Source organism: Meriones unguiculatus, chromosome 16, assembly GCF_030254825.1.
Source record: "Meriones unguiculatus strain TT.TT164.6M chromosome 16, Bangor_MerUng_6.1, whole genome shotgun sequence".
Classification (NCBI taxonomy): Eukaryota; Metazoa; Chordata; class Mammalia; order Rodentia; family Muridae; genus Meriones; species Meriones unguiculatus.
The window spans coordinates 41,272,489-41,344,577 of NC_083363.1; positions in this window are offsets into that span (position 1 = coordinate 41,272,489).

The following is a 72,089-nucleotide window of genomic DNA, read 5'->3' on the forward strand; positions in this document are numbered from 1 at the left end:
GGACTGGGAGGGAATGAGGGATTGGGACATGGCTGGGATACAGAGTTAATAAAATGTAACTGATAAAAAATAAATAAAAAAATAAAAAAGAAATTCTCTCTCTCTCTTACACACACACACACACACACACACAACACACACTCAACACACTACACATACATATACATATAACAGTAAACTAATTGAAAAGATAAAGACATATTCAATGAATGTTAATATAAATATTTTAATCTATAAACCATTAATGTGAACAGTGACTGAGGATTACATATAGACACTTAGTTCAAAGAACACAGACCTTTAGTTTTGTGCTGTGTGAGTTCTGTGGATTTAGTGTGAAACATGATAATTAAAATTACAAATGCTACATTGTTCATTTGAAATGTAATAGCACAGTAAACATTGTTGTTACCATAATCACATACACTAAATTACAAGAATTAATCAAAATGTCAGTGTTGCCTATGTTAATTAATTCATTTGTGGTAACCAGTCTAGGACACATATAGTTATAGAACTATTACAACATACAGAATTAGGTATATATATTACTTAAGTAAGCTTCAAATTCAAATGCATACTAATTGAAAAAAAAACTCTAAATGTTAAACAAATTTCTATTTTATAGAAACAGAAGAGAAAGAAGAAAGTGTTGAGATTTTTTTCTAATCCTATATATTATTTGGGCATTTTTTACCTTTAGTGAAATTTACGATTACCTTACCCATCAGTTTCAAATATTTCACATCATCCTCTCATGAGTCATCATTTTAGCTAAGACAGGAATGTGCAGCATCAAAAGCTAATATCAAATGGGCAGTATTTCAAAATTAAAAATATGCATAACCCTTGAAGACAGATTTGGTATTTAATTTTGACACACCATTTATCATCCTAGAAAATTTGACAATTTATGTGTGCTCCTTTTCTCCTTTATGATTATCTGTGAAACAGATGAGAATAGCCTCTAACTTTCAGGTTGTTCTGAGGCTCCATGATGCACATAGGGAAGGTCTGAGAATATAATGCTAGTAATACTATTTTTTTGTCAGCAACCAGCTCATTACTACATGTGAGATGGACTTCAAATGATCCTGTAAGTTTTCACGACAGACCTCTCCCTTTTTGCTTAAGATATCTGACAGATTTTATGAGCTGATATCATTACCAGTACTAATTTATGAGCCAAATGGGTTTAGAATCAACAATACTAAATCAACTTAGTTTTTATGTCAATGATTCAAGGGAAAAAACATACATTCTTTTGTAGTGACAGCTCATAGGAATTTCACTTGAAACTTGCTATGTAAGTATATTGTGAGCTGAATAAATTCAGCAAGATTTATTAAGTTGCTAATAACTCTTTTTATTGAAAACAATTTTTCTCTCATATAATACATCCCAACCACAGTTTCCCCTTTCCACCCACTCTTCCCACCCTCCATCCTCCACTCTCCCCCATATCCATGCCTGTCTGATTCTTTTCAGAAAAAGTAGGCCTCCAAGAGACAACAAATAAACATAACAAAACAGGATACAGTAAGACAAGGCAAAACATAAAAGTCCCCATAAAGAGGCTGGACAAAGGGACCCAATAGAAGGAAACAGGTAGCAAAACAAATGAGGTAGGGACACACCCATGCCACTGCTTAGTGTCCCACAAAAACACCAAGCTAATGGCCATAATATACACACAGGGAACCCAGTATAAACAAATGCAGACCTTGTGCTTGCCTTTTCAGTCTCCTATGAGCACATGAGCCCTGCTTAATATATTGAGTGAGTCATGTTTTCCTGGTATCTTCCATCCCTTCTGACTCCTACAATCATCTTTCTCCCTCCTCTTCTGGAGAACCTAACTGAGACCTCCAATTTAGACTCTTTTTCTGCATAATGGGTAATGTCTGGCTGTGGATATCGATACCTGTTCTCATTTGCCTCCAGAGGAAGGATCTGATGACAACTGGACAAGGCACCAATCTATGAATATAGCTGAATATCACTAGGCATTAAGTCATTGAATTTTTTTCTCCAGTTGTGTTTTTCTACCCTAGATCTCCAGTGTGGAAATGGAATCTCTCTTCTGCCTTGGACCTCAAGTTAAAGCAGAGAGTGGTTGACCATTCCCATAACTTCTATGACACCATTACCACACCACATCTTGCATGAAGAAAAGATTTATAGGTGGAAAGCTATGTGACTGGGTTGGTGTCTAGTTTTCTCTTTCTGTAGCCTACAAAGTACTTTCCTGTGCAAAAAGACTACAGTGTACAGGTGAAGCTCCATACAGGCACCAGGTCAACCTTAATTGCTGGTATGTAACTTTAGAAAAATACTGCAGTTATCTCTAATAATCCTTGGAAAACAGTGCAACTACAAGCCAACAGCTTATAATCTCAAAAGTCAAAAAAAAAAAAAAGGAAAAATAATGAGATTTTGGCTTGTAGTTGCATATACCCCTTCTTCTTCTCTTTCAAATTCATAACCTCTCCCACAAATTCTGGGTCCAACTTGAGATCTATGCCATGAGAGGGATACCATCCTTGACACTGCCAGGAGAACTAGGAACTAGAGGCTAGATAGTCCAGAGAACTTGGATAGAACTAAACAGATTTGAAAGAAAAAAAAAAAGGCAATGAAATGATTCTTAATGTTACTCTGCCATACTCATGGAATGGAGCCTAACATAATTGTCCCATAACTAAAAGGAGCAGATTCATAGACCCTCATTAGTCAGAGCTCAGAAATCCTACAGAAGATGAGGAGGAAGGATTGTAGGAGTCGTAGAAATGAAGGACACAGTGAGAACAAGGGTTTGCCATCTTTTCATTTCCAATACAAGTCATAGTCTAATGTTTCAAGATCAATTCTTAAAAAGTAATTCATAAACATTAATGTGATCTCCTGCACAAATTCATTCCTAGTCTTCTAATTATATAATTAGAATTACCTTAATTAATTATTGATTTTGATCATAACAGAAAACAAAAGTCAGTTAAATATGAAACCATCATTGTAACTGATAAAGCTTAACAGTGTGTGAATGTGCTAAATATAAGACATTATGCTCTGGTGTGAAACTGAGTGTAGAAAACCAGGTTGGCTAAGGGATAATAAAGTAGGCTGTTTTATAAGCAAGGAGACAACTCACTGGCACTTTGGGAATATTAAGAAAGGAATAATAAGAAAATAACTTTGAAGGTCGGATGAGCTGAAGTTCAAAACAAGGAGTTTGATATATGCATATGATATGTCATATGTTATATGTATATATGGACATATATGTAAATATATATCATATATATATATGTATGTATGTACATACAAGACCAAAAGGGGCAGTGAGATTGTACTTCATGAAGCCCACGTGTCTTGTAAATGCTGTTGACTCGAAATTAGCAGAATCAGTTGATCACATTCATATTCAATAGGACCAAAAAGATGAGTAGAATTCACCACAGCACTCTCAGCACAGTCTTTATGCCACAGCAATCTTCGAATACTTACAGTCTACAAAGTCTCTTCTATTGTTTTAGCTGGAGTAGAATTACTTATATCCTGTGTTTTCTCGGATGTAATTAGTGTCCTAACCTGTCCTGCCAGTTCCCTTCCCCACTGGGTCCCCTGGGACACAGAAAGCAGATATAGGCTGCATGCTGTCCTCTGAACCTCATAGGCCACAATCCTGAGGACCCCTGCAATGTCCCACTTACATCTAGTCAAGGCCTGCTTGGCTTCATGAACATCCAGGTTAGATACACCCACCCTGCCTCACCAGTCCTTATCTGCTGGGTCCAAACTGCCCACAGACAGCAGAGGTGAGCTGCAGGTTGTCCTTGGAGCCCTGTCACCCACATTCTCGAGGAGACTTGAAGTGCCCCAGCAACATCCACGTCCATTGTCGGCCACCACACCAAGTCTCATCCTTAGAAACATGCACCCTAAGGCTACCCACTATAGACCTGCTGTACCAGGAACATCCAGGTTAGGCCTGCCTTCTACATACCTGCTACACCTGGAACATCTGGGACAACCAGATAGCTAAAGAACAGCATAAGAACACAAAGAAGAGCCAGGAAATATGACACCTTCAGAGCACAGCTATCTTACCTACAACAAGCCCTGGGTATCCTAGCACAACAGAAACACAATAAAATGACTTTAAATCCAATCACATAAAGATGATAGAGGCCTTTAAAGAGGCAACACATAAATCCCTTGAAGAAATACAGGAAAATACAATTAAACAAGTAGAGGCCTTTCAACAGGAAATAAATGCATCCCTTAAATACGGGAACACACAATTAAACAAGTGAAGAAAGTGAATAAAACAGTTCAAGACCTGAAAATGGAAGTAAAAGCAATAAACAAAACACAAACTAAGGGAATTCTACAGATGCAAAACCTAGGAAAGAGAATGGGAGCAACAGACACAGGCATCATCATACAAGAAATGGAAGAAAGAATCTCAGTGGTAGAAGATACTATAGAAGAAATTGATCTGGAGAAGACAGGAATCCCACAAGGAGAGCAACAGAACCAGAAAATTTGAACACAGGGGTCTTCCCAGAGACTCATACTCCAACCAAGTACCAGGCATGGAGATAACCTAGAACCCCTGCACAAATGTAGCCCATGGCAGTTTAGTGTCCAAATGGGTTACATAGTAATGGGAAAAGGGACTGCCTCTGACATAATCTGATTGGCCTGCTCTTTGATCAGCTCGCCCTGAGGGGGGAGCAGTCTTACCAGGCCACAGAAGATGACAATGCAGGCACTCCTCATGTGATCTGATAGACTAAGATCAGAAGGAAGGAGAGGAGGACCTCCCCTATCAGTGGACTTGGGGAAGGGCATGCTTGAAGAAGGGGGAGGGAGGGTGAGACTGGGAGGGGAGAAGGGAGGGGCTTATGGGGGGATACAAAATGAATAAGGTGTAATTAATAAAATTAAATTAAATTAAAAGAAATTTTTAAAACAGTCAAAGAAAATGTTAAATCTAAAAAATTCCTGGCACAAAACATTGAGGAAATCTGGAACAATACAGAAAGAACACACTTAAGAAAAGAAGGACATGGAAGGGACAGGAATCCCTCTAGGAAACCAACAAATGATCTGAGCCCAGAGGATCCTGCAGATGCTGATGCACCAACCAGGGGCCATGCATGGAGAGGACCTAGACCCCCTGCTCAGATGTAGCAGATTGGCAGCTCAGTCTCCATGTGGATCTCTGAGTGAGGGGAGAAGGGGCAGCCTCAGTCATGAACTTGGTTGACTGTTCTTTGATCACTTACCCCTGGTGATGAGGCCTCGAAAGGCCACTGAGGAAGAGGATCCAGGCAGTCCTGATGAGACTTAATGGCAATAGCAATGGTGGAAAACTCCCCCTTTCAGTGTACTAGGGAAGGGGATGGGGGGAATAGGGAGGGACGGTGGGGATGGAGGAAATTGTGGGAGGGAGCTTCAATCGGGATATATAATGAATAACTTGTGAAGAAAAAAATTAAAATAAAAATAAAACAACAAAACAAACAACAATAACAGAATAAAACAAAAGCAAACAAATAAAAATTAAACATTCTTATTTTAAAATTATTTTTATTTATTTTTGTGTATGTAAGTGCTTTGCTTGTGTGCATGCCCATGTCTGGGCCCCTCAGAGGCCAGACGAGGATGAAGGATGCTGTGAAGCTGGAGTTGTAAATAACTGTGAGCTAACATGTAGGTGTTGGGAATCAAAGCCGGTCCTCTGGAAGACACACACACACACACACACACACACACACACACACACACCATAAAAACACAAAATCAGAAACCATAATAGATAAGAAAAAGATAAATATGGCAAAAATAAAAAAAATCACAGAGTATTATATTATGAGACAAAAACATCTCCAAAAATACCACTGAGTTCCTCTTGTGTTGGCCATCTATTGCTAGGTACAGGGCCTCTCTTAAATGTGGTTTCCATACCCAGCGAGACTCCATTGCAGAAAACTAGTTTTCCCTTTGTCTGTGGTTGTCAATTGGAGATAGATTCGGGGTTAGGGGTGGATGTTCATGTCCGGTTCCCCTGACCACTAGGATTCCATCTCGCATAGACATGTAGGCCCTAACCAAAACCTCTGTGAGTTCATATGTGTGCCTCCTCTTCAGGCTCAGGGTTCCTGAGTCTTAAGGGGAGGGGTTTGATGAGGTCATCCCATTTAGTACCGAGTGTTCCAATGTCGCTCACTCTCTGCATATTGTTCAGGTCTGGGTCTCTGTGTTATATCCATCTGCTGCAGGAGGATGCTTTTCTTATGGTGGCTTTACTCGGTTTTGCTTCAGGAAACATGCATTACCTATTGTCTACTGCCCCTTTATATTCAGCACATTGTACAATGTCAATCAATCATCAGTACCTTCATTAAATGTCACCCACAACGGTTTCTCACTCATTTGTCACCATTTCTGTTTTGCATTTCAGATAAATATAAATCCTTATGCATGAATACATGCTTAATGAGAGTCTTGCAATTATGAAACTGTTAGGCAAAAATAGTTGCAATGGTTCAGGGCATTGGGATGGCCGGAGTTTTGAGGGTAAAACATTAAAAGCACAGGAAACGTAGCCCCAAATAAATTAGGTAAGTGTGGTTGCATTAAATTAGAAATCCTCTTCTTGGAATTGGGGCATGGATTTATGGGTAAAGCACATCCTCTGAACTCAGGACAATCTAAGCTTGGATTCCTGTAAAGCAAAGATGATGTGAGATAAGATGGGAGATAAACCCAGGGTAATTCCTTGATATGCATAAGGCAGCTAACCTGATCTATGTAGCCACAAACCAATAAGACAGAGACCAAGGTGGACAGTGAAGCTCTATACTAGGATTGTCCTCTGACATCCACTCACACCATGGCATGCCATGTACAGGCTTACACTCACCCACACTCACACTGACACACGTAGGAACAAACAGTACAATATTACTGTACAAACAATGTATGCTAATCAAAATAAGTAAAATGCAATTATTAACGAAATCTACACAAACTATAAACTCATGTAGCAATAATTTATGTCTGCTTGAATATTGCAAACTCCATTGCTTTCCCTTCCAAGTTCTCTAAGTTGTAACATTATTTCTCATTGTCCTGGAAGGATGGAGGTTTGTGGTACTATAGACAGAGCAACAAAGTCAAAAGAGGTAACGCAAGGTCTATTGTCTAAATAATTGGAATAAATCCTGTTCATGGGCTTCTTAATAGATACAAGGCATAGGGTGACCCAAAGACACAACATCATCAACACAAAGGAAAGCTCTGCCCAAAGTGCTTTGTGAGCTATAATTACATGATAGAGTCCTACATGGGGTACAGATAGATCAAATAGTTCATTAACACATTCATGGCAGAGGACAAGTGACAGCTCACTGGTTTTAGGAAGAGCTTCAGATGCAGCTAGTGACATCAAAGCCTTACTATGTGTTCTAATACCTACTTTATAAACAGTCCACTTTAAATTACCATGGAGGTTTTCCTCTCTTTTAACTCCTCTCACTTGCAGAGTGGGCTAGGGGAGACAGTGCCTATGGAGGAAAGTTTTGGGAAAGGTGTAGTATATACTTGAGCTGAAGTAAATTTCTTCACAGCTAAGAAAGTGATATGTCTGCCTGGGACAGGGAAGGGAACACAGAAGCTCTTTTCGGAGCCCCACATAGACAGCAGAGCTTGATCAAGGACTTAGCAGTGGAAGACAAACACCATCAGATGCCTAATCCTCTAGGCAGGGCCGCTCCAGAGAAAAATACTGAACTTAATTGATTTTCAACTTTCCACAAGTCACACTGGAAAAGTGCAATGGCCTAATAATGGTTACATATAATACTATATTTATTTAACCCAACTGCCAAAATGTCATTCCAAGAGTAAAATATTTTTGCATGCCTTTTGTGTTCTGGTGCCCTTTCAGCCCAGCTGTGCTGGAGCCTCATTGGAGGTGTATAATGGCCCCACCAGCTCATGGCTGATGTCTCTAACAGGGCCTAAGGAAGGCTGTGCAGCTCATGAGAGACTGTGGGCATGTGCATGGAATGTTGCCTTTGTTTGAAGTTTGCTTCATTCACTGAAGGTCACTTTGTCACCTAATACGTGCACAGCTGTCTAGCACTTAAATTATCCCATTGCTATAAAGTTTAATACTCTTCCAGACTGAATTTCTCAACCTCTTTAAAGTGTTTTTATGTCTTTTAGCCATATTCATTCAACATAGAGAGTACAGAATCACCTTTATTTGAAGAGCACAAGTGTTCACAAAATCAAAAATAGGCTTCACGGCTGATTAATATGGCAGCTATTGACTGCATACAGTTCTTATTAAAAATAATTGAAATTAAGAGTTCAGTTTGTCTGTGCCAGTATCTACACGTTCAATATTCAGTTGTTGTGTGTTCTGTCATGAGTAGTGAGGACCATGGTGGGTAAGTGTACACATGGGACATTTTTGTCATCTAAGAAACTTGTACTAGACAAAATTGCAAGGAAAGTCATATCATAAATTGTTAATAGTTCAATAAAATCAAAGGCTAGTAAATTTTTTCCTGACTTGACATTTGTGTTTTTTTTTTTTTAATTTATGGAAAGCAGCATGGACATTTAAAATGTGTTTTCAATAGTCTCTGTAAAAGCAATAAATTAGCTTATATAACATAGCTTTTCTGGCTGCCATTTTAACACTCCCTTAGCATTGCCAGGTATTTATTTAATTTGCAAATCATATTGAGACTTTGTCCCTAACCTTCAATGAAACTGTCAACTATTTTAATATTACAATTAAAATAGATCACCTCGTGTCAAACAGCAGTTGAGAAATCACAAAAGTAATTTGATTTAATTGTGGCCTCTTATTTGCATTTAAACATGGCCTTGCTTCTCAAATCTGCGTTATTCTTTTCTTTCTTTCTTTCTTTCTTTCTTTCTTTCTTTCTTTCTTTCTTTCTTTCTTTCTTTCTCTCTCTCTCTCTCTCTCTCTCTCTCTTTCTTTCTTTCTCTTTTTCTTTCTTTGCATTTTCAGGTGAGATTTTTCTGTGTAACATCTCCAGCTGTCCTAGATAAATGGAGACAAGGCTTACCTCAAACTCACAGATATCCCCCTGCCTCTGCCTCCAAAGTGCTGGGATCAAAGGTTTGTTCCACCACCAGCTGGCTACTGCTTTCTTTTCTTTCTTTCTTTCTTTCTTTCTTTCTTTCTTTCTTTCTTTCTTTCTTTCCTTCCTTCCTTCCTTCTTTCCTCCTTCCTTCCTTCCTTCCTTCCCTCCTTCCTTCCTTCCTTTTTATTCATTGCCTTTTAAATGCTACTCTAAAGCCTCACTTACTGATCTTCAGTCTAAGATCTGTTTGGGGATTTGTGAATTGTACTTGACTAGGATTTTTATGGTAAGGCTTTCTGACAGTCTTCAACATTCCACTGAGATTGAAAGAGACCAAATGAAATAGTTGCTGGTCCTATTCTGCCTTTGCAGTCACCTGGTAGGCTCTCAGAAATTATTTTGTCCATGAATGGAAAGTTCAATTTTGTTTTTTTATGTATAAGTTTATTTTTTTATTAATTACACTTTATTCACTTTGTATCCCCCCATGAGCCCCTCCATCCTTGCTTCCTGGTACACCTTCCCTCCCCAAGTCCACTGATAGGGGAGGTCCTCCTCTCCTTCCTTTTGATCTTTGTCTATTAGATGACATCAGGAGTGGCTGCATTATCATCTTCTGTGGCCTGGTAAGGTTATTCCCCCTCAGGAGGAAGTGATCAAAGAGCAGGCCAATCAGATTATATCAGAGGCAGTTTCTCATCCCATTACTATGTAACCCACTTGGACACTAAACTGCATGGGCTACATTTGTGCAGGGGTTCTAGGTTATCTCCATGCCTAGTACTTGGTTGGAGTATGAGTCTCTGGGAAGACCCCTGTGCTCAAATTTTCTGGTTTTGTTGCTTTCATTGTAAAGTTCCTGTTCTCTCCAGCTCTTACTATTTCCCACTTCTTACATAAGTTTCCATGCACTCTGCCCATCAGTTGGCCATAAGTCTCAGCATCTGCTTTGATAGTCTGCAGGGCAGAGCCTTTCAGAGGCCCTCTGTGGCAGGTTCCTAGGTTGTTTCCTGTTTTATTCTTCTTCTGATGTCCATCCTCTTTGCCTTTCAGGATGGGGATGGAGTGTTTTAGTTAGAGTCCTCTCTCTTGATTAGTTTCTTTAAATGTACAGATTTTAGTAAGTTTATCTTATGTTATATGTCTATATGAGTGAGTATATACTGTGTGTGTCATTCTACTTCTGTGACAGCTCACTCAGGATGATCCATTCCAGGTCCCACTATTTACCGGCAAATTTCATTATTTCCTTATTTTTCATTGCAGAGTAATACTCCATTGAGTAGATGTACCACAATTTCTGCATCCATTCTTCAGTTGAGGGGCATCTGGGCTGTTTCCAGCTTCTGGCTATTACAAATAAAGCTGCTACAAACATGGTTGAGCAAATGTCCTTTTTGTGTATTTGAGCCTCTTTTGGATATATGCCTAGGAGTAGTATGGCTGGATCTGAGGAAGCACTATTCCCAGTTGTCTGAGAAAGCGCCAGATTGATTTCCAGAGTGGTTATACAAGTTTACATTCCCACTAGGAGTGGAGGAGCGTTCCCCTTTCTCCACAACCTCTCCAGCATGTGTTGTCACTTGAGTTTTTCATCTTGGCCATTCTGATGTGTATAAGGTGAAATCTCAGGGTCATTTTGATTTGCATTTCCCTAATGGCTAATGAGGTTGAGCATTTCTTTAAGTGCTTCTCTGCCATTCGGTATTCCTCTACAGAGAGTTCTCTATTTAGCTCTGTTTCCATTTTTTAATTGGATTACTTGGTTTACTGCTTTTCAGCTTCTTTAGTTCTTTATATATACTGGATATTAGCCCTCTGTCAGGTAAAGGGTTGGTGAAGATTCTTTCCCAATCTGTAGGCAGTCACTTAGTTTTGATGATGGTGTCCTTTGCTTCATGAGGTCCCATTCATTGATCGCTCTTAAAGCCTGTGCTGTTGGTGTTCTGTTCAGGAAGTTGTCTTCTGTGCCAATGAGTTCTACGGTATTCCACACTTTTTCTTCTAACTGATTTCTTGTGTCTGGTTTTATGTTGAGGTCTTTGATCCACTATGGCTTCAGTTTTGTGCAGGGTGATAAGTATGGATGTATTTGCATTTTTCTACATGTAGACATCCATTTAGACAGCACCATTTGTTGAAGATGCTATCTTTTTTCCATTGTATGGTTTTGGTATCTTTGTCAAAGATCAGGTGTCCATAAGTATGTGGGTTTATTTCTGGCTCTTCTGTTTGGTTCCATTGATCAACCATTCTGTTTCTATGCCAGTACAATGCAGTTTTTATAACTGTTGCTCTATAGTATAGCTTAAGATCAGGGATGGAGATACCTCCAGAAGATCTTTTATTATAGAGGATTGTTTTAGCAATTCTGGGTTTCTTGTTATTCCATATGAAGTTAAGAATTTTTTCCAGGTCTGTAAAGAATTGTGTTGGTAATTTGATGGGCATTGCATTGAATCTGTAGATTGCTTTTGGTAAGATGGCCATTTTTACTATGTTAATCTTGCCAAGCCATGAGCATGGGAGATCTTTCCATCTTCTCATATCTTCTTCTAATTCTTTCTTCAGAGATTTGAAATTTTTTTCATACAAGTCTTTGACTTCCTTGGTTAGGGTTACACCAAGGTACTTTATGTCCTTTGTGGTTATTGAAGGATCTTGTTTCACTAATTTCTTTCTTAGCCCTTTTGTCTTTTATATACAGTAGGGCTACTGATTTTTTTGAGTTAATTTTATATCTGGCCACTTTGCTTAAGGTGTTTATCAGTTGTAGGAGTTCTCTGGTAGAGTTTTTGGGGTCACTCACATATACTATCATATCATCTGCAAATAGTGATAATTTGACTTTTTTCTTTCCAATCTGTATCCCCTTGATCTGCTTCAACTGTCTTATTGTTCTAGCAAGGAGTTCCCAAGCTATGTTGAAGAGATATAGAGAGAGTGGGCAGCCATGTCTTGTCCCTGATTTCAGTGGGATTGCTTTAAGTTTCTCTCCGTTCAGTTTGATGTTGGCTATAGGCTTGCTGTATATCGCCTTTACTATGTTTAGATATGTGCCTTGTATCCCTGATCTCTCCAAAACTTTAAACATGAATAGGTGTTGGACTTTGTCAAATGCTTTTCAGCATCTAGGGAGATTATCATGTGTTTTGTTTTTCTTTTAGTTTGTTAATATGGTGGTTCACATTGATGGATTTCCATATATTGAACCACCCCTGCATAACTGGGATGTAGCCTACTTGGTCATAGTGGATGATATCTTTGATGTGTTCTAGTATTGGGTTTGCAAGTATTTTGAGGAGTATTTTTGCATCAATGTTCATGAGGGAGATTGGCCTGAAATTCTCTTTCATTTTGGTCTTTGTGAGGTTTAGGTACCAAGGTGACTGTAGCTTCATAGAATGAGTTTGGTAATGTTCCTTCTGTTTCTATTTGTGGAATAGTTTGAAGAGAACTAGAGTTAGCTCTTCTTTGAAGATCTGGTAGAATTCTGCGCTGAATCCATCTGTTTCTGGGCTTTTTTTGGACGGGAGATTTTCAATGACCACGGACTATTTAATTGATTTACCTGGTCCTGATTCAGCTTTGGTAAGTCGAATAGGTCAAGAAAATTTTCCATTTCATTTAGATTTTCAAATTTTGTGGCATATAGACTTTTGAAGTAAGTCCTAATGATTGTTTGGATTTCCTCAGTGTCTGTAGTTATATCCCCCTGTTCATTTCTGATTTTGTTGATTTGGATGGTGTCTCTCTGCCTTTTAGTTAGCTTGGCTAAAGGTTTGTCTATCTTGTTGATTATCTCAAAGAACCAGCTCTTGGTTTCATTGATTCTTTGAACAGTTTTATTTGTTTCTAGTTGATTGATTTCAGCCCTGAGTTTGATTATTTCCAGCTGTTTACTCCTTTTTGGTGTGTCTGCTTCTTCTTTTTCTAGTTTTTTTTTAATTTTTTATTTAACTTTTATTAATTACACTTTATTCATTTTGTATCCCCCCATAAGTCACTCCCTCCTCCCCTCTAGATACCACCCTCCTCCCCTCTTTCTGCATGCATGCCCCTTCCCAAGTCCACTGATAGGGGAGGTCCTCCTCTCCTTCTTTCTGATCTTAGTCTATCAGTTCTCATCAGAAGTGGCTGCATTGTCAGGGTTCTAGGTTATTTCCATGAATAGTCCTTGGTTGGAGTATGAGTCTCTGGGAAGTTCCCTGTGTTCAAATTTTCTTGTTCTATTGCTCTCCTTGTGGAGTTCCTGTCCTCTCCAGCTATTACTATTTCCCACTTCTTACATAAAATTCCATTCACTCTGCCCGACAGTTGGCCATCAGGCTCAGCATCTGCTTTGACAGTCTTTACAGCAGAGGCTTTCAGAGGCCCTCTGTGGCAGGTTCCTAGGTTGTTTCCTGTTTTCTTCTTCTGGCTTTCAGAGGCTCTCTATAGCAGGTTCCTAGGTTGTTTCCTGTTTTCTTCTTCTTCTGATGCCCATCTTCTTTGCCTTTCAGGATGGGATTGAAAATAGATCTATACTTATCACCCTGCACAAAACTGATGTCCAAGTGGATCAAAGACCTCAACATAAAACCAGACACATTAAATCGGCTAGAAAAAAAGTGGGGAATACCCTAGAACTCATTTGTACAGGAGAAAACTTCCTGAAGAGAACACCAACAGCACAGGCTCTAAGAGCAACAATCAATAAATGGGACCTCACAATACTGAAAAGTTTCTGTAAAGCAAAGGATACCATCATCAAAACAAAGCAACTGCCTACAGATTGGGAAAGAATCATCACCAATCCTTTATCTGACAGAGGACTCATATCCAGTATATATAAAGAACTAAAGAAGTTGAAAAGCAGTAAACCAAGTATTTTACTTAAAAAATGGGAACAGAGCTAAACAGAGAACTCTCTGTAGAGGAATATAGAATGGCAGAGAAGCACTTAAAGAAATGCTCAACCTCATTAGCCATTAGGGAAATGCAAATCAAAACAACCCCGAGATTTCATCTTAGACCCATCAGAATTGCCAAGATGAAAAACTCAAGTGACAACACATGCTGGAGAGGTTGTGGAGAAAGGGGAACCCTTCTCCACTGCTGGTGGGAATGTAAACTTGTACAACCACTCTGGAAATCAATCTGGTGCTTTCTCAGACAACTAGGAATAGCGCTTCCTCAAGATCCAGCCATACCACTCCTAGGCATATACCCAAAAGAGGCTCAAGTACACAAAAAGGACATTTGCTCAACAATGTTTGTAGCAGCTTTATTTGTAATAGCCAGAAGCTGGAAATAGCCCAGATGCCCTTCACCTGAAGAATGGATACAGAATTTGTGGTACATCTATACAATGGAGTATTACTCAGCAATGAAAAATAAGGAAATCATGAAATTTGCAGGCAAAGAATGGGACCTGGAAAGGATCATCCTGAGTGAGTTGTCCCAGAAGCAAAAAGACACATACAGTATATACTCACTCATATAAACATACAACATAAGATAAACCCACTAAAATATGTACATCTAAACAAACTAAGCAAAAGAGAGGACTTTTTCTAGGGTTTTTAAGTGAGCCATTAAGTTACTTGAATGAGCTGTCTCGAATTTCTTCTTGAAGGCACTTAGTGCTATGAACTTTCCTCTTAGCACTGCTTTTATTATGTCCCACAAGTTTGGGTATGTTGTGTCTTCATTTTCATTGAGTTCTAGGAAGATTTTATTTTCTTTCTTTATTTCTTCCCTGACCCAACTGTCATTTAGTAGCAAGTTGTTCAGTTTTCATGTGTGTGTAGCCTTTTTGCTATTTCTGTTGTTGTTGAGGTCCATCTTTATACCATGGTGATCAGACAGGATATAAGCGATTATTTCAATCTTCTTGTATCTGTTGAGGCTTGCTTTGTGACCAACTATGTGGTCTACTTTGGAGAAGGTTCCATGAGGTGCTGAGAAAAAGGTAAATTCTTTTTGTTTGGGTGTAAGGTTTTGTAAATGTCTGTTAGGTTCATTTGATTCATGACCTCTGTTAGAGACATTGTTTCTTTGTTTAATTTCTGTTTTGTTGACCTGTCCATTGTTGAGAGTAGGTTGTTGAAGTCTCCCACTATTAATGTGTGGGGATCTATGTGTGGTTTAAGTTTTATCAATGTTTCTTTTACAAATGTGTTTGCCTTTGTATTTGGGGCATAGATGTTCAGGATTGTGATGTTTTCCTGGTGGAATTTTTCCTTGATGAGTGTGAAGTGTCCTTCCCCATCTCTTTTGATTAACTTTGGTTGAAAGACTATTTTATCAGATATTAGATTGGCTACTCCTGCTTGCTTCTTGGGCCCATTTGCTTGGAAAGCCGTCTTCCAAACCTTTACCCTCAGGTAATATCTATCTTTGTGCCTTAGGTGTGTTTTTTGTATGCAACAGATTGCTGGGTTTTGTTTATGCATCCATTCTGTTAGTCTGTGTCTTTTTATTGGAGAATTGAGTCCATTGATGTTGAGAGATATTAATGACCAGTGGCTGTTAGATCCTTTGATTTTCATGTTGGCTGTGGTCATAAGTTTGTGTGCTTGGTTGCTTTTTGTTTTACTGTAGGGAGGTCAATTATTTCCTGTGTTTTCTTGAATGTAGCTAGTTTTCTTGGGTTGTATTTTCCCTTTCCCTTACAGATGCCATATTTCTTCTGTAACGTTGGATTTGTGTGGAGGTATTGTTGAAATTTGTTTTTGTCATTGACTATCTTGTTTTCTCCGTCTATGAGGACTGAGAGTTTGCTGGGTATAGTAGCGTGGGCTGACATCTGTGTTCTCTTAGGGTCTGCATGTTATCTGTCCAGGCCCTTCTGGCTTTCATAGTCTCTGTTTTTAAAATTCAGGTGTGATTCTAATGGGTTTGCCATTATAAGTTACTTGGCCTTTTTACCTTGCAGCTTTTAGTATTTTTTCTTTTTCTGTATACTTACTGTTTTGATTATGATGTGGCAGGAGAATTTTCTTTTCTGGTCTAATTTATCGGGTGTTCTGTAGGCATCTTGTAGTCTTATTGGCCTCTCTTTTAAGTTGGGGAAATTTTCTTCAATGATTTTGTTGAAAATATTTTCTGGGCCTTGGAGGAGGGAATCTTCTTTTTCCTCTATTCCTATTATTCTTAGGTTTTGTCTTTTTATGTTGTCTTCAATTTCTTGGATGGTCTGTGTCGGGAATTTTTTTAGATTTAACATTTTCTTTGACAGATACATCTATTTTTTCCATTGTATCTTCCACACCTGAGATTCTTTCTTCTATCTCTTGCAGTCTATTGGTTATGCTAACTTCTGTAGTTCCTGTTTTCTTCCATAAGTTCTTTCCCTCCACAATTTCCTCCATTTGTATTTTCTTTAATTTTTTTTTTCAATTCTATTTTCAGATCTTGAGCTGTTTTGTTGATTTCCTTCACCTGTCTGACTGTATTTTCGTCAATTCCTTCAGCTGTTTGTTTGAGCAATCTTCTATTTTTTTTATTTCATTCAGTGATTTAAGCATTTCCTCTCTAAAGGCCACAAACTGGCTACAACTTCCTGTATTTCTTTACGGATGGCCATAATCTGTTTGAGTTTATCTTCCTCTAGGTCTTTACGCATTTTATTTGTTTCCTCTGTTATCCTCTTCATGAACATGGATGTTAGGTCATCTTCTTGAATTTCAATTATGCTGGGATGTCCCAGGATGTTTGCCCCTGGAAAACTGGGTTCTGGAGATGCCATATTGCTCTGTCTTTTGTTGGTTGAGCTTTACGCTGTCTTCTACCCATTGGGCTATCTTAGTTGTTGGGTGTTAGTTTCTGGTGGTTCCTGGAATCCTGTGGTGGAGAGAATCCCTTTGGCAGGAAGATCATTTTTCCTGAAGGAAGCCTTCTTAGCTTTTTGGGTATAGTCACTGGATGGCCGGTGTTTTTTAGCAGTTGCTGCTACTCACCTCAGGCATAGAGACCTGAGTGGTAACTGTGGTCCTTGTTAGTCAAGAGGGCTCTCCTCTCACCGGGAGAAGTCTTGAAGACAGCTGCCCTGTTTCTTGCTATGAATTTAGTGATCTGCTGCTGTAACTTGTGTGTCCAGTGGTTTGTTCAGTTTTGTTAGGGATAACTGGTTTCCCCTTGGAGCAGTATTTGGAGGTTGATTTCAGGGATTCCGGGCTTTTGTAGGTCTGAGGTTGGGGCTCTGTGCCCCAGCACCCAAGCGGTAATCTGTGGCGGGTGGATACTGCTCTCCTGGTAACAGCAGGCTATCTGGTGCACAGCAGGTCCCTAGTTTCAGCCTGTTTACTAACTTTACTTCTGCCAAGAGCTTTTCATATAACACCTAATGGGAATTTTCTGTTTTAAAAAAATCTAACCTCGTTCTTAAAAACTGCATTTGTATTTCTTAATAACTGCATTTCTTAATAACTAACAATTTTTGTATTGCTAGTAAATTTTGTGAAAACTTTAGAACATAGTGATAGACAAAGTATCAGTTATTATACATTCTTTATTGTTGTTGTTGGTTTAGAGACAGGTTTCTTTGTGTGTAGCCCTGGCTGTGCTAGAATCACTCTGCAGACCAGGCTGGCCTCCAACTTGCAGAGATCTGTCTGCCTCTGCCTCCCAAGTTACAGGCATACACAACCATTCCCAGCACAAATTCTTTCATATAGTAATGATGAAAAGGAAAGATTGAAGTAGTACTCTGATTTTTTTTCACTTTAGTAACATATACTGATGTATAGTCACACATACATACATAAATATATGTATATGTATAAATATATACACGGGTAGCTATTTCAGTAGCTTTATTTAGACATGTGTTACACAGTGAGTTCCAGGCCATATTGAGCTACAGAGAAAATTCCAAAAGCAAAAGAATAAGAAGCAGGTATAAAAGTAAAATGTTTTGGTGTAAAAGTTTTAATCTTGTGCCAAATAATGAAAGGGCTGAAAATAAACAATCACAGATGATCCAATCTTTCTGGAATAAAAATAACTCTATACTAAATAAAATTCATAAGGTTTTACTTTATTTATGAGGTGGCTGGGAAAATGTAAAGGAGAGAATAAATTTGAAATATGCAATGATTTGGTAAGAATATTAAGTACTCACCCTGCAGAAAGCTCTATGACTTTTGTTCTGATTTTATTAAAGATAAAACATGTTGGAGCCTTTGGATACATTTTTCTCTTCCAAAAGAGTCCAGTAAAATAAATTATTTAAAGAAATCATCTTGGCAGTCTTTGGAGATTGTGATTTCGGTAGATAAGTTCCACCTTACCTGTTTGTCTTTTTGAAACGTTCCCCGTGTATCAAAGATAACTACAGCTTCCTAGTAAGGACTTTACTCAATTTTCAAGCAAATCAAGTTTTATCTCACTATTTTAAGAGAAGCGATATGTCAGTGACAATAACATCTTAATAGGAAATATATCTCTTATCATTTAAAAACTGAGAGGATTATAATGACAAAAATCTTAATTCTTAACATTTTAACATAAAGTTCAAGATATTTCAGAGTTAAGAATGTGGATTTTGGAGTGTGTCAGAGACCTACCTGTCTCCCAAGCCCATGAAAGCTGAGGATTATTTGGGCTATTTGAAAAAATTAAGTGAGTTTGGAAACTGGAAGTTGGATCCGAAAGAACATACACATCAGTGGGTTTCAAAGATATGCGAAAACAAAGTTGGAGTAACTTTTAAATGCTTTTAAAAATAGCTGTGTGTACAGATGTGACACAAGTCATATGACAGCTATGACTCCTTTCACAATTAACAAGGTGCAAATTTGAGAACTAATTTTCCTATAATGTAGAATATTAGAAAGATGCAGAAGATTTTCCCCATGATTTTGTCAAAATTTACCACATATATTTTGCTTTAATATTATTATTTAAAATTAATATATAATTACATGTTTTTCACTTTTCTTCCTACAACCCCTTTCATGTACATACTCCCCTACACTATATCAAGTTTATGGCATCCCCCAACGCTAAACAAAAAACTACAAGCAACTAAGGAAGGCTGAAAGTGGGCAAAAATAGTTTTCCATTGGGAAAAGTTCCAAAACTGGCTATCCCATACCACGTAGTCTGTCCTGAAATAAAATACATACAAAAATCAAGGTATGGACTAAGAAATTTGTATTTATTTTTAATTATATTAATTACTGTTTATTTACCTTGTATCCCAGCTGTAGTCCCCTCCTTCATTTCCTCCCAATCCCACCTTCCCTCTCTCATCTCCTCCCTGCCTCTCTCAACTGATAGGGAAGGTCCTCCTCCTCCCCTTCCATCTGACCCTAGCTTATCAGGTCTCATCAGGACTGGCTGCAATGTCCTAGGAGTGACCTAGCAAGGCTGCTCCTCCCTCAGGGACACAGAGTTCAAAGAGCCAGCCACTGAGTTAATGTCAGAAACAGTCCATTTTCTCCTTACTAGGGGTACCCACTTGGATACTGAGCTACCATGGGCTACATCTGAGCAGGGGTTCTACATTATATCCATATATGGTCCTTGGTTGGAGTGTCAGTCTCAAAAGGGACCCCTGTGCCAGATATATTTGGTCCTTGTGGAGCTCCTGTTCTCTCCAGGTCTTACTAACTCCCCCTTCTTTCATATAATTCCCTGCACTCTGCCCAACGTTTGGTTATGAGTCTCAGCATCTGCTTTGATACACTGCTAGGTAGAGTCTTTCAGAGGCCCTCTATGGTAGGCTCCTGTCCTGTTTCTTGTTTTCTCCTACTTCCAATATCCATCCCATTTGTCTTTCTAAGTGATGATTGGTCTTCTTATCCAGGGTCCTCCTTCTTGTTTAGCTTCTTTAGGTGTACAGATTTTAGTATGTTTATCCTGTCTTTTAGGTCTAGTATCTAGTTAAAAGTAAGTATATACCATGTGTGTCTTTCTGCTTCTAGGATACCTCACTCAGAATCATCTTTCCTAGATCCCATCACTTGCCTTCAAATTTCATGATTTCCTTGGTTTTTAATTTCTGAGTAGTATTCCATTGTGTAAATATGCCACAATTTCTGTATCCATTCCTCCATTGAGGATCATCTGGGTTGTTTCCAGGTTCTGGCTATTATGAATAAAGCTTCTACAAACATGGTTGAGCAAATGTCCTTTTTGTGTACTTGAGCATATTTTGGATATATGCCTAGGAGTGGTATAGCTGGATCTTGAGATAGCATTATTCCTAATTACTAAGAAAGCACCAAATTGATTTCCAAAGTGGTTGTACAAGTTTACATTCCCACCAACAATGGAGGAGGGTTCCTCTTTCTCCACAACCTCTTCATCATGTGTTGTCACTTGAGTTTTTGATTTTGCCATTCTGATGGGTGTAAGGTGAAATCTCAGGGTCATTTTGATTTGCATCTCCCTGATGGCTAAGGACGTTGAACATTTCTTTAGCAAGTTGTATTTATATATTAAGGAATACATTTATTTATTTGTTTGTTTGTTTGTGTGTGTGTGTGTGTGTGTGTGTGTGTGTTTGTTTCATTAGTTGGTTGGTTGGTTGGTTTTTAAAGAAAGAGTTTCTTTGTATACCCTGCTCCGGGGAAGGTGATCAAATAAGAGGCCAATCAGTTCATGTCAGAGACAGGTCCTGTTCCCATTACTATGGAACCCACTTGGACATTGAACTGCGATGGCTACATCTGTGCAGGGGTTCTAGGTTATCTCTATGCATGGTGTTTGGTTGGAATATCAGTCTCAGAAAAGACCCCTGTGCCCAGATTTTTGATTCTGTTGCTCTCTTTGTGGAGCTTCTGTCCTCTCCAGATCTTAGTATCTCCCCCTTCTTTCATAAGATGCCCTGCACTCTGCCCAATCTTTGGTTATGAGTCTCAGCATCTGCTTTGATACCCTTCAGGGTAGAGTCTTTCAGAGTCCCTCTGTGATAGGCTCCTGTCCTGTTCCCTGTTTTCTCCCTCTTCTGATGTCCATCCTCTTTGCCTTTCTGAATGAGGATTGAGCAACTTAACCAGAGTCCTCTTTCTTGATTAGCTTCTTTATGTGTACAGATTTTAGTGTCTTTATCCTATATTACATAACTAACACATTTTTAACCTTACATTTTCAAATGCTTCAGAATATCCCTACTGTGTGAACGACAGGTGAGGTAAGAGAATGTATAATTTCTCATTCTAACTCAGAGGTTCTCCCCTCCCTCTAAATCTGTCAATTTTGCATTCAAGCTCTGAAGTGAAATGTATGGGTTATGGAAAATGTCCCGTTAGTATTCACTTCTAGTCTCTCTGTATCCTAAGACTTCTTCGTTCTCAGTATAGTGTACTGTCAAAGAAACTAATTCAAAAACAAAACACAACAGAACAAAAATCTTCATGTATTTATAGTTCCAGTTTTCTTCACATTTGTTTACTGTTTACAACAGTAGATCGTCCATCAATGTTAAATTTATTAGTGAGTATTTTTCACCTTACTGCTATTTTAATATTGTTTTAAAGATGTGCGGGGGGTTGACTGGGGCTTCATGCATGCTAGGTGAGCAGCTGGCGCCAACCTTTATCTCCAGCCACTGTAACCATTTTGACTCTTTTTTTTTTTTGTAGAAGTTTTGTTCATGTGTAGAAAGATTATTAGTTTTAGTGTACATTTCATATTTCATTTGTCTTCTCTCTGTGTCTCTGTCCCTCTCTCTCTGGTACTTGCTGTCTTATCTTGAATAGAAGTGAGGTTAGTCAAGGCTGAGGAGATATATCAGTCAGTAAGTTCTTGAACACACCCACATGAACATATACCACAACACAGACACACACATACACACATACACACACCACACCGATCGGGTATTGAGCATAATGTTCTTCACAACACCTTTCATATAGGAATATGGTAGTATTTATTGACTGAAAAGGCACAGTTTGGAAAAGGGCTAACAATTATCACTTTTTATTAATTAAGATATTTATTTACATTCTAAGTGTGTTTCCCTCCTTCTTCTCTTAGAAGTCTCTCTCTATCCTCTTTCCACCCTCCATCCAACCACTTTCCCTTATTCTCCGAAAAGGGGTTGTCTCATAAGTATTATTTTTATAGTTTTTGCACACTTAGCTATATACACACACATATATACATACATACGTATGTGTGTATAAATATGTGTGTGTGTGTGTAGTGTGCCAATCACATCTGTGAAATGAAAAAAAAATCTTATTACTGTGCATAAATCACAATGCTTTATATATGGTAGATTTCATGCTAATAAAAAAACTTTATCTTCCATACATGTTATCTGAATTTAAGTAGTTGTACACTATAATGCTCTGTAGAACAATTTAGAGAAAGCCTAAAAATGTGCTACAGAGTATCAATTAACAGTAGTCACATCTTAATTTATGTTAGTAGAGGTTTGAACAGATAAAGGTCCTGAAGATTTAACTGTATGTATTTGATATAAATTCAGCATAATGTGAAAGAGAATCATTGCTGAAATTTCAATTGTGTAGCATCCTTTGATTAGGTAAAATCTTTTTCCACACAATGTTAACAAAATCAGTGAAAACAATAAGTAGTAATAATAATATGGTAATTGATCATGGGAGTCTATGATAAAATCATTAATGAACAGAAAGAATTTATTAGATACTTTCTGGTGTTATATGTTGTGAAATAATTACTGAAAAAATCAATCTCAAGGGTGTTGGCTTGAAAGAAATAGTTATATAAGCAAGCATGTGCTTTCTCTGTCAGACAGTATGCTGAGTAATGCATGTAAATTAGCATACAAGTGTGTGTGTGTGTGTGAGTTGTGTGTGTGAGTGTGTGTGTGTGTGTGTGTTATGATGATGGTTTCTAATACCTAGATTATCCAAGCATTGTTATTGAGAAAATAAACTTGTATATGTTGTTAATATCCCAGTTCATGGAGATGGCAATTAGACAACAGGCTCAGAACACAACACCAAGAAGACCTGGGCCAGCCTAAAAGGACAAGCACATTAGAACCCTCTCCACTTGGAAAGTAGGCCTATCATAATAATCTTTCATTAATGATCATGACTCCTTCCAAACCAATATTTCAATGTTTATTATTCCTGACTTCATAAATGTCAGCCTTCATGTAGCACTGCTAACACCCTGAAGTTTCGGAAATATTTTTGATAAGTAATGACAATGATAAAATACGTGCAAATATTTGCTAATTTAATATTAATTCATTTATTTCAGATAGAATCCAGATAGGCTTATCTTTCATTTAAAAAAAAAAAAAAACTCCTCAAAGAGTATGACCCATTCTTACCCTACCACTACACATTACTTAAGAGACCATTACTAGTTCCCAATAAGACGGCAGCTGAAACAATAGAATGTGGGGTAACTTTCCAGAAAAAGGAAGTAAGAAATAAAAACACTACTGAGGGATTTGGTGTTTTCAAGTTATGTATTTGTTGCATTTTCTACTATATTAGAGCACAGAGGTGGATATGGATAGAGCTTTTGTGAACTTGTAATGCTCAATAGAGTATGTCAAATTGAATGATCCAGGAGATAACCAAATAGCTATTTAAGCACCATTTCTCTGTCTGTCTGAAGAATAAATTATCACTTCAGTTTATTATCTGGGTAAATAAAACAGCTGACCCTCTTCTGTGTGTGAATGGGCGCCACCTAGTCCATCAAGGAAGTAGATTCAAATAACTGCTCTTGGATGCTTGAGCTAGGACACTGAACAGCTACCTTCAGTTCTTGATCTCAAGCTTTCAAACTCAGGCAGAGCCCACAGCGACAGCTTTTTCATTGGCAAATATGTAGTTAGTTGTCTTGTAAGTTCAGGGGATGTAATTTCTTAGCTTCTGTACCTACGTTGCCTAATACCTTATAATAAACTATATGGCTATGTGTGTTCAATCCGACATTGCCATAACTGTGGCAATTGCAGGTGCAATGATTCTCTGAAGAACCATGATTAACAAAATAATTTATAAAAATGTTTGTTGCAATGATGAAAGGCAGTGCCCTGCTCATTGTCCTCCTTTTCAGAGCCTGAGATCAAAGTCTACAGTCTGCAAATCAAAGAATTACTTTAAGTAATTTGCTTTTTCTATGGACATGTATATCTTGTAAGGAGACTTGTATCCAGAATTCTTTCAGTTCAGCAACAAAGTGAGTCAATATAACGATTGTACTCCTGCCCCCTTGGAATTGTTTACTGGGGACAAGCACAGAGAGCTAAATGAATAGAAAACTAATAGCATCAATTCAGACAAGCAGAGCAAAAAACTAAAACTTCACTGTCTTACATAGCTGCACCTCAGGCTAGTGGAAAATACAGAAGAATCAAAGGTGCGTGAAATTCTGAGATCCCAGGAAGAATACAGTAAAATAACAGGGATAATTACGACAGTACAGCGTGAAGAAATTCTATTAGATGTATTGATCTGCATCGGTCTACCCTTTGTGAAAAGGCAATAAAAAGCCATCCTTAAAAAGGTGCTCATCAACTTCAAGCCCCAATAACCATGAGAAGATTTTATGTAATTTGGAAATCAGTGACACTTTAAAGCACAAGTCTTACAATTCTACACTAATATTGTTAAGGCTTTGTGCTTTCATATTCCCTATGTATTCAACTGTTTTCCTGTGTCTGTTAATACTTCTTTATGTTAACTAATATAAATGTCAATATGAATTTGAGAGTTATAATTTATGTTAAAATTCACTTTGGCATACAATATTTTATTAAGTATTACAACCGTTCTTTGAAGTGACAAAGCCTGTTTTGAATAATCTCATGTTCAGTTGAAACTCAGATTAATAAACTCATGTTAAAAACAACAGCAACAAAAACACTTGGCCCAGAAAACAAGAACTATTAAATGAAAATCTCAGTGTCCAATACAGGGTATCTCAGGGATGTTTCAGTGGAACTCAACATAGCACAAGTGATTGCCATTGCTCTCAGTTGCCCAAAATAACCAGAAGGTCAATCCTGATTTCAGAAGACAACCCCTTGCTTCGGATGCATGACACAGAAAAACCAAGCTCACCTGAACAAGAAAATCTAGCGGTTCCAGAAAGTACTATGCAGGCTGGTAGGAAAATAGACATCAAGAGCATTCTAAAATGCTGGCCTGCCCAGCAGAGTGTGTTCATTGGTATGGTAATGGTGTGATACTTAGGTGGGAAACTCAGTGTTTGAATATGGGACCTGCTTTCAAAAGGGATTCCATGTCTGGTACTGTAAATAAACAGTGTTGTATTTGGGAAATTTTAGGCTTACAGGGGGAACTTGCTGCTACATTTGCTAAAAGGTCATGTTGTCAGACTGCCTTCTAAATACTTGTTCCTATACCCGTAGAACAGGCTGCTTATGCCTCTTCTCAGAGAAGCTTCTTTTTGCAGTGGGTACAGCTTAATGCATTAATTGCTTAATGCGGAGACTCATACCTGGTCAAAGTGATGAATATAAGCATCTGTGAGTGCTCCTGTGTTCTAGGATGTTTGTCCTCTTACCAATTCCATTGACTGACTATCTTTGTTCTTAAGGCTTTGTTTTTCATCATCTCCTATGTAGCTTTGTCGTTGCATTTCCATTTCACGCCTACCAAATCCACTATGGTGGGGTTGAGATGTCATGCCATCAAAAGTGGTTTTTCAAGTGTGGAATGCTATAGATTTCATGTCATAGTATTATTTATTACATTGGAATTCATAATAAAGTATCTGTTTTTCAAAGACCCAGTGTACAACTTCAGTTCAGTAGATTTTTCACACAACGGGCAGAACACAGTAAAATTTGTAAATTAATGAATTAATCATATTTCCTTTAATGCTGGGTTCCAGTCAGGGTTAGAAAGCACACACTACCTCCATTGTGTTCACATCCACATCTACCTTCTTTTGCTCCCCCTCCCATTCCCACTAGCCTCCATCACAAGTCAATCACCATTTTGCTTTATGTCATATGCATGTAGGTGTGCAATATTTGAAATCTATACTCCGCATATGAAAGAAAGTATGTGATATTTCTATTTCTAGCTGAATGTCCTTCATTTGCCATATTATCCCCCGTTCCATCAGTTTTTTTGTGGTTATCACAGTTTCATCTTACTTTAGAGCTAAATAAAATTGCATTTGCTCTTAAAACCAACCATACATTCTTTTTCTTTTTTTTCTTTTTTAATTAAATTTTTTATTTTTAAAATATTAGTTACAGGTTATTAACTTTGTATTCCAGCTGTATCCCGCTCCCTCATTCCTTCTGAATCCCACCCTCTCTCCTTCAACTTCTCCCTACCCCTTTCCAAGTCCACTGATAGGGGAGGACCTCCTCCCCTTTCATCTGACCCTAGCTTATCAGGTATCTTCAGCCCTGGCTCCAAAGTCCTCCTCTGTGGCCTATCATGGCTGCTCCTTCCTCAGGTGAAGGGGGGGGTGCGGCAAAGAGTCAGTCATTGAGTTCATATCAGAAATAATCCCTGTTCCCCTTACTAGGGTACCCACTTGGATACTGAGCTACCATGGGCTACATCCGAGCAGGGGTTCTAGGTTATATCCATTATTTTTCTATTTATCTCTTATTTCAGCTAATTTGACATTTTTGCTGTTTTTAACACTGTCAAAATAAACATGGATATGTAGGAATTTCTGTTATACATAGATTTACATTCCTGTATCCAGATATGTGTGGTATAACTGGGTCATATGGTAACACTTTAAGTATGTCTTTTAAGGAACTTCTACACTGATTTCCATCATGATTGCATGCGTTTACATTCATACTTGAAGCTGTCTAAGAGCTTGTTTTTGAGCCCACATCATCATCAGTATTTTTTATCTTCCTAATTGACATTTTCACTGGTGTGAGAAGGATTCTCAAAGCAGTTTTGATATGAATTGCCCCATTGTTAAACATCTTTCTCTTTCTTTCTTTTTAATTTATGTATATGAGTGTTTTGGCTGCATGTATATCCGTGTGCTATGTTATTACCTAGTGCCTGGGGAATCCTAAAAGTGAATCAGATCTCATGGAAATAGAGTTTTCATACAATCCTATTTCTCAATTCTTGGTATCATTCCCTTTTCCAAAAATCCTAGTCTGCACCTAGATTGAAACCAGTAATTTGGAACACTGTTACCATACTGCAATGATCCAAATGACCTAATTCAACATGGTGAGACAATTTCACAAAACCTTTCCGGTAAAGTAACTTTCACAATAAAAAGTATATTATTAAAACATCTTTCATAAAATAGAGCTTTAAGTGATCTGGCTTCATCACAGGTGATTTCTAAACTTCATGTGTATTTATTACCTACTATGATAGCTGACATTTATAATCCCTCGGTGTATTCTACTCACCCTTCTATTTTTCTGTTTCCTAGGACAAGGTGAAGAGTGAAGACCTCACTAGTGCCTTATCCCACTTGACCTCCTGCTGCTTATCAATGCCATCCATATTTATGCCTGTTTGCTGTGCTTCCTTGGGGGCATCTAATCTTTAAATGTGGCTTCACTATCTCAGCATCTCTTATTGACTTGTCCTAATCTTATTATTTCTGCTGATATTTACTCTGCATGTCATTTTTGCTTCCCTAGCAATATGCATTGCTGTTTGCCTCTGAGGAATCTTTACAATTCTGGCCTAAACAAATAATATTAGGGAAACAGAGTGGCCAGGCCTGGATTACGAGTAAATAAAAGAGCAAATACCTATTTGAAGTACAAGGGGAAAAATTAAATATGAGATGAGCATATAAAGAATGGCTACATGGCAGCATCACAACACCTATTTTGGTTTTGCTTATGTTTACTTTATTTTGAAATAAGTTTTTACCCACAAAAGGAAAATCAAATAAAAAAAAAAAATCTTACTTTTTGATTAAATCATAAAACTCACCATTTTTTTTATGTTTTTTTTTTCAATGCAGTTTATTCAGAAACCTTGAACAATCCTCACCATTTTTTAAAATATATTTTAACAATTTTATTTACAGGCATGATAGTTGGACTTCAACATCATTTAAGATCAAGTTTGAGTTTCACTACCCATAGTAATATTCTATTCATACCCACAAGTCCTGGTCTGCTTATCTATAAACACAGAGAGGTGGTAATACTTGAGAGTGTATCATTAGAGATGAGATTTGGGATGTAAAGTGTCCATGCTATTTTGACATTACTATTATCAATTATTAATGAATGACTTATTGTTTTAACATTAACTGTTCTCCCTAGGAACTCCTCCTAGATCCTCCCAACCTCTCCTGCCATCCAGAGCCACTCTCATTAAAAAAGAACAGGTTTCTAAGAGATAATAATAATAAGATATAACAAAGTAAAATATAATATGATAAAACAAAGACTGTCACAATGAAGTTGGACAAGAGAAATAGAAGAAAAAGAGCCCAAAAGAAGATATAAGAGTCAGAAACCCTTTTTCATTTTTCTGCATGTAGACATCCAGTTGGACCAGCACCATCTGTTGAAGATGCTGTCTTTTTTTTTCCATTGAATGGTTTTGGTTTCTTTGTAAAAAATGAAGTATTCATAGGTGTATGGGTTTATTTCTGGGTCTTCTATTCGGTTCTATTGATCCACCTTTCTGCTTCTATGCCAATACCATGCAATTTTTATTAGTATTGCTCTGTGATACAGCTTGAGATCAGGGATGGAGATACCTCCAGATGATCTGCTGTTGTATAGGATCATTTTGGAGATTCTGGGTTCTTTGTTTCTCCATATGAAGTTGATAATTTTTCTTTCAAGGTCTATAAAGAATTGTGTTGTTATTTTGATGGGAAATGCATTGAATCTGTAGATTGCTTTTGGAAGAATGGCCATGTATGGATATAACCTGGAACCCCTGAGCAGATGTAGCCCATGGTAGCTCAGTGTCCAAGTGGGCTCCCTAATAAGGGGAACAGGGACTGTCTCTGATATGAACTCAGTGGCTGAACTCTTTGATCACCTTCCTCCTGAGGGGGGAGGAGCCTTATCAGGCCACAGAGGAATCCAATGCAGACAGCCTTGATGAGATCTGATAGGCTAGGGTAAGAAGGAAGGGGAGGAAGACCTCCCCTATCAGTGGACTGGGGAAGGGGCAGGGGAAGAGATGAAAGAGGGAGGATGGGATTGGGAGGGAAAAAGGCACTGATATATGAGTATAGCAGTATATCATTAGGGGATATTTTCTCATTACTTTTATTTATTTATTAATGCAGTAGTGTTATGTTTTAACCTACATCCCTAGCTTATAGAGTCTCTGGTTCTTGATTATCCAGACATTGTCAGGTATGGGTGCCATCTAGTGGGACATAGGTCAAATCAGTAATTGGCTGTTTTACTCCCAAGATTTGTGCCTCCATTGACCTAGCATATCTTGCAGGCAGGACACACCTGTAGATCAAAGGTTTTGTGGCTGCCTTGATTTATACATTTCTCTGTCTGTGCCAAAGATGTGAGCATTTGGGGGTGAAGCTCAAAGGAGACACCTTCCCCATGTTCACTGAGTGTGTAGGTTTTGTCTTCAGCAATGCAGACTTGCTGTCAGTTTTTAGAGGCTGTCTTGGGAACAGCCTATGTTTTCTGAGGTGGGAGGCAGGGGATGAATTTGACAGATGTAACCTAATCCTCTTTAAAATCAAGTATTTTTGAGAAAGTATAGTCATCAGTGTAGTCATAAATATGACACGATCCCTACAATAAAATCTGTCATTAATTATAATCTATGACATTCTGGAGGGTTTTAATAATGTTTCATGCTAGTATGATTGCTTTACCCTTATTAATGCACAATTTAATATACCTTAAATGAACCACAAAACTGCTCCTGAGTAAGAAAATTTGCTATATTGTTATTTTTTTTCTTCAGGAAATTCATTTAATCAAATTTCTTAAATCAAAAAGCACTTACTAAACTATTTTAATTTGATATTATTTACACTAACAAAATTTGAAAAAAAAATTATAATTCCTAGTGATTGATAGATGGTTTTATATCATGCTTATTTCTTCAATTTGATGTGCACTTAAAGAATACAATTGTTGGTGAAATTATTAAAATTTAAAATAATCTACAATAATCTAAACTAATGTGTTTCACGTATTTATAAAATAAAAATTATGCCATTTAATGTTTATAATCATGAAAATATTCATATAGAGAGGAGTATATAACAATAGACACATTTATGTATAAATGTAAGAAATAAATTATGGGTAATGTCTTCATTTTTCTCTTTTTTTAACTTCTAACTTTATTTAATTGTTCACTTTACATCTCAGTCATAACCCCTATCCTCCTCTCTTCCTGGTCCTGCCTTCTTTCCCTCTCTCCATCTCCCCCTCCTCTACCCCTCAGGAAGAGGGATTCCCTGCTAACGCACTCCAGCACATCAACTCACAGTATCCTTCTCTTTCTTCATTTCTTTCTTTTCCTTGTTTGCTATTCCCTATAACATCTTTGGTTTTTTGGTTTTTTTTTTTCTTTTTTTTTTTTTAAATAAAATCTTTGTTTTCTTAGGTACTTCTTTTACATTGCCTTTACATTTTTACACAGAATTTTTTTCTTTTTAGAAATTGATTTCTAATTCTGAAAAGCTTTTTATTGTTAATTTCTTCCTTCAGATAATCATAATATTTTATATGAATATGTGAAAATGAATAGAAGACTAGAATTTTTCCTAAAATATTTTTCAGTTGTTTAATTTCCTTAGCTTTGTGATGATTTAAAAATATTTTTTTCAGCATTACTCCCTAAATTATTGAGGATGCATTCCAAGACTACCTATAAAAACTAGAAACTTTGACTAGGATCAGTGTATGTAACAAGCTCTTTCCCACATGAAAATAGCTATATAAAAAAAGTTAAATTTATGTTAGATACAGTAATAGTAAGATAATGATAACACTATAGTTAACTATAGTGAAAGGAACAATTTTTACTCTTGAAATTATCTTACTTCTCTGTAACATTCTTTAATACAATACCTGTGAGGTGATGTTCATTGAGATGACTTACACAGTTATTGTGACATCATCTATGTAAAAGTTATTTGACATGAGTATTTTATCATCATTTCTGAGATGCACTAGAGGGCATAGGGTGAGCAGTCTGCTGAGCATCATGTGCATCCAGGAAATCCTTTCCTTAGAGCTATTCAGTCCCATGTGGCAATGGCAGGGAACTGTGCTTTATTAAGTGCAGAATCTTCATAGGATTGACAGCTGACAGTCTATTAGCAGGAAAATTTAAGTCTTCTCTTACATGTACACCACAATATATTAACATATGATAAACATACACAAAGTGGAAACAACAAACTAAAATTCTGGATGTACATTTACAGTCAAATGTGTCACGTTTACAATATTTCCTTTTGAGCAATATTCTTTTGTTTCATGATGTGAAGCAAACATTACTGAAACCATGCAAATGAAGAACAGTTTTGTACTATTTTCCTAACCTAAAAAAAAAGTAATGAAAATTAATTGAAGCTCCACCCAGATCTGCAGCCCCAGAATCCAGCCTGGGTCAGGGAGCAGTAGATGAGAGCCCTTCTCATCTACGGGCCTGTCACAGCCTACCACCAACAGTAGCAAGGTCGGCCCAGGCTTTCTGTGCACCACTTCCCTTGCTCACTCTGCACCCCACTTCCAAGGCCTGCTCCATTTCCTGGTACCCATGCAGATTTGCAACCCATAAGACCAGCATGGATCAGGGAGCAGCAGTTCCTGGGCATGTACCATTTCTCAGGAACCACCATGATCTGAGGCCCTGGACACCAGTACAGATCAGGGATGAGCAGGAAAACAAGAGGCCATCTGGGACCACGAGCTCAACCTACACCCCCAGAGACCACCAGGTCTGTTAATAACAGAGTCAACCAAATGGCTAGAGATAGTGCAAGAACACAAACAACAAAACACAAGCCCACTTGACACCACCAAATCCCAGATAACCTACCACAAGAGCCCCTAAGAATACTATGACACTGGAAGCACAAGAATATAATCTTAAGATTATCTGCGACTATGAAAATGAGAGAGGTCTTAAAAGAAAAAAAAATAAATTCCTCAAAGAAATTTGGGAAAATACAATCAAACAGGTGAAGGAATTGAATAAATCCCTTAAAGAACTACAGGAAAACACAACGAAATGAGAGAAGGAAATGAATAAAATGAATAAAACCAAGACCTAAAAATAGAAATGAAAACAATAAAGAAAACAGAATCTGGCGCAGTCCAGGAGATGGAAAACCTAACGAGCAGAACAGGAACTACAGACACAAGCATCACTCACAGAATGCAAGAGATGGATAAAAGAAGATATTCCAGGACACACACACACACAAATTAAACAATACCCATCTACAAACCCAGCACTAGAGAAGAAACTAGAGGGAAAACTCCAAACCCAGGAAGCTAATGACACTCCAGAAAACAAAGGAAATAAATAACCCCACAAACACAAAACCAAAAGAGGGGAGGCCCGCCTCACACATGCAAACACTACCAATACCAACATCTGCTGCTCTCTCAGAAAACTGGGAATACTTTACCTCGAGACCCAGCTATAGCACTCTTGGGCATATACCCAAAAGATACTCCTCAACAGCAAGAACATTTGCTCAACTATGTTCATAGCACCTTTATTTATAATAGCCAGAAACTGGAAACAACCTAGATGTCCCTCAAATGAAGAATGAATAAAGAAATTGTCCTACATGGAATACTACTCAGCTATTAAAAATAAGGAAGTCATGAAATTTGCAGACAAATGGATGGAACTAGAAAAGATCATCGTGAGTGAGGTAACTCAGATCAGGAAACACACACTTATAAGCGTATGTTAGACATTTAGTGCAGGATAACCATACTACAATCTACAGACCCAAAGAAGCTAAGTTATAAGGTGGGTCCAAGGGAGGATGCCGGAAAGTCACTCAGAAGTAGATACAGAATAGAAAGCAGGAGTGGATGAAAAGAGGACAGGCAATAGAATGGGCAGGGACACAATGTTGGGGATCAGCTGTGGAGAGAGAGAATGGTGGTGGGAGGTGTGAGGGCTGGGAACAAAAAGGGAAACTGATGGGGGGGGCGGAGGACCTATTTATCAAGTGCGAGGACTGAGACAAGGTAGGCTTCTGGGAGGATATGGGTGTGACCCTATAAGAGACTCCTAACGGGGTGGGGGGCAGGGGCCGTGAAGACCGAAGTGACCAACTCCAAGCCAGGCAGTACTAGTGGAGTGAAAAGAGTAACAACACACAGATAAAACCTTTGATTCAAAAATTACACTGCCTACAAGAAGTGCAGGGTAAAGAAAGAACAAAGTTTGAGGGAATGTCCAACCTGAGACCCATCCCATGACACTATGAGACCCTATGACAGCCAGCCCTTGGCACTATTAGTGAATGATGCTCTGCTATGCGTGCAAATAAGACCCTAACATGACTGTCATCTGGTAGGCTCCACCCAGCAGCAGACTGAGACAGATACTGGGACTTTCAGTGAGGCATGGGGCGGAGCTCCGGAGCTCCGTGACTCCTGTGGAGGTGTTGGAAGAAAGATGGATGTACCTGGAGGGGACAGAAACCTCACAAGAAGAGCAACAGAGACAATTCAGCCAGACCCACAGGGTCTTACAGATACTGAGACACCAACTGACGAGCATGCATGGTCTGGACCTAGACTCCCTGCATATGGACTGCTGGTGGGCAGCTTGGTTTTTAGGGGTCTCCCGGGGAGGGGCAGGTTTCTAACATGAACTCTATTGCCTGCTTTTGGATCACTTCCCTTTGGAAGGACTGCCTTGCCTCGCGTCAGTAGATGAGGAAATGCTCAGTCCTGACGTGACTTGATGTGCTGGGAAGGGTTGGTAAGGGGAAAGAGTGCTTCCCCTATTCTTTTGGGGAAAGGGAGAAGGGAAGGGAGAAAAAGAGGGAGATAGGACTGGGAGGAGTGGAGGGAGGGGCACCCATTGGGATGTAAAGCAAATAAGCTGAAATCAAATCTTAAAAAAAAAAAAAGAAATAAAATTAATTCTAGATATCCAAAATTTTACTAGGCTAAATGTGATGGTTTGAGTAAGAATGGCCCCCCATAGGCTCATATATTTGAATATTTGGTCAACAGAAAGTGGCATTATTAGGGGGTGTAGCCTTGCTGGAGGAACTGTGTCAGTGGGAGTGGGCTTCGAGATTTCAAAAGCCCATTCGAAGTCTAGTCTCTTTTCCTGCTGCCTACAGATCCAGAAATAGAATACTGACTAAGCCATTAAATACACTGACAAATAACAAAAGCGTTATCTATTTTACTATGTAGTGTGTACTACGGATGATAGTCTAAGTCTCTCCACTATGTCAACACAACCACTGCGCTTTTCACTCATTCCACAGTCAATGTTTCCTTCCGCAGGGCTACTTGTGAACCTCTTTGTCTCTGAGGTCACATTCCCTAAGGACATACTCTGTTCCAATGAGGGCCTGTTGATCCCAAATTATTTATCTTGCAGAATTGCTGGCTCATCCTAAGCTCTTCTTTGCATCTCATTTCTATAATGCTTCAATTACAAAACAGACAATAAAAGGAATTAATGAATATTTTATACAGGACTTTTAGTGCATATGTTGAAACAGATGAAAAATGATTTCTTTTAATGTAAAAAGAGGAGTTTCTTTCTTCTTGAGGTTTATATTTCTCATAAATAATTATGCCATCACTTCAGGGTCTGCGTTTTTATATTTTGAGAAATATATTTTAATAAGAAAACATAAAGCTTGTTTTGCTGTGAATCTCACAGCTTTAGCTAAACAGATCTGTTCAGTTAATGCCATTTTATCTCCAGCACCCATCACTTACGTTTCTTTCAGAAGGATTTGCAAAATATAAATGATGACACTATACGAGAGTTTTTGTTGTCGTTGTTGTTGAAACTGCAAAAAATTAACACTCAATATTACTGTTTTCTTCTCATGTATCTGGGTGGAGAAAAGATAATTTTTACAATGTGTTAAATATTCAGTGGAAGAGAGAACAAGAAAGATAAAATTATTCACCTCCTAATGTACACATTTAATTTCTTTCCAGGGGTTCCACTTTTGAAATATATAATTCTATTGATTATATTCATTAACTGTATTTATATGATATATGATTTGATATTATATGGCTGTGATGTACTTGTACATTTAGTATGCTGTATGATAGATTTATAAAAAGTTGAAGGTATAGTAAAAGAAGATAGATTTTTATGAATCTATTCTTGGGCTTTTTATGGATAAATGTATGCAAGTAAAAATTCTCTTTTTATTGATATGCTAAAATTTTCTTTGATTAGATATCTAAAGTTTATCTCCATATAGTCAATCTTTATCTATGATAAGATTATATTTGTGTATCCTAGTTTTTAAAGTCTATGAAGGTATAATACAATGAATATATAATATAAACATTCAATATGATCTGTTGATTAGCCCTGACACATGTATGTACTTTTATGAGAAATTATCATCAGTGCTACCCAAAGAAATAGAACACATCCCTGAGTCTAAAAATTTCCCATTATCTTTAGTAATTTATTTCATCTACCAAGTAAACAGTAAGTTTTCCTACTCTAGAATTTTAGAAGCAAAAAAATCATATATACACAGTCTATTTTTGTATAATTTCTTCAAATTATTTTTCTATGTAGTTTTTATTATTATCATTTATTACAATTTATTAAATTTGTATCCTGGCTTTGACCCCCTCCATTGCTCCTCCCAGTCTCACGCTCCCTCCCTCTTCTCCCTTTATGCCCTTCCCCCAATCCACTGATAGGGAAGAACCTCCTCACCGCCTATTAGATTTCATCAGGACTGGTTGTACTGTGTTCTTCTTTGGCCTGGCAAGGTTGAACCTCCTAGGGAAAGGTGATCGGAAAGCCTGCCACTGAGTTCATGCCAGAGAAAGCCCCTGCTCCCCTTACTAGGGACCCCACTTGGAGACTGAGTCTGTGAGTTACATCTGGTCCTCTCTATGCATTGTCCTTGGCTGGACAATGGACAATTGACATTCTCTTCAGGGAACCCCAGGGCTCAGTTTTTTTGTTTGTTTGTTTTTGTTTTTGGTTCTGTTGCTCTCCTTTTGGAGCTCCTATCTCCTCCAGGTCTTTTTATCTCCTCTTTCTTTCATAAGATTCTTTGCACTTTGCCCAAAGTTTGACTATGAGTCTTAGCATCTGCTTTGATACCTTGATAAATAGAGTCTTTCAGAGGCCCTCTGTGGTAGGCTCCTGTCCTGTTCCCCGTATTCTCCTGCTTCTGATGTCTATCATATTTGTCCTTCTGAATGAGGATTGCAAATCTCCCCCAGGGTCTTCCTTGTTGTTTAGCTTCTTTAGGAGTATATATTTTATCCTATATTATATGGCTGATATCTACTTATGAATGAGTGTATACTATGTATGTCTTTCTGCTTCTGGGTTACCTCACTCAAGACCATCTTTTCCAGTTCCCACCATTTGCCTGCAAATTTCATGATCAAATTATTATAATTGTTTTATATTAAATCACTTACTCCTGTCGTTTATGCACCACTAGTTAATTTATATAAAAGTTCAATGCTATTCTGTCCTTTAAACTATTCATCTGCTTGTGTGCTTTGGAACTGTGTCTAGGATTTTAGAATAGTGCAAAACTATCTTCTATGGATGTTTTATAAATGTATTTGTATACTCTAGCTAAAATTCTTGGAAAAGTAGAGAGGAAATGTTATATTTAGAAATAACATAAAATTAACTTACATTGATGTACCCAAAATTCTTCCATAAGAATACATACAAGCTAGGAGATAATAAGAGCCCTTCTTTCTCCTTTCCTTCTTCAGCTCTAGATACCATGAAACTCAGACTTTTCATCAATGTATTTGAATATAATGCTTTCTCCTTTGGCTTTTCTTTACCGATTCCGTAACTGACAATGACTTGATCATCATGTTTACTTTCCGTTATAGTCACTTGAGAAGCTCTCAATTCAACATTTTAATTATTCAGAATTTGTAGTCTTATCCCATTACTGAGTACCTATATGCGTACATATATGGAAGAATATACACATATATGAGTTTATACAAGCATGGATGTGTGTAGGGGTGTGTGCAATTGGTATTTAATAAGAAATCTTTAGAATTTTTCAAATCTCGGGTTGTATTTGAAAATTAATTGTTTAGGACAGAAATGTTGTTTAGGAAATTGGATGAAGTCTAATCATGCTGCTGCTCCTTTATCATGAGCTTGGTATTGTGTAAAAGAAATTCCTGCTTTATACAGCAATGATTTTCTCCTAGAAATTTGCCCCTCTATGAGTTCCTTTTAGGTCTATGACTGATTTGAATTCATGTCTGAATATGGTAAAAGTAATAGATCTAAAATTTTATTATTATAAAATTTTATTATTTAAATAATTTTTAAATGTAAGTTATTTCTGGATTGTGTAGTCTTTACCTTTTAATCTGTCTGCATATCTGCTGGAGAGAACAGACTGTTCTGACTGCTGCAGTGTTCACACTCAACTTTACTCATTTTCAGAGCCTTCAGCAACTATGACTTTCTTTGCACTTTCATAGAATTTAGACTGGGCTTGCAAATTTGCACAAAAATTGCCTGCTGTGATTGTGATTGCAGTTGTGTTGGATTTAAAGATAAGTCTAGAAAGAAATAATGATAGCTTTAGTTTTTGTGTGTGTGTGTGTCTTTGAACCCAATTCTGTAACTCTTTATTCTGAATTTTCTTTTAAAATCTTAAGTTTTATTTTTGAGATTAAAATTCTCCTAGAACATTTTCCCTTCCCTTTATTCCCTTCAAATCCTTCCATTTACCTGTATTGTCCTTCAATTTCATGGGATTTTTTTTTCACCAAGCATTTTGCATGCATGTGTGTATAGGTACTTACATATATATTTATAAAAATAATCTATTTAATCACATAATATTATTTCAGGGATTACCATTTAGCTCAACCAATCTGTATGCCTTCCTCAGGGAAGACTGCCTGGAGACTCCCAAATTTCCTTAGTTGCCTGCAAGTTGATGCCTCCTGAGATCTTCCTGTCCACATAGTCATGCCCATTGGTGTTATCCTTGTCACCACCCATCAAGGAAACTTCTCTTTGCCGTAGATAGAGAACATTACAGAAAAACACAATCAATACAAATGTAGAGTTGTGGATCCCAGTGCCAAAGTATTCATCTATGAAATAGGGTCACAACTAAGGCTCATGCAACATAATGGAAAAGGTGGAAGGAAAATTGTAGGAGACAGAGAACTGGAAAATTTGCTGTGAGATTGTACCCTTTTTAATATTTTTGATGTGTATTGTATATTTCATAGTTCTTAGTACCCAAGTCTTTCCCATTTTTTATCCTTTTGTAATTTGGCGTTACATTAGATTCTGATTAACATTAGATTCTGATTAATTTTTATAGTTCAGGGAAAGGTGATTCAGCTTAGTATATTCATGTTGGATTTAGTAAATTTTCTAAGCTCATTTATTATATCTAGGAGACTTGAGAATTTCAACCAATTTCAGATAAACTATCATGTTTTCTAAGAAAATCAATTCTCTTTCTTCCTTTCTGATGTATGCTTCTTCAAAGTGTTTTGTTTTTTATTTCTTTTTCTAGAGCAGAGATGTGTTTTAGTAGCACCACAGAAGTACTGTATTATAACCAGCAAAGAAAGCAATTCATAGAGTTGAATCATATCCAGTACTGGGGTCCAACAATGTACATTAACTCCATTTAGAATCAATTTTAAAATCATATATTTTATAATTGTACTAAAAGATGGAGTATCATATGCTTTTATGTGCATCCTTAGTTTTGCTCAATCCTTCCTCCTCCTTGTCCCCTCCTGTATTTATTTATTTATTTGAATTTTTTTAATTCTTTATTAATTACACTTTATTCAGTTTTTATCCACCCTGTGGTTCCCTCCCTCCTCCTGTCCCAATCCCTTCCTTCCTCCACCCTCTGCATGTATGCCCCTCCCCAAGTTCACTGATAGGGGAGGTCTTCTTTTCCTTCCTTCTGATGCTAGTCAATTAGGTCTCATCAGGGGTGGCTGCACTGTCTTCTTCTGTGGCCTGGTAATGTTGCTTCCCCCTCAGGGAGAGGTAATTAAAGAGAAGGCCAATCAGTTCATGTCAGAGGCATGTAATAGTCCCTGTTCCTATTACAATGGAACCCACTTGGATACTGAACTTCCATGGGCTACACCTGTGCAGGGGTCCACAGATGGTGCATAGTCCATGCATAGTCCTTGGTTGGAATATCAGTCTCAGGAAAGACCCCTGTGCTCAGATTTTTTGGTTTTGTTGCTCTCCTTGTGGAGTTCCTGTCCTCTCCAGATCTTCCTGTTTCCTACTTCTTTCCTAAGATTCCCTGCACTCTTCCCAAAGGTTGCCCATAAGTCTCAGCATCTGCACTGATAGTCTGCAGGACAGAGCCTTTCAGAGGTCCTCTGTGTCAGGCTCCTGACTTGTTCCCTCTTTTCTCCTTCTTCTGATGTCCATCCTCTTTGCTTTTCTGGATAGGAATTGAGCATTTTAGCAAGAGTCCTCCCTCTTGATTAGTTTCTTTAGGTGTACAGATTTTAGTAGGTTTATCCTATATTATATGTCTATATGAGTGAGGTGGGAATGTAAACTTCTACAACCAATCTGGAAAGCAATTTGGTGCTTTCTCAGACAACTAGGAATAGCACTTCCTCAAGATCCAGCTATACCACTCCTAGGCATATACCCAAAAGAGGCTCAAGTAAACAATAAGGACATTTGCTCAACCATGTTTGTAGCAACCTTATTTGTAATAGCCAGAAGCTGGAAACAGCCCAGATGACCCTCAGTGGAGGAATGGATACAGAAATTGTGGTACATCTACACAATGGAATATTACTCAGCAATAAAAAAACAAGGAAATCAGCAGCAAACCAAGTAATCCACTTAAAAAATGGGGAACAGAGATAAACAGAGAATTCTCTGTAGAGGAATATCGAATGGCAGGGAAACACTTAAAGAAATGCTCAACCTCATTAGCCATTAGGGAAATGCAAATCAAAACAACCCTGAGATTTCACCTTACACCCATCAGAATGGCCAAGATGAAAAACTCAAGTGACAACACATGCTGGAGAGGTTGTGGAGAAAGGGGAACCCTCCTCCACTGCTGGTGGGAATGTAAACTTATACAACCACTCTGGAAATCAATCTGGTGCTTTCTCAGACAACTAGGAATAGCGCTTCCTCAAGATCCAGCCCTACCACTCCTAGGCATATATCCAAAAGAGGCTCAAGCACACAAAAAGGACATCTGCTCAACCATGTTTGTAGCAGCTTTATTTGTAATAGCCAGAATCTGGAAACAGCCCAGATGCCCCTCAACTGAAGAGTGGATGCAGAAACTGTGGTACATCTATACAATGGAGTATTACTCAGCAATGAAAAATAAGGAAATCATGAAATTTGCAGGTAAATGGTGGGACCTGGAAAGGATCATCCTGAGTGAGTTGTCCCAGAAGCAAAAAGACACACACGGTATATACTCACTCATATAAACATACAAGATAAAATAAACCCACTAAAATCTGTACATCTAAACAAACTAAGCAAAAGAGAGGACCCTAACTAAAATGTCCAATCCCCATCCTGAAAGGCAAAGAGGATGGACATCAGAAGAAAAAGAAAACAGGAAACAACCTTGGAACCTGCCACAGAGGGCCCCTGAAAGCCCCTGCCATGCAGACTGTGAAAGCAGATGCTGAGCCTGATGGCCAACTGTTGGGCAGAGTGAATGGAATTTTAGGTAAGAACTGGGAAATAGTAAGAGCTGCAGAGGACAGGGTCTCCACAAGGAGAGCAACAGAACAAGAAAATTTGAACACAGGGAACTTCCCAGAGACTCATACTCCAACCAAGGACTATTCATGGAGATAACCTAGAACCCTGACAATGCAGCCACTTCTGATGAGAACTGATAGCCTAAGATCAGAAAGAAGGAGAGGAGGACCTCCCCTATCAGTGGACTTGGGGAGGGACATGCAAGCAGAAAGGGGGGAGGGTGGGACCTGGAAGGGAGGAGGGAGGAGCTTATGGAGGGATACAAAATGAATAAAGTATAATTAATAAAAGTTAAATAAAATATACATATATATATTTAAAAAAAAAAGGAAATCATGAAATTTGCAGGTAAATGGTGGGATCTGGAAAAGAACATCCTGAGTGAGCTATCCCAGAAGCTGAAAGACACACATGGTATATATTCAACCTCTAATATGTCCCACTTTACAATCATGTTCTGTCTTAATTACTTTTCCTTTGAAGTGCCAAAGCACCATGACCTAGGAAAGTTATAAAATAAAACATTTAATTGAACTTTCAAAGGGTTGGTGTCTATGATGGCAGAACAAATGCATTACAGGGGGAAGAAATGAGAGCTCACATCTTGACTCACAACCACAAGGCAGAGAGTATTGGGAATCACAACCACAGAAGTCTTTTGAAACCTCCAAGTCCACCCCTGTGAAACACCTCTTCCAAAAAGCTCTTTCTCAAACAGCTCCAACAACCGGAGACCAAGTATTCAAATATAGAAGCCTTTGTAGGCCATTCTCATTCAATCCACAACATGTCCCTTCTGTTCTACCCCCATATTTTGAAGTATTCCTCTTATCTAATGTCTCCTTTATAGTTTAAAGAAACTCCAGGTTAAATACATTAATCTAAGAACTTAAAGCTAAGAGCTGTCTATGAGAGATAGTGTGGCCTTTATCTTCATGGGCAGGATTACCTTAACTAGTATATAATGAGCAGTGCCATTCATTTTCCTGAAAACACCAAATCTTAGCTTTTTAAGTTGAATAAAATTACAACATGTATTTGCATAACAATTTTATTATCCATTCATATCTGGGTTGTTTTTGTTTCCTGGCTAATGTGAATAAAGCAGCAAGGAACATGATTGGGGAAATATTTCTGTTAGTATCAAGAGTCTCTTTGGCAGAAACAAGAGGAGGAATTTATTACTTACTCCACTAGAGTAACAATTAAAGAAGCTAACTTAATAAAGAATCTAACTTAATAAGGGGCTTTGGAGGAACCTATTTTGGGAACAGCATACAACCAAATTATGTAAATGTGACATGCGCGTTTACAGCACTATTGTATGTTATCTGCAGGCTTGTCACAAATGCCATCAGACCTTGTTGGAAAGAGTGTTGTTTCAAGTCAGTGAACATGATCCAGTAATTGGAACAAGAGCCAAATCAGATAAAATGCTAGAAGGAACATTACTTACCTCAGCGGATCTTGGCACATTAATGGGTATAGGTTTACCAGACAGGAACATTTGGCTGGAGGAGTATAGGTGAGCATGGATACCATGTAGCTGGAGACATCAGGGAGAAGAATAGTGAGTTGGTTGAGAGTAGTACTGAGATTTGATCTGTGACAATCTATATTGGCATAGAGGCTGTAATCCAACATCCAACTATAAAAATGTTCCAGTATGGAAAGCAGAAATAACAAGTGCTTGATTGGCCATAGTGTGGACAGCAAATGTGAGAGAAATGTATGTGTTCATTAGCAATTAGAGCTCCTGATAGTGTTCCATATGGATGCCCACAGCCCATTTTATCTTCCCAGAAATCAAGAGACAGATGTCCTCACTAAAACAAGAACTATCTACCCTCAGGTGCCTCTGTAAGCCGTTTACCAAGCTCATATAAAGGCTGGAATGTATACAAAAAGCCATTAGTATATATGTAAATATTCCAGAATTTTCCAAACTGCTCAAATACATGAGGCTTTTTCCCAGTTACATACTCCATAGATGGACACAGTAATTAAGCAAGAGTATTAGTTAAGCTGTCTCATGTGAGATTGTTAAGTTGACTACATAGGTCCTATGCATGTCTGCTAAGGATGCTTGTGCAACACTGCCTCAGATCTCTTGGACACATTGTCACAGAATATAAAAAAAAAAAAAAAACAAGAATCTCCTCCAGTATGTGTACCCTATGAGTTGTTAGTTAAGGAGGCCTCTGAGCCCCCACGAAACAAAAAGAATATTTCTACTGTAATTTGGATGTATGAACAAAATGGTAGGTCTTTAATGGTAAAGATATCACATGGTTTGATTGCAGGAATTAGAAATAAGCTGGGATATAACCGGAAGGTCCCTTCCTGCTGTTGGTATTCCTAGTGCCAGAAGATGTCATGTAGATGATAATTAGGGAAGAATTGATACCAGCAATGCTATAATCCCATGGGCAGTATGTGCTATAAGTACCACCATGACAGGCAAGGTATGTTGAATGATGCAGTAGTGTAATCTGTTTCTGGTGCAACCAAACCCAGTAGATTTAAGACACAGTCTACAAGAGAGAGAACATATCTGCTACTATAAGACAGAACAAAAGCCTGAAGCTGGGGAGGCCATAAGCCCCAGTGGGATGATCACTGATATAATTTTCTTAAATGGATTTTGTATGCCTATCAAATAGGCTTCTGAACATTTGTCTTTATATCCTTAGATTACTACTACTGTCAGTCTCAGTTGACCATGGATGCATCTTCTCCCTTAAATGGGAGATAAACTATAGAAACTTATAGTCACATTTCCAAGATAAGTGACTATTGCTCTATTGCTGTCACATAGTGGCAATATACTCAGCTAATGATGGAAAATAATTAGTCATTTATGTCACCTTCCGAAAGACACAGGGAACATCACTGAGGAGGGGACAGGAAGAATGTAAGAGGCAGGGGAGAAGGCAAATTTTTATGTAGCTATTTTCTACAAGTTGAAATAGGTCTCAGGAATTAAATAGTACACAAGTATCAGGTAGGTTCTAGGAATTATAAAGTCTATTCCCAAGGTTATAAAAGAAATAAAATTTTGAAGAGAATGCAGACTCTCTGAGAAGCTAAGCCCTCTACAAGTTATGTGCAGGTCTCTAGGGATACACATTTTTTGTGTTATTACACATATTGTGGCTTATTGGTGATACAGCTATCCATGAATCACTGACTTTCCTGTATGCAATCCTTACTCATGCAGCTATAAGTAATCTTAATTAACTTGCTGGTTCACTAAGCTAGATATTGAAACAATAATTTCTTTGCTCTGTTATCAGTTTTCTAGCTGAGGGTAAGCAGACATTTGTTCACATCACCGCAGTAAAGTCATATAAACTTTTGTGTAATTCATACAGAATTCTGTGGCCTAAGTAAAATTTTCCATGGCTGAATCCTTTAAACCAGAACCTTCAGCTAAAAGCCCCGTAAGAACACACCTTCTCATACTGAGTGAAAGTCATTTTATCTATAGATTATCTTCATCAAATGAGTTGACAATAGTTATAGGATACTTACTTAAATAAAACAATACAATAATTGAACACATAAATGTTTTTAAAGGCATAGGAAATTAATATTCTTCTCAAACAAGACATGGCAGTTGATCCTAAAAATTAGTTCTCCAAAGCATTAAAACAGTGTTTATAGCTGTACAGCAATTCTCTATTGAAAATAGATTAGAGCAGAGAAGAAAAGGCATTGGGGAAGAGTCTAGCTTTAGGTAATATAAAAAGATGGGAATTTTAGATGATCTGATCTACTTCATTTCTAAGAATAATAATATTAAATTAAACAGAAATTAGCAAAGACAATAAAATGTTCAAACTAAGCATATAATGAGGAAGTGACTTCCAAATAGAATGTGTGTATATGATATATACATACAAAATACATCAGAAATATGGGAGTGGGAGACAGGAGCTGTGATGCCTAGTATTGGTGGTTGTCAACTTGAAGAGATTTATAATCACCATGGAAACAAATCTTTAAAATTTTCTGTGAGAGATTATCTAGATCAAGTTGGGAACTGGGTTGGAAAGATGTACCTTAAATGTGGGTGGTTCCCTTCCATGGGCTGGGTTTCTAAACTGAATGTAAAAGATAAAACAATTTGAGTATAAGTATTTAGGACTCTGTGTGTCCTCAGTGTACAGAAATTCCGACCAGATACCTCTTTTTCTGCCTTCCTTACCATAGTGGACTGGATTCTTTAGAAATGTTAAACAGAATAAACCTGTCCTTCTGCAAACAGTTATTGTCAAGTACTCTGGCTCAGCAAACTGACCAGCAACTGACAGCAAACATGACAGCAAATGACAGAAGGACTGCTGTCAAATGGCAAGTGTACCAGCAAATTTTATGTCTACCTTGAAGCCATCACTGACTGATCTACCATAACAGATGGGGATGAAAAGATTCAATAACTTTTAAGCATTTATAGTGAAGATTAAAAATCTTTTGCTACAAGAAAACATCGAGCAGAAAGACACATGAATAACTTTAATTATTTATTACTTTCCCAACTTCACTTAGGCACAATATCCTATTGTATGTTCCAATGCCATTGCCCCATTGGGACATCCGTCTTTTCATCATTACCATCATCATCATTATTATTATTTATAATTTATTCTCTTTATATCCCAGTTGTATCCCTCTTCATCATCTTCCAGCCCCACCCTCTCTGTGTCTTTCCCTCTATCCTTCTGCTCTAGTCCAATGACAGGGGAAGTCCACCTTCCCCCTATCTGACCCTAGCCTATCTGGTCTCATCAAGACTGTCTGGATCCCCTTCCTGGGGTGTAAAGGTTGGCCTGCCAGGGGGAAGTGATCAAAGAGCAGACAACTGATTTCATGACAGAGACTGTCCCGGTTCCCGTTACAAAAGTATTCACATGTAGACTGACCTGCTTATGGGCTACACGTGAGCAGGGGATTCTAGATCCTCTCTATGCATGGTCCTTGGTTGATGTGTAAGTCTCTGCAGGCCCCCTTGGCTCAGGTTTTTTTACTTTGCTGGTCTACTTGTGGAGCTCATGTAGCCTCTGGGTCTTTCTATCGCCCCCCTCTTCCATAAGACTCCCTGCCCTCTCTCCAGGCTTGGCTGTGAATTTTGATATCTCTTTCTAGCTCCTGCTAGATGTAATCTTTCAAAGGACATCTGTGGCAATGACAGCTGGGCCAGTGGGTAAATAAATACCGAAATTAAAGACTTCCTGAATTCAATGAAAATGAAGGCACAACTAACCTAAACTTATGGGACACAATAAAAGCAGTACTAAGATGAAAGTTCATAGCAGTAAATGCCTTCACAAAGAAATTTGAGACATCTCATACAAGCAACTTAATGGCACAAATGAAAGACCTAGGGGCAGGGTGGGGGGTGGGGGGCAAACACACCCAAGAGGAGTAGACAGGTAGAAATAATCAAACTCAGGGCTGAAATCAATAAATTGGAAACAAAGAAAACCATTCAAATAATGAGTGAAACTAAGAACTGGTTCTTTGAGAAAAATCACAAGATAGACAAAAAACTTAACCAAACTAACTAAAAGGCATAGACACTATTCAATTCAACAAAATCAAAACTGAAAAGAGGGACATAATGATGGACACTGAGGATATCAAAAGAATCATTAGGTCTTACTTCAAAAGCCTGTACACCAAAAATATTGAAAATCTAAACGAAATGGACAATTTCACTTATCAAATTTGAATAAAGATCAAGAAAATAAAATAGTTCTAAGGAGCCTCATTAGTGTGGTCGGTAGAATGGCAGTCTCATAAAATAGTTCTATAGCCCCCCCCCCAAAAAAAATGGAAGCAGTCATCAAAAGTCTTTCATCAAAAAAAGAGCCCAGGGATGGATGGTATCAGCTCAGAATTCTACCATACTTTCAAAGAAGTGCTAATTCCAATACTGTAAACTATTCCACAGAATAAAAACAGAAGGAACATTACCAAACTCAATCTATGAGGCCACAGTAACTTGGACACTTAATCAACACAAAGAACCCATAAAGATAGAGAATTTCAGACCAATTTCTCTTATGAAAATTAATGCAAAAATACTCAATAAAATACTCACAAATCTAATTCAAGAACACATCAAAGATATAAGCCACCATGACCAAGTAAGCTTCATCTCAGGCATACAGGGGTGGTTTCATTGATAAAAGGAAATCCATCAATGTAATATATCATATAAATAAACTGAAAGAAAAAAACCCACAAGATTATCTCCTTAGATGCCGAAAAGCATTTGACAAACTCCAAAACCCATTCATGTTTAAAGTGTTGGATATATCAAAGGCACATACATCAACATAGTGAAGGCAATATATAACAAGCCTATAGCTAACATCTAAGTAAACAGAAAGTTAACTCAATCTCACTGGAATCAGGGACAAGCCAAGGCTGCCCACTCTCTCCATATCTCTTCAACATAGTACTTGAAGTCCTAGCTAGAGCAATAAGACAACCAAAGGAGATCAGCAGGATTCAAGTCAGAAAAAAAGAAGTCAAAGTATCACTATTTGCAGATGATATGATAGTATACATAAATGACCCCAAAAATTCAAACAGAGAATTCCTCCAGTTGATAAAAACCTTCAGAAAAGTGGCTGGACACAAATTAACTAAAAATTATCCTGTATACAAAAGATTAATGGGTTAAGAAAGAAATTAGGAGTTCAATCTGTAACTGACTGGGAACAATCAATTGAGATAACCCATTACCTTTCAACCTGTACAACCACTTTATAAATCGTTCTGGTGCTTTCTCAGAAAATCAAGGGTAGAGCTTGCTAAAGGTCAAGCTATACCACCCCTAAGCATATATCCAAAATATGCTCAAGTACACAACAAGGACATTTGCTCAACCATGTTAGTAATAGTTTTATTTGTAATAAGCAGAATCTGAAAACAACCCAGATGTCCCTCAACATAGGTATGGATACAGAAACTGCGGTATATTTACACAATGAAATATTAATTAGCAATTAAAAAGAAGGAAATCATGAAATTTGCAGGCAAATGGTAACTAGAAAAGATCATCTTGAATGAGGTATTCAATATCAGAAAGATACACATGGTATATATTCACTTACAAATGGATATTAGACATATAATATAAGATAAACATACTAAAATCTGTACAACTAAAGAAGCTAATAAGAAGGAGGACCCTGCAGATGGAAGGAGAGGGGACCTCCCTTATCAGTTGACTTGGAGAGGGGCACGGGAAGAGATGAGGGAAGTAGAGTGGGATTGGGAGGGCATGACGGAGGGGGCTACAGCTAGGATACAATGTGAATAAACTGTAATTAATATAAAAAATAAAAATTAAAAAAGGAGGACCCTGGGTAAGATGATCAATCCTCATTCAGAAAGGGAAACAGGATGGACATCAGAAGAGAGAGAAAACAGGGAAGAGGACAACAACCTACCACAGAGGGCCTCTGAAAGACTCTACCCAGCAGGGTATCAAAGCAGATGCTAAGTCAAACTTTGGGGAGAGTACAGGGAATCTTATGAAAGAAGAGGGAAATAGAAAGACCTGGAAGGGACAGGAGCTCCACAAAGAGAGAAACAAAACCAAAAAATCTGGGCTCAGGGGTCTTTTCTGAGACTGAGACTCTAAACAAGGAGCATGCATGGAGATAACCTAGAACCGCTACACAGATGTAATCCATGGCAGCTCAGTCTCCAAGCCAGGTTCCTAGTAAGGGGAACAGGGACTGTCTCTGACTTGAACTCAGTGACTGGCTCTTTGATCATCTCCCCCGGAGTGGGGGAGCAGCTTTGCCAGGACCCAGAGAAGGACAATGCAGCCAGTCCTGATGAAACTTGATAAGCTAAGGTCAGATGGAAGGGGAGGAGGACCTCCACTATAGGTGGACTTGGAGAGGGGCATGGAAGATCAGAGATGGAGGATGGAGTTGAGAAGTAATGAGAAAAGGGACTACAGCTGGGATACAAAGTGAATAAACTGTAGTTAATATTAAAACAATAAAAATTAAAAAGAAAGAATTTAGGGAAACATCATTCACTACAGGCACAAATAACATTGCAGCCTGTCCTGAAGATACCTGATAAAACAGGGTCAGATGAAAGGGGAGGAACTCCTCCCCTATCAGTGGACTTGGAAAGGGATAGGGAGGAGATGGGGGAAGGATGGTAGGACTGGGAGGGAATGAGGGAGTGGATACAGCTGGGATACAAAGTTAGTAAAATGTAACTAATAATAAAAATAAAAATAAACAAGAAAAAAACTTACCTTGGTATAGCTCTAGCAAAGCAATTGATAGAGTTGAAAGACTTGTACGGAAAAAACAAAGCAAAACAAACAAACAAACAAAAACTCCAAGTCTCTAAAAAAAAAATTGAAGATGATATCAGAAGATGAAAAGATCTTCCATGCTCATGGATAAGAAAGATTAACATGGTAAAAGAAAAGCAACCATCCTAGTTAAACCAATCTACATATTCATTCCAATTCACATTAAAATATAATTTTTGGACAGACCTTGAAAAAAAGCTTTCAACATCATATAGAAAAACAAACAACAACAACAAAAAACAGAATAACAGCAAAAAAAAAAAAAAAAAAAAAAAACAACCCTGTACAACAAAAGAACTTCTAGAGGTATCACTAAGCTCAAGCTATGCTATAGAGCAAGAGTAATAAAATCTGCATGGTACTAGCAAAGAAAATGACTAGTGGATCAATGGAATAGAATCAAAGATCCAGAAATAAACCCACACACCTATGGACACCTGATTTTTGACAAGAAAGCCAAAACCATACAATAGGAAAAATGATAGACTCTTCAACAAATGGTACTGGTCTAACTAGACGTCTATGTCTATATGTAGAAAAATGCAAATAGATCCACATTTATCATCCTGCATAAAACATACGTCCAAGTGGAACAAAGACCTCAAAACACACATACACACACACACACAAAAAAAAACCTATTAGAAGAAAAAGTGGGGAAGAGCCTTGAACACATTGGCACTGGAGACAACTCCTGAACAGAATAATAACAGCTCAGGCTCTAAGATCATTTCATGAGGGACCTCATGAAACTGAAAAGCTTTTGTAAAACAAATACACTGTCAACAGAACAAAAGTACAGCCTACAGATTGGGAAAATATATTCACCAACCCTATATATGACAGAGGGATAATATATATATATATATATATATATATATATAAACAACAAAATAAATTAAACACCAACAAACTAAATAAGCCAATTAAAAGTAGAGTACAGAAGTAAACAGAGAATTCTCAACAGAGGGATATTGAATGGTGGCAAAACACTTAAAGAAGTGCTGAATGTACTTAGTCATCTGGGAAATGTAAATAAAAACAACTCTGAGATTCCATCTTATACCCATTAGAATGGCTAAGAACAAAAACTCAAGTGAGAACACATGCTGGAGAGGATGTGGAGAAGGGGGATCTCTCCTCCATTGTTGGTGTGAATGTAAACTTGGACAACCACTTTGGAAATCAATCTGGTGATTTCTCAGAAAATTGGGAATGTTGCTACCTGAATAACCAGCTATACCACTCCTGGGCATATATCCGAAAGATGCTCAAACAAACAACAAAGATATTTTGCTCAGCTATGTTCATGTCAGCTTTGTTCGCTGGAATCTGGAAACAACCTAGATGGACCTCAACCAAAGACTGAATACAGAAATTGTGGGGTATTTACGCAGTGGAATATTACTCAGGTATTAAAAATAAGGAAACCATGAACTTTGCAGGCAAATTGTGGAAACGAGAAAAAAAATCATCCTGAGCGCGATAACTCAGACACAGAAAGACATGCACAGCATATTCTTATTTGTAAGCAGATATTAGCCATATTATATAGCATAAACATACTAAAATGTACAGACCAAAGCAGATAAACAACAAAGAGGACTCTACGGAAGATGCTGAGTCTCATTCAGAAGGGCAAACAAGATAGACCCTGGAGGCAGTAGAAGAGAGGGAACAGGTCAGAATATCTTTCTTGTCATTTTTTCTATACAATACTGCCTCATGAAAATGGAATGTTGTTTTATCCCCATAAAATACTGCAGCTTTAGTGAGAAAAGAATAGACAAACCAGTTTTAGTTTTTCGTCATGAGATAGGTTTGAACATAAGAAGACTAAAATTGCAAAGTTACCTATAGGGTGAATAATATACAGAAGGGAGGTCATTTACTACATATTTACATTTCTTTGGAATTTTGCATTTAATTTTTTTTCTTATTTATTTATTTATTTATTTATTTATTTATTTTTGCATTTTTAAGTTATTTATTTATCATTATGTTTGTTTTTTTTTTCCATGCAGTTTATTCAGGAACCTTGAACAATCCTCGGACCCTGGGGAAAGCCAGCCCATTGATGCCCCTCACGCTATGACTCTCTTCAGACAGAAAAGGGATCTTGGAACTACAGCCACCATTGTTACTACCATCTCATTGGTGGCTGTTGGAGCTACCACCAGGGCATTAGCCATGAGTCATACTGGGCAGACTGCTCAGACCCTGAATAATCATTTAGCCAATGTAGCTCATGCCTTAGTTGTACATAAAGGAATTAATGCTCAACTAAAAGGAAGCTTGATGGTGGTCAATCAGAGGATTGACCTCTTGCAGGAGCAAACTGATACTCTATGGCAAATCGCTCAACTTGGCTGTCAATGAAAGTATGCTGGACTTTGTGCCACTAGCATACAACATGAGAATTTTTCCTGTGCTGCAAATCTGTCTAAACAATTGTCGAGCTATATTTTAGGTAATTGGACTGGAGAATTCGATACTACGATGGAGAAGCTGAGAGTGGCATTTTATTTTTTATAGTTTGTACTTTTCTTTTGTGTTGTCTCTTCAGTAGAGATAACACTGAGGGAAAATGTGCCAACTAAAATATCAGGTAAGTGGATAGAGACCTTCCTGGTATCTCAATGTTATCAGTGGTGTGACAATAGCATACAAGTCATCAGCTCTTAGAAACATGGAAAATGAAAACCCAGAGGAAGCTTTTGGAAATGATGAGAATACATTATGTGCCAGAAGAAAAAGCAAGGTAAAATTCAGTATATGATTTTTTTTTCTTAACTGAATAGCTAAATTAATTAGGATTCCCCCAGAACAGAAAAAAAAATCTTGTCAATTTCTATACATAAATTTTCATCACTCCCCAAGAAAGTGCATAAATCCTTCAACATAATTTAAGGATGGCTTAACATGAAAATTCACACTCTCATTTTGAGAACTGGAACTAAGCCAAACTCCTTCCTCAAAGGCATAAATGCCTTATGGTTTCATACACAGAATACTAGATTTCCACATCTGCATTTAACAGGAATAATCAGACTGAAATTAGATGCTACTATTTTCTACCAAAACAATATATTAAATATAAGAAAAACCATAATTTTTAAACTTAATATTGTAAAAAAAGAATAAACCCAAAGCTACTCAATTGGATCAAGAAAAGCAGGGCTTAATGTCAGTATTCAAAGATAGAAAGACAAAAAAAGAGGGATAAGAAAGAATTGTTGAGAGGGGAAAATTAGAAATAGAAGTATTTCATTATACTGAGCTGATATAATATAAAATCAGGGAAAAAGAAAAATCTATATAAAATACTTCAACCATAGAGTAAAAGCACTCATAATTCTATAGAATTAAAGAAAAGAAGAGTTGATAAGAAAAAAAAATTGTTCTGGGAATGATCAAACATCTAGAAAACAGAACTAGCTATAAAAAAAACATCTGAAAACTTGGTTTAAAATGTTTTTTTTCTTTTTAGTGCTCATTGTTGAGAAGATATTTTGCTGCATGAGAGTCTATAAACAAATGTCATATCTTGTACTGTAAGTGAAAATTATTATTTGCTTATAAAACATTGACTGATAGTACATGACGGATTACTTTTGTTTAAACAAGCTGACTTTCTAGAAACACTTGCTCAGTTCCCACCTTTATAAATCTCAGTGGACTCTGTACAGTGTGGAGAGCCATTTGCAGTTTTGTATTTCCTCAGATGGTGCACTGAGCAATTGTCCTCACCACACACTTTGTGTAGGTAAATGTTTCCATTCTTTCCATTCCTCAACCTGTTACATTTAGGATCACCGAATTCCCTAAACCATCTCAGGAATACAGGCTGCTCTGAGAGGGTTGTTGCAGTAGAAACACATAAACAAAAATAAACAAGAACAGCAATAAAAATGTGGTGCATCAAGTCACCTACTTGGCTCATCCTGGCAATTTCCATGAAATACGTGTTAACAAAGAAAGATGGTCTACCCAAACCAAAGAATGACTCTACACTGTGAGTGAAATCTTCGAGTCCATCTGATTGTGATATCTAGTTAAGCAAATTAAATAGGTTAGGAGAAAAGGTGGGGAAGAGCCTTGAGCTCATTGACACAGGAGAAAACTTCCTGAACAGAATACGAACAGCTCAGGCTATAAGATCAACAATCAATAAATGGGACCACATGTAACTGAAAAGCTTCTGTAAAGCAAAGGACACTGTCATCAAAACAAAATGACAGCCTACAGATTGGGAAAGGATCTTCACCAACCCTATATCAGACAGAGGACTAATATCCAGTATATATGAAGAACTAAAGAAGCTGCAAAGCAACAATTCAAGTAATCCAATTAAAAAATGGGGAACAGAGCTAAACAGAGCTAAATTCTCTGTAGAGAAGTATGGAATGGCAGAGAAACACTTAAAGAAATGTTAAACGCCCTTAGTCATCAGGGAGATGCAAATCAAAATGACCCTGAGATTTTACCTTGCACCTTAGTCAAAATGGCTAAGATCAAAAACTCAAGTGACTATACATGCTGGAGAGGGTGTGGAGAAAGGGGAATTCTCCTCCATTGCTGGTGGGAATGTACTTTTTTTTTCTTTTTATGAAATCATTTTATTACTTTGATTGTATGCTGAGGAGTCAATTTAACCAACTTTTGAAGCCACCATAATAATTTATTTACTTTAAGTCACTTACAACATATCTGTATTTCAACCACTTTGGAAATCAATCTGGTGCTTTCTCAGACAATTAGGAATAATCAAGATCCAGCTATACCACTCCTAGGCATATATCCAAAAAATGTTCAAGTACACAATAAGGACATTTGTTCAACCATGTTCATAGCAGCTTTATTCATAATAGCCAGAACCTGAAAACAACCCAGATGTCCCTCAACAGAAGAATGGGCACAGAAATGTTGGTACATTTACACAATGGAATACTACTCAGCAATTAAAAACAAGGAAATCATGAAATTTGCAGGCAAATGGTGGGATCTGGAAAAGCTCATCCTGAGTGAGGTATCCCAGAAGCAAAAAGACACACATGGTATATACTCACTTAAAGATGGATACTAGACATATAATATGGGATAAACCTACAAAAAATCTGTACACCTAAAGAAACTAAGCAAGAACGAGGACTCTAGGTAAGATGATCAATCCTCACTCAGAGAGACAAACAGGATGAACATTGAAAGAAGGAGAAAACAGAAAACAGGACAGGAGCCTACCACAGAGGGCCTCTGAAAGCCTCTACCCAGCAGTGTATCAAAGCAGATGATGAGGCTCATAACCAAACTTTGGGCAGAGTGCAGGGAATCTTATCAAAGAAGGGGAAGATAATAAGACCTGGAGAGGACAAGAGCTCCACAAGGAGAGCAACAGTAGCAAAATATCTGGGCACAGGGGTCTTTTCTGAGACTGATTCTCCAAACAAGGACCATTCATGGATATTACGTAGAACTTCTGCTCCGATGTAGCCCATGGCAGCTCAGTATCCAAGTGAGTTCCCTAGTGATGGGAACAGGGACTGTCTCCGACATGAACTCAATGGCTGGCTCTTTGACCACCTCCCCCTAATGGGGGAGTAGTCTTACTGAGACACAGAGGAGGACAGTGCAGCCAGTCCTGATGATACTTGATAAGCTAAGGTCAAATGGAAGGGGAGGAGGACCTCCCCCATCAGTGGACTTGAAGAGGGGCATGGGAGGAGATGAGGGAGGGAAGGTGGGACTGGTAGGGAAAGAGGGAGGGCACTACAGCTGGGATATTAAGTGAATAAATTGTAGTTAATTTAAAAAAGAAATTACAAAAGAAAATGCTTCTTGCATTTATTTACATAGTACCTATCAAGGGTCATATTATTTTATCTATCATACAGCATGTGTAGCTATGACCAACTTGACTGTCCTAGACATGTATCAGAGACCAAAACTCTTTTATGCTACCACTATTAGGAAAGACCACAGAACTTAGCTTCTCAAGAGCTGCTCAAGTGAGTGCACTAGGCACTTCACCAAAGACATTCTTTTTATAAACCTACAAAAGGACAGGAAGTAATGAAGTGTGACTGGAAACATTTTAAGGAAGTCAATGTAGTTGTGAAGATTCTACTGACTGGCTATTTTTAGATTATATAATAATTATATCATCTTCCTCTTTCATTTCCTCCCTTCAAATCTTCTGCTGTACCCCACCATGATCTCTTTTGTTTTGTGTTATTTGCAATTTTTTTGTTAGATGACATTTCTAAAATAACACTCTTTGGGATGCTAATTCTCTTTGCTTCGTCTGCATAATTTAATTGGAAATTTAATTTAAATTTTTATGTATTTTCAAGATGTCAAAGTAAGTACATTCTATAATGCATTACTTTTGGCACCAAATCCTTAGTTTTCGGAGTGGATGAATAACTCAGCGCTGAGTTTGCAAACAAAAGTGTAATGATCGACAGTGTTGAAACTCTTAGCAAAATCTGGAAGAAGAAAAATATAGAGCATTAGTTAAGTAACATTTATCATTTTTGCTTAAATTCTTAATTAATACTCTTAAGACAATGTGCATAAGGATATGCAAGTTAGTAGAATAGACATACAATTCTTATTATATTAAATATAGCCATCTAAGTAGATAATCTAAAATATCTCCTTGGTAAATTAGTACATCAACTGGATAAGGTGATACCATAATTTAGTTTTAGAGAAAGCACAAAATTTAAGAAAGCTTTAAGTTAGAAAATATTTAAAAATAATATTAGGAAATACCTAATATTTCATTGCCAAACAATTATCAACCTAAACTTTAATTAAAGTAAAATATGCTTTTGTGTAAAAATATTTTTGTTTGCTGAATTGTCTTCCTCTGTGGCCTGGTAAGGTTGCTTCCCCTCTCAGGGGGAGGTGATCAAAGAGCAGGCCAATCAGTTCCTGTCAGAGACAGTCCCTGTTCCCATTACCCACTTGGACACTGAACCCACTTGGACACTGAACTGCCATGGGATACATCTGACAGGGGTTCTAGGTTATCTTCATGCATGGTCCTTGGTTGGATTATCAGTCTCAGAAAAGACCAGTGCCCAGGTATTTTGGTCCTGTTGCTCTCCTTGTGGAGCTCCTGTCCTCTCCAGGTCTTACTATTTCCCAGTTCTTTCATAAGCTTCCCTGCACTCTGCCCAAAGGTTGACCATAAGTCTCAGCATCTGCTTTGATACCTTCAGGGTAGAGCCTTTCAGAAGCCCTCAGTGGCAGGCTCCTGATTTGTTCCCAGTTTTTTCCTTCTTCTGATGCCTATCCTCTTTTCCTTTATGAATGGGGATTGAGCATTTTAGCCAGAGTTCTCCTTCTTGATTAGTTTCTTTGGGTATACAGGAGGGATTGGAAGAGGAGGAAGGAGGGAGCTACAGGGGGGATACAAAGTGAATAGAACATAATCAATAAAAATTTTTAAAAATATATTTTTGTTTGCATCTGCAAACTACACACTAATTAAATATGTCGACTAGCATACTGAGTAAGTTACATTGTTTTCAAAGTCATTTAATATAAATATAGTGCATATAATTTATTTCTTCATACTCACAACAATGTCAGGGGAACTTGTTTTGCATTACATTCTACTTAAATTTTGTCTTACATAATGTGTCTCCCATGTTCACTGTCCCAGAGGATTTAGGAAGCTGGAATGTACGAGATGTAGTCAGTGATGAGTGATGAGGAAGTGTCTCTGTGGCTCCTGCTTTCCATGTGAGTCTCCCAGTGACTCATATCATCCTTAGCAATAGCAGGGGAATGCATCCTTCTTTTTTGCTGGGAAACTTCCACATTGTGACTCATTGCTCAGCTTTGGACTTCAGATCAATATGTGCCCTCCAGTACCAGAGATTATATAAATTCCCTGCTTATACCAATTTTGGAGCTACTTCACCATTTTTAAAATATGTCTGTCATCTCTTCCATCTTCTGAGCAATGTCAAAACCAAACCACTTTATTGAATTCAGTAATTTATACTCCGTGCAGTGGTTTTATGCCTGCACTCATGACGAAAGAGCTGTTACCAGGCTTTTGTTAGATATTGAATAGATTCTCTCAAGAACAATGAAGAAGAAAAAAACATTTATTGGTAGAATTGTAAGGTTATTAGACTTTGGAAAATATTTAACACAAAAATTCTTTTGCAGATGGTACATTACAGAAAGCTCAAGTAGAAAGACAAAACTTCAGATGAGAGGATTTGAAAAGGCAACTGTACAAACAGTCCTTTGTAAACCCTGTAGCTGATCCAATGAGATCATGGGTTGCTTGGAGGTAAAAATCGAAGAATAAAAATAATTTAAATATAAAAATGATATGGAACACTTGACCTGAAATAACTAAGAAGTTAGGAAAAGTTATGCCTTTCCATATATTACAAAGCAAGATATTAATAAAAATGTAAACTTTTCCTTTATAGGGCTGCATTTACAAATTAATGAACCCTGTTTCCATTTTCATAAAATAATTATATATGTTTATTATAATAGTACATATACAAATAATATATCCACATATATGTGTACATATATGTATACTAAAAATTTACATTTAAGCCCAGATAAATCCTACTATTAATAAATAGATTATTACATGAAGGAATGAAAAGTCCTTTTCTACTCTAAGAACTGTATGTGAGGGGCAAAGAGAGGACATAAAACCCTTGCTCAGATGTAGCCCTTAGACTTAGTCTCCAAGTGGGTTCCCCAATAAGGGAAGCAGGGGCTGTTTCTGGCATTAACTCAGTGGCAGGCTCTCTGATCACCTCCCCCTGGAGGATACAGCCTTGCCAGGTCACAGAGGAAGACAATGCAACCAGTCCTGATGGGACCTGAAAGATTAGGGTCAGATAGAAGGGGAGGAGGATCTCTCCTATCAGTAGACTAAGGGAAGGATATAGGAGAAAAAGAGGAAAGAAGGGAGGGATTGGGAAGGGAAGAGGGAGAAGATCATAGCTGGAGTACAAAGTGAATAAATTGTAATCAGTAATTAATAATTTTTAATTAAATTTTTATTTTTTACATTAATTACATTTATTCACTTTGTATCCAGCTGTAACCCCCTTCCTCATTCCCTCCCAATCCCACCCTTGCTCCCTCACAAACCAGGTCATCAATGAAATACTATGAGAGAATAAGCAGATGGTTTAAAGTCACAGCCAAAAAGGCAATGTTTCCCTCCAGGAGCAAGTTTTGGGTCAGGACCGGGTGAGGCTCTGCTGGATAAGGTTGAAATCTGAATTCTCCGGTTAGCCATTATCAATGCTTGGTCCATGATGACAGAGTCCCTTTTCTCAGCAGGGCTCTGAAAGTCTCTCCTGGTCTGGGGAACCCCAGGTCTTGTAAGGAGTATAACATAGTCCTCAGGGAAGATTATAAGCCAGTCCTTTTCCTGATAAGGGAACAATTACAGCTAGCAATAAAATTTTTGATGAAAAAAAATTTAAATTAGGTTGATGAGTTTCTGACTTTAAAAAACACTTCATCAAATGTCAAAAATCACTATATATTTCAATGTGTTAAAAAGTTTTTTTTTTGTTTTGTTTTGTTTTGTTTTGTTTTGTTTTACTTTTAATGAGGACTATTTTTGGTGAATTATCCTGAAATGTCCCTTCTTATAAAACCAGTTATTTATATTGCATCATTTGTACACTAAATTACTAATAGAGAAAATTTTAAATATCAGAAAAATATAGCTGTTAAAATTTTTCTCGGTTGTTTTATAAAGTTATGAGGATATATTCTTAAAACCAAGAGAAACTGCTGTTTCCTTGGGATAAGAGAAAAGATATTTTTTATATCCAGTTTTGTAGACGCGAAATAAAACAAAATGCCAATTGCCTTGGGAGTGATAATTAGATTGAATGATGAATAAGTAAACACCTACTCATTCCATAGAATATATTCTTTATAAAGAAATAAAACAATTTAAAGTACTGAAATGATGATTACCGAAATACATTTATGAGAGTAAAATAGTACACCAAAAAGCTGACAGTGCCTGTGCTTTTAAAACAAAGCCCAAAACTTCCTGCTGTAGCTTTCAGACCTCATCAGAGAAGCTCCTTTGCGGAATGGAAGGCTGTTAACCCAGAAAATTACAATTGCAGAGAGTAAGTATCTGCAAAAAGTTCATCTACAAATGGAACATCTTTATTTTCCCTGTTCCCTAAGGCTCAGGATCCAAGAGCATTGAAGGCAATGGAGCAGAGAGCTTTTAAAAGCCAGAGGCTGGGAAAACCAGTGTGTTTCAGATATGACAAGACCACCGAATTCATGAACTTTCAGAAGCAGTAGATGTCTGCACAAAAAAATGCATTCTTTTAGATTTTGAAGATTAGAATATAATCATACCATTTCTTCCTTCCCTTTTCTCCCTCCAAGCTCTCCTATATACTTCTCCTAGCTTTTATTCAAATCCATGGTATCTTTTTTTTAATTAGTTGCAATTACATATATATATATACATATATGTATGTATGTATATGTATGTACAATGTACATGTGTGTATATTTAGCTTTCTCAGTTTACATAATGTTGCTTCTATCTCTATTTTTAGGGCTTCCCATATAGTATTGGATAACCAATGGCTGTGCCCTTCCCTGGAGAAAACGATTTCTCTCTCTCTTAGTATTTTTTAGTTGTCTGTAGTGCTTTGTGTAAGGTTGCGGCCTCTTGGTCTTCCTCATGTCCACTTAAACCATGCCTACTGATGTCATCCTTAGTCAGCTCATGGTTGGAAAGTCCTGCTAGTGAGAATTTATGATCATGTCTCCTAAGAAAGAAAAAAAAAACTGTAAAAAAGAAAGACAGAAAGACTGAGAAAGAACGAAAGAAAATGTCAATAGGACTTGAAGTTAGTAAGTTTTGGTTGAGACATGCAAAGTTGGATCCAGGAAAAATCAGAGGGAAATATATGTATGAAATATGATCAAAACACTTTCTATGCATGCATGTGTGCATGAAATTTCCAAACACTAATAAATTATTATGTTAAAACTTTATAATACTACATGCTCACAGAAACAGATTAGTAGGCAGAAAAGGGGCTATGATGAAATAGTATACAGACAGTCATCATTCAGCTGAAATGAAGTGAAAAGCAGATTGGTAGAGACTATAGAAACATCTCAGCAGTTAAGAGCATTGCTTGCTTTTCCAGAGGACCCTGGTTAAATTACAGCACCCAAATAGTGGCTCACAGCCATCTGTACCTCCAATTCAATGGGCTCTGACCCCATTTTCTGACCTCTTTGGGCACCAATCACACAAGTACTGCCCCAATACACATGCAGGCAAAACACCCATACACGTCAAATAAAATACAAAAATAAAACAGTTGTGTATATGTGTGTTTGGCAGTTCCATTCAAAAACATTAGAGAGACATTATATAACCCTATGTGTAGGATATTGTCAGCTATTCTTGGATATACTAAAAGAATCAAACTAAAGTGACAGAAATATAAATTACTCTGTAAAACATCCTACAATATAGCACTGTAAGTTCAGGATCAACATTCTCTAAATGCTACAAACTTTCCCTAATTGGTTTGACCTTTGACTTGCATCATTGGAATTTGTAATTACTTCCTTAAATCTTTAAGCCCTTCTGTGACTTTTGTTCTTTTTTCTGAACAGAAAAAGTCCAGAGGGTGACAGAAACACAAGAGACAAACTCTTCCTTCCATGTGTGACCTTTACTGTACTCAAAGCTTTCGTTTAACAATAATATTATGGGTCCACATCTTTCCTAGGAAACCCAAGAATGCTTTCAAAACTTCTGACTCATAAAAGTGATTCAAAGAACTGTTTTTCCTTCACTGTTAAGTTTTATTTCAGTCAGGAAGATAGATTAGATTCAGAAAAGAGAAAAGGCCAGTAAAGTATATTTAAATATTCAAAATCAGCCTCTGACTGTCCTGTCCAGTGGACTTGGTCAGATAGTAATAAATTTCCCCAGCAACCTCATGTGAGAGGATGTTAGTAGCTCATCTGAGTCTTGGTGCCCATTGGAGATCCACCATGGGGCTTGCAGTGCCTACATATCTAAACTCCGCTACTTGGCTCCCAGCACCCAGAGGTCAACCTGACACAATACAGCCCCAAGACTTTTATGCTTAAATTAATACTGAAAACTTAAACACTCCAATATTAGTTGGTTATCTTCACCTCCTTTGATAACTTTTTTATTCTGATTTATTTAAAGCGGGTCATTCATGTCTGTAGATCCACTATTATCTCTTTCTCTTTTGTATATCATACCTCTGCTGTATTCCTGTCCTGAGATCATATTAGAGTTACTTTCCAAATTAGAGTTCAATACATTGAAAATAGGAGATACATTGAAAATAGATACATTGAAAATAGGAGAGAAGATACAAACTTCATCATTTATAATTAAAAATTTCTCAACATTATCTTTTCCTCAAAAGTAAAATGACTATTTAAGCTGTGGGCTGGCTTTCCCCAGGGTCCGAGGATTGTTCAAGGTTCCTGAATAAACTGCATTGAAAAAAAAAAAAAAAAGTAAAATGACTAAATTCTATTCTTCACTGGTTTATCATCCAAGTAATATTTAATAGTTTGTAAAAACTTTCATTGCTGATTCATACTCAATTTTTATCAGAAATTCACCAATTTCTTAAGTTCCTTAATATTGTTAATTTTTAAAGTAACATTTTTATTTATTTTTGAGAATTTGAAATAGCGTATTTTGCTATTATTTCCCCTTCCCCAACTCCTCCCAGATCTCCTACCTACTTACCCACCCAACTGATCATTCTTTCTCTCTCTTCTCCTAGCAGAGGGAGGGGAACACTAACCCACCCACAAAAACTTAGATCCAAAATTTACCCTGCCTACAAGATGGGCAGGGATAAAGATAGAACAGGTAGAGCAGAAAACGAGGAAATGCCCAACCAATGCCTGGCCCAACCAACGAACCACCCTATGAGAGAGTGCCTATCCCTGACAATATGAATGATGCTCTTGCTAAGCTTTCAGAGAGGAAGCTGTCAGAGTTGTCCTCTGAGAGACTCTACCCAGAAACTCCTCAAAACAGATGCTGAGACTCACAGCCAAACATTAGAGAGTCTTGTAGAAAAGTGGGAGGAAAGAGAAAAGAACCTGGAGGTGACAGGAGCTCCACAAGAAGACCAACAGAGCCAACTAACCAGGGCCCAGAGAGGTTTACTGAAACGGAAGCATCAACCAAGGACCGTGCACAAACTGGATCTAGGCTCCCTTTGAGTACATAGCAGATGGGCAGTTTAGGTTTCATGTGGGTTTTCTAGCAAGGGAAATGGGACTGCATAGGACATGGACTCACTTGCCAGTTTTTTTGGTTTGTTTGTTTGTCTGTTTTTTATCACTTTCCCCTGTGAGGACTGCCTTGCCAGGCCACAGGGGAAGAGGATATGTTCAGTCCTGATGCAACTTAATGAGCAAGGGTGGATGGCAAAGGGAGCTCCGCTTTTCTGAGAAAAAGGGGAGAGGAGAGAAATGGAAGGTGGGACTAGGAGGAGAGTAGAGATGGGGCAACAATGAGGATGTAAACTTAGTAACAAAGAAAAATAAGTAAATATCAGATTAATTTTTAAAAATGAAATAAATAAACAAACAAAGTCGCTTTGTTCATATCAGATTATCATTCCTGACTGTGGCACCTGGCCTGGAGTATGATTGATATATCCAATGCCACTCTATTGAAGAAATCAGATTTTTGCTCTCTCTATAGCTATCAACTGTGACTATTTTGGCCAGTGACAGAACTTTTTGTACAGGTTTCCTCCATGCTTGGATATCTGTCCAGCTTGAACTTGTCCATGCTATCACATTTCCTGTGACTTCCTATGTACATCTGTCCTGTGTGCAGTAAGAGTGCTCATTTTCTCACAGATATGTGAGCCTTTGGTGAAGGGTATGAGATAGATATTTCATTTAGGCCTGGGAGTTCCAGTGTCCTAGTCTTTGCGTATTGTACAGTTGTGGGCTTCTGTAATACAATGTATCTCCATTATGTTCTCCCTCTCTTCCCGTCTTCAGTTCCCCGGAGTTCCACCAGCACAGCTCCCTATCAAATTCATTTCTTGGTTTTTGTTAGTTAGTTTGTTTGTTTTACCACTCACTTGGTCTACTTACTGCTGACTGTATGTGCAGGTGAAGGTAGCATCATCTGGGCTGTTAGCATCCTCCCAGTAGCCACATTTCAAGGACAAAGGAGACCTCCCCCAACAGCCCATCCTTGTAAAGTAGTCAGAATTAACATTTATTTTCAAAGGATGCATTATCTATTAGTAGCTGAAGCCCACAGCACTGCCACAGACAACGAACAGTTTACATTTATAAAACATATTTCATGTGCAACATGAATGGTGTCATATACAGTGTACTAATTAAAATAAGTACTATTGGATTGAAGGGAATCTCCATTCTGGACTAAGGATCTACCTAACTCAAAAACTGAATGCTTGCCTAACCTGCATAGTGCCCTGGATTTTATTTCCAGTGCCTAAAAGCTTCAAAGCACACACACAAACACACACACACACACACACACAACCAAACACTGAGTTTACATGATTCTAATTCTGTGACATTAACATAAATGAAAACTCTAAAACTAAGTCTGCTGGCCTGAGAGGGGTTTAGAAAAGTTGAAACTGTTCTGTATTTATTACTGTTCATTGGTGTTAAACCTCACCAGAGAACTAGATCATCAGGAGACTGGATTCTGCCCATGGTGATGGTGATCATTTTTAAGAAATTTTCCGCCTTCCACCTTCCCGATGGTGAGTGCTCTCTATCACAAACAACTCCACATTTGGCTAAAGCTGAGGATCTGGCTTGCTTCCATGTATGTGGACCTATCTGCATTGCCCACATGGCACGCTGAGGTTGGCTACCCAGAGGCTATTTAAAGTGGGCTGGCTTTACCCAGAGTCAGATGATTGTTCAAGGTTCCTGAATAAACTGCATTGAAAAAACAAACAAACAAACAAACAAACAAACAAAAAAAAAAACAAAAAAAAAACTTAAAAAAAAAAGAAATTGTAAAAGTCAGTATTAAAAATGTAAAAGTTCACTCAACAAACATTTTGTGTCTTTTTTAAGATACCACAGTGTTTACATAAGTTTGTGCTTGTGTTTTAAAGATTATTTATTTACTTTATTTTATTTTATGTGCTTGAGTGCACAGTCTGTGTGCCTGGTGCCAAATGAAAAAAGAAGATGGCGGCACCTTGTCCCCTGATCCTGAAGCTGTGAAGAGTTGTAAGCCATTCTATTGGTACTTGGAACCAAATCCATGTACTATGCCAAAGTACCAATTGTTTTAAGCCATTCAGACATCTCTCCAGTACTGAAGTGATAAGGGGATCATGTATCAATAACCAATTGATGTCAACAGGAATTTAGTGAAAGTGAAATATTACAAAACATCTCAGGAGGTCAGAGAAAAGTGAAGCCAATTGTTTTTGGAAACACTGGTGATTTATCAACACAGCTCTGTTCAGAAAATACTGCTTTCATTAAGAAAAGAGTTATCTGGAAAAAAGACATCACTAGCAAGATTATGTGATTTTTTATTAATTAATTTTCTATTAATTACAATTTATCTCTTTGTATCCCAGCTGTAGTCCCCTCTCTCATCCCCTCCCAATTCCACCCTCCCTTCCTCTTCTTCTCCCTTGGCCCTCCCCAAGTCTGCTAATAGGGATGATCCTGTTCCCCTTCCCTATGACCCTAGCCTATCAGGTCTCATCAGGACTGGCTGCATTGTCTTCTTCTGTTGCCTGGTAAGGCTGTCCCCCCCTCACAGAACATATTACTTATAAATCAAAATGTTCATCCTAAATATTAATGCAACTAAAAATATTATTATTTTTCATGAGTATTTTTTATTCTTTGATGAAATAGACATTCATTTTTCTATGAAGATGAACAACCATATTTTAAGATGCTAAAAATCAAAGATAAAACTATAATATTAATTGTTTACAATAGAAATTATAATATTCACTGAAAAAGTAAAGACAAGTATAACTAACACTCAAACTTTGGTCTTTATAGCCTAAACTCAATTCTATACAAGAAAACAACATCAAAGTGAATTTTTAACATGCTGAAAAGAAAATTATCATGGTAGAGAAAATCTAATCCCTCTGCTACTTGCAATGTTTCAATCAATTTATTTTTGTTGTTCCATGCACAGAGACTTGTCTTATCTCAAAACCATATAGCTTACTTTATGTCTCAGTAATTTTGTGCTGTAGCTAGCTGTCACAGAAAAATTTTTATTATTGAAAAAATATTACTGATTTCTCTAACTGCTGAAACAGTTTTATTTCTGAATCATTTTTTCCTCTAAAGTTTCTCACATCCAAGGATTCAATTTACTTTAAAATTCATAGACATTCTTCTCAAGTTCCCTTTTCAGGCCTTTCAGAAAAGACCACAGAAATTCACAGTAGATATAATTGGCATTTCTAATGCAGAGACTAAAATATTTACATATTTAATATTTACCACAAACAGGGCAAGAATAAACATCACTGTATATCTCTAACCATGTTAAAAGCATAGTTCTCCTTATTAAATTTTGAGGGGAGAGATAAAGAAGTGTGTGTGTGTGTGTGTGTGTGTGTGTGTGCGTGTGCATAAAAGCAGGCACACATATGAATGAGACAATCACTAATCTTTATCTCTGGGTCTTATTTATAGAAACATATGTGATAATAACTCAGAGAGTTAAAGCTCTAGAGCAAGCTTAACATATTTAATTTGTTTCTTCAGCCAGGTAACTTGAATTCTCTAGCTGTTTATCTTGACTGTAAATTGGAAGAATTGCATCAGATGACTTTTAAATTCACTGTTTTCAGTTTAACTCCCCTTAAAAATACAGCGTTGGAGCGGCAGAACCAGAAAATTTGAACACAGGGGTCTTCCCAGAGACTCATACTCCAACCAAGTACCATGCATGGAGAGAACCTAGAACCCCTGCACAGATGTAGCCCATGGGAGTTCAGTGTCCAAGTGGGTTCCATAGTAACAGGAAGAGGGACTGCCTCTGACACAATCTGATTGGTCTGCTCTTTGATCACCTCCCCCTGAGGGGGGAGCAGCCTTACCAGGCCACAGAAGATGACAATACAGTCACTCCTGATGTGATCTGATAGACTAAGATCAGAAGGAAGGAGAAGAGGACCGTCCCTATCAGTGGACTTGGGGAGGGGCATGCATGAACAAGTGGGAGGGAGGGTGGGATTGGGAGGGGAGATGGCAGGGGCTTATGGGGGGATACAAAGTAAATAAAGTGTAATTAATAAAATTAAATTAAATTTAAAAAATACAGTGTTGGCAGTCCTAGTAGCTTGGGGAAAGGAAATCCTTTTAATAGGAATAGAGGAGGAGGAGGAAGAGTGAGCTCAGAAGTCAGTCTAACATAAGTGGACCATGACAGTGCTGCTGTTTTCATCACCTAGGAGGAGATGAGGGATCTGAAAGATGCTTCCAGGTATGACTGGAGAGCAGCCCTCCTGGCTATCACTCTCGAGTTGAGCATTACCCCAAGTGAGGGCACTTCCCCACATTTCCTGTACTTTAGTCTGATTTTGAAGACTGTAAGAGCTGAGGAAGGAGTCATGGATTCATAAAAAGCCTGGAGAAAAGAGAGTACAGTCATGCATAGTGAATGATATTAGGCGAATGTCAGGGACCCAGAATGCAACTGCTGCCAATAACAAGGACTGGATGTTGACATGTTGTGAGACTGGAATGCAGCACGACTATATAGAACTCCTGTAGATGTAAGATGATGGTTCTTTTTTTTTTTTTTTTTTTACTTACGTAATATTATACACCACTTTAGTTCAACATAACCTTAAACTTTCAGCAATTCTGATTCAGACTCTTGTGTCTTGGGATTATAGCTAAAAACCATGTCCTGTGAGACCATGATAACTTTAAGCTAAAACCTGTTCTGAAATGAGTTAAATATTATGATCATTATAATCAAAAGAAAAATAAGTAGGAACAGGAACTATTACAAATTATAGTGATCTCCATATTATAAGTATGAGTGGTACAATGTTGAGTAATTTCCCTATCTTCTGATAATAATCATCTGTTTTTATTATTTTCTTCACTTCTTATTAGAGAGGGTCTCATTTACATCATGGTGGTCTCAAACTCACTGTGTAGCTGAGGTTTGCTATGACCTCCTGATCCTCTTGCCTTCACCTTCAAGTAATGGGAGAGCAGAGGTGAGTCATAGTATCTGGTTGCTTTGATACTTTCTAAGAAAACAAGAAGACCCTAGCATCTTCTAATTAATTACATTTAAATAACAAGCAAATTATAAATATATGTATTATGCTTTATGTTACTGCTTTAAAGTGACTTTCTGCATGGACTGCTTACACCAAGCTCAGAAAACTTATGCTCCAACCTATAACCTACATACTTAATTTTTAATGTATATTGTCTAAGTTTTGTACACTTCCAATCTTTCTAATATTTTTCAAGAATATAATAAGCTGTAAATAACAAATGGATTTGTTGATGTATAAATCACTTTTACTAGTTGGGTCATTGTAAATCAATGCATACTGGGAACATAACCCTTGAATTAAAAAAAAGAAGAAGAAGAGAAATTGAATTCTTAAATATATAAATGTCAGAAGAGACTCATTGTGATGATTAAAAGTGGAGGATAGTGCCAATGCTGAAATCTATATTCCAACAGTGAAGAGCTGGAGTGACTGCGCAGGGAATGACGAAACTCTAACTTCTTTATGTATGGTAAAGCTAGAAGTATAACCAGCTCTTTCTGGGTAAAAACAAAAACTGGCAAATACTAGCAGAAACAGTAATTTGGAAAATTTTCACTTACATATAGAATTCTGACTTTATGGTTTTCTTTCTAAAGTAATGTAAGATCTCAAAGTTTTTGTTTTGAATTCTTTCCATCTACATGTTAAATGTAATGTTTTGGTGTAAACTTCTAAGTTGTTGCAGCAATTCTTGTGCAGATATATTTTTACCCTTGGAAAAGGCAGCAGAAAAGAATGGGCCAACACAAAGACAAACATCTCGGTGACATGAAAAGGAAGATGGGAAAACCCATTTATCTTATAAAATGCCTAAAGCAGAGGCTCCCTGAACTTCCAGTTCGGGGTTTTCCTTCCCATCCCAATAAGAGATGCCAGTTTGTCTTAAATAAAAATGTTTTTTTTTTTCTCATCAGGAGTGGCTGCATTGTCTTCCTCTATGGCCTGGTAAAGCTACCAGGAGGAGGTGATCAAAGAGCAGGCCACTGAGTTCATGTCAGAGACAGTCTCTGTTCCCATTACAAGGGAACCCACTTGGACACTGAGCTGCCATGGGCTACATCTGTGCAGAGGTTCTAGGTTATCTCCATGAATGGTCCTTGGTTGTAGTATCAGATGGAAGGAGAGGGAGAGCTTCCCTTTCAGTGGATTGGGGGAGGGGCATGGATAGAGAAGAGAGAGGGAGGGCAGGGTTGGGAGGGGACGAGGGAGAGGCTACAGTTAAGATACAAAGTGAATAAAATGTAATTAATAAAAAATAAATAAAATTTTTAAAAAAGGAAAATAATATTTTCCCCTGTCTCTCCTGTTCAGTCATCTGCCTTTACCATATTTCAGCTTGTTATCTTTCTCCTACAGTCAGTTCTTCACCTGTTCTAAGTAACAGTCTCTGCTTACACCAGAATCTCTAATAGAACTTCATCACACATGGAAAACACATTAGCAAGACAGTACACAACTATGAATTTAATTGACTGTTTGTCATTTAGGTTAGTGATATCAGTGATGATTTCAAAAATGTATTTTAAAATTTGTAAGGTATATCTGACTCAGGTTATAAGAAATGAGGACTAGATTTTCTTCACAATATTAAACAACTAGAAGCATGAAAAAAAAAAGAACAACATAGTATAAACAACTGAATCCTTTAGGGTTTTAGATATACTTTAAGAGTAAAATCTGAACAAACACTTAATTTGTGTTTGCCCCACTGCATTGCACAGAGACAGCTTCCAAACCAAAGTAAAGACATAAAGCCTAATCAAAATGCAGGCAATGCTGTAAACAGAGGGATGGTTCAGCAGCAAGAGCATTGGCTGCTCTTGAAGTAAATGGGTGTTTCATTCTCCGCATCCACATCATCCAGCTACTTCCAGTTTCTTTTGGCCTACACAGGTACATGTATGCATGTGTACATAGCTTCACAGATACACACACACACTCACATACAGACAAATAAACAATTAAATATCAAAGAAAAGAGATTCTGCTAGTCTTGCTATATTAAGGATATAGATAAAAGCTGATTGTCAAAGAGGCCAGGCTACAAAAACTACAGATAAATTACCAGAGATCTTAAAAGTTTCTTCTAGTCTCTTCTCCTGAGCTCTGATTTAAACATAAATGGCACTGTACCAGGAGACCATAATCTCTTCAAGGGGATTGCTTACAACAGCTTATAACTGAGACATCAGAAGTAATAAACTGCTCAGGACACAAAATATTGGCTAATTATACCCTGAAATCGTGTGGCTGCCTTAGAAGTGGAATTTGAATTAGTAATGAATTTTCCTGAAATTGTTCTAACAAATTTTAAAAACAAACACAGACTAGAACTCACAGAGACTAAAGCATTATATCTTAAACATGAAATACCGTTTTGTTTTGCTTTTTTTCTTTCTGTCCATGGTGAAGGACAGTTTTAGCATGTAGACTATTGTCCTAAAACCACTTTCTGGAAACATTAGGTTTTGTTGTTTTGCATCTTTGCTGAAATTTACTTATGATGTGTAGGTGTGCACTGTGATTGTTCTACTGACTTACATTTTTCTTTCCTTTTCAAAAGCTTGTTCACTTGACTATTGTATATTTATTAATTCAGATAATATAATATAATATAATATAATATAATATAATATAATATAATATAATATAATATAATATAATATAATTCAAATAGAGTCCTTACTTCCCAGTGGTGTTTTTGGGTTATAACTTTGCACTATTTCAAAACACGAATTAAAAAAAATACTTATAGTCAAACATATTATGGATCACAAAAAAAATGATCTCCTGATACTCAGGAAAGTCTAAATAAGATTACAGAGAGAAGGTGACAGAGTGAACATAATTCCACTTAAAGCATAGTGCATTCGGGTCTGAGAATAGACAGTCTGAGTAAGAAGTTTTCCTTTACCTGTTTACTGATAACTTTTGTTCTTTAATTTTCTCAGTCAGAGAAAGGCACAGTAATCTTTGAATTTTTTTAAATCTCTGTGAGTATCTGTATCTGAGTACGAGTGTTTGTGTGTGTGTGTGTGTGTGTGTGTGTGTGTGTGGTGCATAAGGAGAGCAGAGTGATACCTTAGTGCCTTCATCTGTTGTTCTCTCATCATTGCCTTAAAACAGCCTTTTACTGAATGTATTATTTGAATGGCTGTTAGATCTCAAGATCTACCTGCCTCTGTCTCCTAAAGCTAGAGCTATAGGCATGGGCTTCTGCACCTGGCGCAGGAGCTTTTATCAACTGCCTCATCTCATTTTCCTCTTTTAATCTTTAATCCCAGACATACATGTTCTATAGTTACAAGACGTCTTGATTTACTTTTGCTTGTTTTGTTCATTGTTGAACACTTAACCTTCAAACTTGTGTACTTCCATTCTAATTTTTCTTAACTCATTGTGGCGTCATTCAGATATCAAGTATTTCTTACATATGCTGCCGCCTTAGAAATAATGAAACAATAATAGAGAAAATTAAGCTTAGTTCAGTTAGGCAATTATTTCTATAGTAAATTAAGTTAAAATGAGTGGAACACAAACTTAATTATTCCACACAGTCACATTTCCTTCAGGAAGAACTTGAAATGCCTTTGGTTGTAACTGTGAGGCACAGAAATAGGGAGAGAATCGGGATGCCAATCTGTCCATTTAGCAAGTGCTCTTTGTAGCAAATATTGAAATCAACATAATATTTTTTTAAAAAAAATTGAATTCAGGCTCATATTATGAGTGTTGGTAAGGCTATATAATGGTGAAATGATTACTTCTAATTATTCATGTACCCCCTGCTTGTCCTTTGTCATCTCACAGAAGCTCCGCAGTTGCTAACATAAATTTTAGACACTTAATCAACAGTTCTTGCTCAACATCTAGAATCTATGCAAAGGAAAGCAGTAGAAATGATCCAGACACTTTCCATCCTAACACTGGGGCTGTTTCATAGTGAAGTTTTATAATGAAGATGTATAGAAGATACATGTAAAAACTGTTTAAGGGGAGAAATATTACAACATGGGTAGCAGCCTTCACATATTTCTTGATAATTCCTTCCCTCTCAATGTCATACTTTGTGTTTTCCCTGCTATATAGCTGCAAGAATCCTGGAAGTGTTATATCTTGCTTTTGGCTGGTGGTTTTATGTTATATTGCTATAAATGGACAGAAGTGGTGGAAAACAATGCTGGGCATTAAAGTTGACCCTGACCTTGTTCTTGGCCCTCCTTTTGTTTGTTTGTTTGCTAATACTGACAGTGATAGTGATCAGGAATATTAATTAACCATTACCATGCCCTTAACCCTAACTTCATCTCTAACCCTAGCTCCAATCCAAACCCCAGAAGTCCTAACCCTAGCCCCAGCCTACACTGAGGCTGAA